Genomic DNA, 65616 nt, shown 5'->3' on the forward strand with positions numbered 1-65616 from the left:
ACTCGGGGCTCTGAAATCGCTACAGGCAGCAAGAGCTAAGCACACAGGCACACAAATGCTCATAATACATATAGTAACGGAGACTGTGTGTGTGCACGCTCGTCGCGAAAGCATTTTCACTATGAGCACCAACGCTTTCATGCCCTTCCCACAAGTATTATCGAAGACACATATACGTATTTTGTACGAGCTTGGCAAACGGTTTAAAGAGTTCGGTATACTCTTCACACAGAAGGGAAGACTTGGGTTCTTGCTGCGAAAAAAATTTCAATTTTCGTGAGCTGCTGCTTGTGCTCACATGCATACATACATATACATATTTGAGATAGTAAAGAGCATCGAGAGAGAGAGAGAGAGAGAGCAAGGAAAACTTGAGCATAGTGTGATCTTTTGTTCAACCATCGACCATCTCGGTCGATCGCATGAAGCAAAATGATTGTGCTTTCGCATATATTTTCGTAGCCTGAACCTAAAAGTGAGAAGCCGAGCAAATACGAAGTTGTGTGGGTCGCAATCTCCAAAAAAAGTGTGCAAAACGCTTTACACTACGTGTCCGGTCTATGTGTTGTCTGGTTAGTGGTGAGCTTAGTTTTGCGCTGCATCAGTGAATGTACTTCGGTATTGCCATCACAATTTCCAAAACTAAAGTGGCGTTGTGACAAGCACCGTGGCTTTCCTTTGTTCACTCTTCACTTGCCTGACCTGGTACTGACACTCCATATCATACAATTAATACGAAAGACAGGCATTTTCCTACTAGTAATTATTATATATTATAATTATTTATCAGGGGCGCCATCACTACAACAGCAACTATAATTATAACTTACCAAATCAACCTAAAAGACAATATTTTTGATGAGAAACGATTGAAACAAAGTTTTGCAAGCAGTATTATTACATTTTTATTTGAACAAGTGTGATGGTGACAAAGAAATTTGGTAATGTACTATTAATGATTATTTTGTTTACCACTGCTTGCCTCAAGAATTAAGCTAATCAGTAGGTAATGAAAGTTAGTTAAAAATTTATTGCTCATAATTCCGTCAGGTTCCTCCACAGGGTAGATTTTGTATCGAATTAGATTGCAATTGTCCACACGACTTCAGCTCAGTAAATACTTCCGTGAAGAATGCTGGCTCTGCATTTATTTTCAGCATCTTATTACTTAGTCTGTTTACAATGAATAAACATCTGAAATGATATACACAGATACGTTATTAATCTAATCCATGCTTTTTATATGTGCTATGATATTGAATGTGTTTGCATATTATTATGAATTATATTTATTATTATATTGAATATTTATAACTGTAATTAATCAATCCCCGAAATTTTACGAAAGAAAATCATTGAAAATGGGAAATCAGAAAGTATGTATGTATACTCTTGATTTAGCCCTGTCCGTCCGTCTGTCCGTATGTTTGAACGCGTCGATTTCAAAGAATATAAGAGCTAGAGACTTGATTTTTTTTAAATAACCGTATATACAGCGCGGATGTCTTTAAAAATCGATAACTATATGACTATTCCCGATATTTTATTATCGATTAAAAACATTATCAATTAAGGCAGAAGCCACTGTAGCTAATTGTGTATGATTTTTCAAATTTGTAAATTTTTCAATAGAATATGTGGATCATATGCTGAAATTTTCATTAAATTCGGTTAAGTCAATCGACGTTAAAAAATAAAATCTTTGGCCAATTAACACGTGCAGCAGTTACAACAGTTTTCCTATACGTGTGCACCCATACATTCAAACTTCTAGCACATTCTTAGAATCACATCAGTAGTTAGTTTGGTTTAGATTTGCTAGATGGCGCTGCAGCAGTGAATGTATTTCAGTTTTGCCATTGCGATTTCGAGCAGTGAGGTGGCGTCGTGATAAAAGGCGTGACGCTCGATCGGGAAGTTGCAGGTTCAAACCCAGGGAGCGTCGAAAACTTTATTAAAATTGTTTTAAAATTCGTATATTTTTAATTAAATGAGCTTTCTATTTCTCTTATATTTTTATATAAGCCGAAATTGAAATTTTAACCATACTTTATGTGCGTTATTAGTTTGGTTATTCTTGCACATTCTTAAAGTCACATTAGCAGTTAGATTGGTTTATACAATTGGCTTTACAATTTGACAGCAGCAAGAGTAACGCACGCAGGTCACAAATGCTCATACATGTAGCAAGGGACTACAAGTGTGTGTGTGCATGCCTGTCGCGAGATCATATTCTTTATGCGCCTCAACGCATTCATACCCTTCCCATAAATATATATCGAAACGATAACATTTTGTTTGCATGAATGTCGCAAACGATTTTAAGATTTCGGTATACTCTTCGATCAAAAGAAAAGAGCTGCGACCGCCGCGAAAAAATTTCAATTTTTGTGAGCTGCTGAGCTTCATGATTTGAGAGCCCACAGAGAGAAAGAGTTAGAGAGAGAGGGAGAGTAAGACAAAAAACGAAAAGCGCATACATAACCATGTCGTTTGCGTGCTTAGAACGTACTAATTTCGTCGTGCAATCTTTCATTACCCGAGCCAGCCAATACCAAGCCGAGCGAATACGAAGTTGGCCGGGCCCTGCTAGACAGATTTTGCGGCGTGGAAAAACGTTGCTCTACATGTCTAGTCTATGTGTTGTCTGGTCAGTGATAACACGCGCATATCAAGCTTATCACTAAAAATCGATAACTACTCCTGATATTTTATTATCGATTAAAAGCCTTATCGAAAGCTAGTTATTGAATTATATCTACTACAGCTTTAGAGCTAGAGCTTCCAAATTTTAAATGCAGATTTATGTATAATATATAATTTATATAATTTTATATAATTTCGGTTTTGGTTAAAATTTTGTAAAAGGCGTATTTCAAGTGTAGAGACTTGTGCTTTGGAATGTACATTCATTTGAACATTATGAGTATGTTCTGAAAGTTTCATTAAGGTTGGACGTCTAGAAATTAAATTATTCAACAAATAAATTAGTTAATATTGACCACACTGCAGCGCAGCCCAAGCGCAGTCGCTGCTTACTGCGCAGTTAGCAGAGCGCGTTCTAATACGTGCGTGTGTATGTAAGTGTGCCTAAAAAAAGTGCAGAGTGATTGACTGGAGGGTTCAAGGTATCTCCTAGTCGAGCAGTCTCCACTAGAGTCTTCTTACTTGTTCAATTTGTTCTACGTTCAGTTGACAACTTCCTTGTTCTTGTGAACTGCATTCTCTGTTCTTTAAGTGACTTTCTGCTTCTGTATCAGAAATTTCCGCCAGCTAAATTCTAGTTAGCATCCATGGCTGATCATTCGGGTCGAGCACAACTTAGTGTACCCGCTTTGCGTTTGATTAAACGCAGTGCCTCTGCATCTCCCATTCCGTCCGGGAAACCACAGACCACCAGCACATTCAAGCGCAGTCCAGTTTTGACCCGGTCAAGTCCAAAGCCCGCAAATTCATTAAACATGTCATCCGCGGTTAGGCTCATCAAATTTGAATCCCGCATTGACTATGCTGAGGATGTCAGCTCCACTCCGGCAGCTCAACTGGAAGCCTTAGCAATCCGACGGGATCGGGTCAAGGTCATATCAGTAGCGAATGCACTGCCACCCTGCGTTTCCGCTCCATTCGCCTCGTCTGGAGGCTGTCGCCTTCCACCCGCGGACACGGGGGTGCTCCACGGCGACTACTTGCGCTGGCCAACCTTCCGTGACCTTTTCACCGCCATTTATATCCAAAACCCGCGCTTGACCCCGGTGGAAAAGCTTTTCCACCTTAATTAGAAAACAGCAGGCGATGCAAACACACTAGTCGCAGAGTATCCTCTCACAAACGACGGCTATGCATCGGAGTCAGGCTCGGCTCTCAGAGAGTTGCATAGCATAATGCACAGATGTATCACAGCACTCGAACATGCTCAAATATCAACTGAGAATCGAGATTGCATTCTCGTGTTCCTGTGTACCTCCAATTCGCCGAAACAAACTCGCTCTCTCTGGGAGCATTCATTAACTCGAAAAACAGAAATCCCAGCCTGGCAGGACGTTAGTCACTTCTTTAGCGAGCGTGCTCGTGCTCTTGAGGCTGTGGAAGGTGATCGTTCTGTTCCGAAAATTTCAAACTCAGTTCCGAGATCTGCGAACCCTGCTCTTCCCAACCGAATGAACTCGTTTAGAACACAAGTGGACACAATCGGCACAAGGTGCGATTTGTGTTCAAGAGAGAATCATCCAATCCGATTCTGCCCTCGGTTTCTCCAGCTATCGATTCATGAAAGAGAAACTTACATAAAATCAAAGAAGCTTTGCCTAAACTGATACGCTAAAGGTCACCAGCTACTAGAATGTACCAGTACGCACAACTGTTTTCAGTGCAGTGATCGTCACAACACACTCCTCCACAGAGACAATAGTCTGCAGAGCAGCATTATCAACAGTTGTAGCTCCAATTCCGACGTTATGTCCAACGTCCAAACGTATTTGGCTGCCAACTCGCCAGGTGTGCTCCTCGGCACGACGATGATCAACATATGCCATTTCGGTGCAACCTATCCCACCCGTGCTTTAGTCGACTCAGGGTCCGAAGCGACTTTCATTTCTGAGCTTTTCTGTAAGATCAAGTTGCCCTTCAAATCCGTGCACACTCAGGTTTCCGGTCTGAATCAAGCAGCTACAGCTGAGGCACAAAAGCCATGCAACTTTGACATTGGTTCTCGTTTGAAGCCGAGACTGCGAATCGAAGCTTCTGCTCTCGTCTATCCAAATCTGGCTGGCAAAATGCCTTCGTCTCCAATTGCTAAACGAACTTCCGAAAGTCCAGCTAGCAGACCCCGAGTTTTACAAGAGTGCGGAAATTGATGTCCTGATAGGTGCGGATATCCCTCTGACTATCATTCAGGGAGGTTATCATCCTAATATTTGTGGACCTCTTATAGGTCTGGAGACTGTTTTTGGTTGGGTACTGACAGACCCATTTTCACAGACGATACCAGGAACGGTCTCCTCCTTCACAACGAAGGTTTCTGTTTCGGAAGAGACAAAACTTTAACCGTGTCATCTGTTGTAGCTCTTCCAAAAGTGAGGGTCGGTTTCAATGCTCTCCGTCCATCATTGAATTACAAGAGCCTGGATAATATTCTTCATTCCAACCCGACCCTCGTCCTTTTTGTGCTGTCAAACTACCTTTCATGTCATGTTCTAGTAACCAAGCAATTCAGCTTCCTAATCCATCTATCTTCCACGTAAAGATGCCGTTGTTAGGAGGTACCAAGCATCCCGGATCCACTTCCTTCCAATGCCGCGTCTGCGGAGGAATCCACGGTCCATGGAACTTCCAGCGCTCTCTGAGTCTTTCAGAAGAGAGACGAATGCATGCGGTACTTATACATAATTACTGCACGAACTGCTTGGCTCATGAACACTCCAAGAAGCAAGGGACGTTGCAAAACGTGTGACCGGGATGTCACTCTGCCTCGACGCCAAAAGAGGCGGTCACAGCTCCGTTGATCCGCACACCAATAGGTCTCCAGCTTCGAACAACAGGTTTTAAATTGCAATCCTTGTTAATGCCAGATCCCATTAACAAGAATTGTTCCTCCCGCACCATACAATGCTATGCTTTTAACAGCACTATGTTAATACCATAGCCCCAGTTCTCCTAGTGGTTCGCGGGGTACTGCTTCTCACACTCCCCCGCACTCTTGTCACTTGCCTCTCCTGGTATGGACACTGTTTCCATATATACTTTAGACACTTCTTATACGAGCGTCACAGCTTTCATCTACCAATAAATATTAGGAAATATACAACTTGATCTTTTATACTTATTGAAGACGCCACCACTCCAACAGGTACAGAAGGAGGTACCAGCAACGAAGAAAACTCCAAGTGTGAAGGGGGACTCTCGAAGCTATACTGAGTTAAAATTTCTTCAGCAGCAGCCATATCACTGGATAACTGCTTTCAAATCTTCTTCAGTTTTAGAAAATGAGCCCTTACAGTGCTGTACATTTTTGAAAATTTGATCTGTTTTTCTAAAAAAATCGGACAAGACCAGCGACCACCCTCAATACCAATTTTTACCGTGGACATAATCTTGTCATACTCACGACCAGTGAGACCTGCACATTTAATATGCATCATATTATAGCACAACCAGCAATTGATAAATTGCGCTTGTACAGAGTCCATTGCCTGCCTGAACGTGCAAGATTATTTGTAGGAGCTCATATTGGCAATGGGGATCAAATTAGAAATTACAGAAATGCAGCAGAAATAAAGACAAAGAGAGTTCAAAATATGTAGACAGAGCGAGTCCAACAACAATCTGCCGTTGATGAGCAGAACGAAAGATTATGTTGAGAGAGAAAGTCAATAGCAAACAACCGTTAAGAGCGTAACGAATGAAACACAGAGATTTATTTGCTCAGCACGACGATCGAAAAATCGACAGAGAAAGTATGCTAACACTCACACTAACACAACGTAAAGAATAACAAGTAAGAAGACTCTAGTCGAGACTGCTCGACTAGAAGATACCCTGAACCCTCCAAGCTGATATTCTTATCATTCTGCACATCCACCCTGCACAGTAAGCAGCGACTGCGCTTGGGCTGCGCTGCAGTGTGGGCAATAGTATGAGAATTTACTTGGTGAATAACTTCTTTTGTAAACATACGATCTTAATGAAATTATATGGTCAAAATGTGTGTACATTCCAATGCGTTAATGTACATGAATGAATACAATCCAATGTACATGAAATGCGTTTTTTACATATTGGTGGAGAAGGGGGCGTGGTATCCAAAATCCGTTGATTACGAAATGTATTCATCATATGTACATACACAGTAAAGTCTGAAGTCTTCACGTCTAATAGTATTCCAACGAGGCTCAAAAACCAAAATCAAAGTTTCGATTATTCTCGATAAAAAAGTTATCGGATGAGTTATCGAAAAAATAAAGCAAAATAAAGCAAACGCGTATGGTATACACGAGTATGCACACAACATGAGTTCTCCAGCTCTTATATCTTCTGAGATCTCGGCGTTCATACGGGCAGACGGACGGACGGACAGACGGATAGGGCTATTTCGACTCAGCTCGTCGTGCTGATCAAGAGTATATATACTTTATGGGGTCTGCGATAATTTCTTCTGCCTGTTACATACTTTTTCACAAAAAAATTATACCCCGATTTCCCATTTTCAATGGGTTCAGGGTATAAAAATACATCAGTTAAACGAGAGACAAAAAGGAATATAGGATATAATTCACCATACAGCATTGGCAAAGAAATGTATACCAGTGCTTATGCCTCGGCATTGCGAGTGGTTTCCCTAAGGTAATTTAATATATAAGATTTTATTTTAGAAAGAGAGAACTTCAAGAGAAAATACGTGCTAATATTTATTGAAATTAACACATAGAACATAAAACGCACTATGCAAAAAATAATCCATAGTGCACACAGGTAAATGAAGCGGACGATGATGTCTAGTTGTTCGGGACGGAACCGAAAATTAAGACGCATCAAAAAAGAGGGTGAATCAATTTAATCAATTTGTGCAGAAAAACAATTCCTAAAATTGTTCTGCGATCGATTAACGATGAAAGATCGCACTGCTGTGAAGCTTAGAAGACAACATATGTTTTATTGGCTGTTGTAATCAGCTTTACCACCACAACAAGTAAGAAAACTCTAGTTGAGAGTGATCGACTAGATACTACCCTGAACCAGACTAATAACAAGTAAGAAAACTCTAGTCGAGAGCGCTCGACTAGATACTACCCTGAACCAAACTAATAGAAAAGCACATTTAGTATGGTTCAAATTTCAATTTCGATTTTTGAAAAATATAAGAGAAATTTAATCAAAAATATATAAAAATTTTGAAACAATTAAAAAAAAGAACTACGACACGCCCAGGGTTTCAGCCCGAGACTTTCCTATCGAGCGCCTCGCCTTTTATCACGACGCCACCTCACTGCTAGAAATTGCAATAGCAAAACTGAAATAGATTCACTGCTGCAGCGCCATCTAGCAAATCTAAACCAAACTAACTGCTGATGTGATTCTAAGAATGTGCTAGAAGAAATTTGAATGTAAGTGTGCACACGTATAGGAAAACTGCTGAAGTTGCAGCACGTGCGTTTGTTAATTGGCCAAACATTTTGTTATTTTTTAATGTCGATTGACTTAACCGAATTTAATGAAACTTTCAGCATATGATCTACATATTCAGTTCGTCGCTCTGATCAAGAATATATATTCTTCGTGGGGTCTGTCACGCCTCTTTTTGCCTGTAACATACATTTTAACAAAACCATTATACCCTGATTTCCCATTGAAATTGAAGTAGTAGACTTTTAAAAGCCAAGGGAACATATTTTTTGTTGAGAGCTCTCTGATGGTGTCGTTCGCTGTTTGCGTATAGATGCGCTCTCACTGTGCAAGCTGCTAATTCTGGACTATTGCACAGAACACACTTTTATTGGAAGGACACTCTTGGCGCCCCTGGGTGGACTGTTTGGGTTTGAAGGAAGCTGGATTATGGACTTTGTGGATAATCAGGGAAGTACATAAATATACATAGGGCATATAGATGACCAAGTAATGAAAGTGATAAATAAATACATAAATGCATTACTTGAGACATACAGAATAGTATGTGAAAATTGATTTATGACCATGTAAATTGTGTTGAGCCTATTTAAAGAGAAAATAAAAAAAAAAAAAATAATAATAATAAGGAGCATATTGCAATTGACCTTTGATCTTCAAATAACTCAATCTCTGTTGCCTCGCATAATCCAAGCATTCTTGGCGCCGCACAGTGGAGCCTTTGCTCATTTTGCGTTACAAAAATCATAACTTTTAAACCAAGCAAGATATTTCAAACATTTAAAAAGCATTCGACAGAGAATTCTTCAAGCTATAAACACTAACCAGAGAGCACATAGACCGGACACGTAGTGTAAAGTGTTTTGCACACTTATTTTCGAGGGTAATCTCCCAGTCAACTTCGTATTTGCTCGGCTCATCACTTTTAGGGGTCGGACTACAAAAATATGCGAGAGCACAATCATTTCGCTTTATGCGCTCGACCGAGATGGTCGATGGTTGAACAAAAGATCCCTCTGCGCTCAATGTTTCCCTTGCTCTCTCTCTCTCTCTCGATGCTCTTTGCTCTCTCAAATGTGTATATGTGTGTACGCATGTGAGCACAAGCAGCAGCTCTGAGCTGCCAGCTCACGAAAATTGAAATTTCTTCGCAGCAAGAACCCATGCCTTCCCTTCTGTGTGAAGAGTATACCGAACTTATCAAACCGTTTGCCAAGCTCGTACAAAATATGTATATGTGTTTTCGATTTTATTTGTGGAAAGGGTATGAATGCGTTGGTGCTCATAGTGAAAATGCTTTCGCGACGAACGTGCACGCACACACTCTCCCTCGCTACATGTACTATGAGCATTTGTGTGCCTGTGTGCGAAGCTCTTGCTGCCAGTAGCAATTTTAAATCCCAGCATTTGCATTTGGTCGATCTTGTGAAGTGCTCACATACATACATACGTACATATGTATGTACATATATACATTTGATTGTGTGTACGCATGGGCTGCGATGCTTACGATTATGGGAGATCACTTGTAGAAGCATTTCTATGCCTATGTGATTTTATATGTGCGTGTGTGTATGGGCATGTGTGCTTGGGAGATGAACATTGGCGTGTGCCTGCCTCAACTTAGAATGATGTGAACGATTTTGGGCTTTTGTAGCTTTATTGACTAGCTAAAGCGACAAGTGCATGTGTGTAGTATATTGACTGGCGAGTAACTCGCGCTTATATTTAAGCACCTGATTTCATTTCAATGAATGCATTTTTTAAAAATATGTAATACCTGATTAAGTTCATTAAGCTAATGGAATGCAATCCCTTGCACCTGTTATTATATATACATGCATGCAAGTAAAAAAACTTATACGCTGTATTGACAAGTGCATATCAAGTATTAAAAAAAAATCGAGAGAGCTCTACAAGAATCAGCTGCCTTTTTTTGCACATACTCTAAGTGCTCGCGGAAAGTTAATCTTGTGTCTATCATGACACCAAGATACTTTATCGCCCTCTTTGACGCAATGGTAACGCTGCCGATCTTTATATTGGCAGTTTCCACTCTTTTGCGACTGCTGACTAGGACAACTTCAGTTTTGTGTGCCGCTAGCTCGAGCCCAGCTCCTGCCAACCAGCTTCGTATGCGATTGATACTTTCGCTGCACATATCCTCTGTATCTTTAAGCTCCTTGCCTATGGCGACGACAGCCACATCATCAGCAAAGCCAATGGTGTGCGCACCTGCTGGTACTTCCAAGCGAAGTACGCCGTCGTACATGATATTCTATATGAGAGGCCCCAGCACTGAGCCTTGGGGTACTCCAGCTGACACTGTATGAGTTTGGGGACCCTCACTCGTGTTGTATACCAGTGTTCTTCCTCTGAAGTAGCTCTTTATTATCTCTTTTAGATATTTAGGGATATTATATTGTGACCGCGCATTCAGTATCATATCCCAACTAGCTGTGTTGAAGGCGTTCTTAACATCCAGGGTCGTGATGATGCAGTATTGCTTCGTCCTGTGCCTCCATCTGGTGCCTTGGATGGCGGAAGTTGCCAGGCCAACAACTTCTTCTAGAGCATCTGTTGTTGACCGGGCCTTCCGGAATCCGAATTGATTTGCTGATAGGCCTCCGGCGCTAGCAATAGCAGTCTCCAGTCTAGAACAGATCAATTTCTCAAACACCTTTCCTATGGTGTCTAAGAGGCAGATCGGTCTGTATGAGGATGGCTCGTCTGGTGGTTTGCCAGCCTTGGGTAGCAATACCAGGTTCTGGGCCTTCCATTTTGCAGGGCACGTCTCTTGAAGTAAGCATTCGTTGAATAATTCGGCGAACATACTAGGGTGCAAGGCGAGTGCTAGCTTTAGCGCACGATTTGGGATCCCGTCCGGCCCTGGAGCTGTGTTGGTTTTAAGACCTCTGAGAGCTACTAAGATTTCTTCGTCTGTAACTAAAACAATTTGAGTGCTCGTTGAGCCCTGATTTGCAGACTCGGACTCCGGGGCGTGAATAGAGCTTAATCTTTCTGGAAATAGCGTTTCCACAATCGATTTAAGCTCCAGACGATCCGTCGGCTGCACCTTTTTACCTGCGTATAGTCTTCTAACTTTTAACTGTCTTATATGCCCTGCCCCAAGGGTCATATTCGGCTGACTCGCACAACTCTAGAAAGCATTCTCTTTTGCGTGCCCAAATGGCCTTCTTCAACTGTCTTCTAGCTGCCTGGTAAGCTAATTATTTTTCGAAAAACGTAGACTTACCCCGAGCCCGTTGATAGCTTCTTCTCGCCTGGATGCATTTGCGTCGAATGTCACCTATTTGTGCATTCCACCAATACGTAGGCTCTTGTTGTCGCGTGTGTGTGTGTGTGCTAATTATTATTGAAATATCAGTTGCTTGTAGGGTTCAGGGGATCTCGTAGCCGAGCAGTCTCGACTAGAGCTTTCTTACTTGTTATAAATAACCTTCTTAGCTGTATCTTTTGTTCAACGATATTTATGTATACGGATCATGTAAAACTTTGCCTTCCATACTCCAGTGCATATGGGCATCTACCCTTCAAGATGACCTTAATGAATTTCAATATTGGTGTGTGAAGGTACACCTAAATTGCTCAAAGTGTATTTCAATGATATTCACTCGTACCGCTCCTTATATTGTTGACTATAAAATTAGTAACATTTCCTTAAAACGCATCTTTACAGTCAAAGATCTTGGTGTTTTCTTTGACTGTGCTTGGCTTTATTAAACTTTGGTCTATGAATTCAAAGATCCATTTATTACCAAGCAATTATATTCATATTTCTTAGACTAATTATTAGGATTAGGATCGTATCGAATCGGTCCAAAAACAGTTTCTTCTCTTTGCCCTAAGGGACCTTAGCTTATCGTCTTACCATATTAGACTTCAGCTCATTGATTAGCGCAAAATGATGAATATTTTAGTGAAAATTTTTGTTTGTTGCAGAAATTAATTCTTTTTTGCTTACAGCTAAGAAAATTTCCTAAACTTTGCATTTGAAGTTGGTGCTATTTTTATACCTGGAACCTATTGAAAATGGGAAATCAGGGTATAATGGTTTTGTGAAAAAGTATGTAACAGGCAGAAGGAGGCGTGGCAGACCCCACAAAGCATATATATTCTTGATCAGGGCGACGAGTTAAGTCGATTTGGCCCTGTCCGTCCGTCTGTCCGTATGTATGAACGCGTCGATCTCGGAAGATATTTATTTATTTATTTATTTATTTCTTAAAGCTATTGACAAAAACGAGAGTCAAATTAAATTTAAACAAGTAAGAAAGCTCTAGTCGAGACTGCTCGACTACGAGATCCCCTGAACCCCACAAGGAACTTATATTTCAATAATAATTAGCACACACACACACACGCATACAAACAAACACACGCACACACATACACATACAAACAAACACACGCATTGCGATTGCGCTTGGGTTGCGCTGCAGTGTGGCAATAATAGGAGAACTTATTTGATGAATAATTTAATTTCTAGACGTACGATCGTAATGAAACTTTCAGAATATAATTATAATATTTAAATGTATGTGTATACCGAAGGACAAGTCTCTAGTATTTGATATACGACTTTTACAAAGATGAGGGTGAGGGGGTGGATTTAGGGGTGGGGGGTAAATTTTAACAAAAACCGAAATTGTATAAATTTCATATTAATATACATTTTAAATTTGGAGACTCTAGCTTGAAAGATGTAGGAGATATAATTTTTAAACTGATCTTCGATAAGGTTTTTTATCGATAAAAAAGTATCGGAATGAGTTATCGTTTTTTAGTGATAAACTCGATCTGCGCGTGACATATACGGACATTTTAAAAAAAAGTTTAAGTCTCTAGCTCTTATATCTTCTGAAATCGACGCGTTCATACATACGGACGGACGGACAGACAGACGGACAGGGCCAAATCAACTCAGTTCGTCGCCCTGATCAAGAATATATATACTTTGTGGGGTCTGCCACGCCTCCTTCTGCCTGTTACATACTTTTAACAAAACCATTATACCCTGATTTCCCATTTTCAATGGGTTCAGGGTATAAAAAGAGAAAGCCTAAACAAAGTACAGGATATAATATCAATAGTAACACCGACCCGATGGGGGTATTTTATTTGCCAGTCCGGCCAGCTATGCCCACGTCTCACAGCCAAATATGGTCAGTGAAACTAATGATGCTATAAAAAGAAGTGTTAGTAGGAAAACTTAGAAAAACAAGTAAGAAAGCTCTAGTCGAGACTGCTCGACTACGAGATCCCCTGAACCCTGCAAGCAACTGATATTTCAATACTTATTAGCAAACACACACGCACACACACACGCATCCATACAAATACACGCACACACACGCATACACATACAAACAAAGACACGCATACACACACACACTCACATATACAGGGGATTGCGCTTGGGTTGCGCTGCAGTGTTGGCAATATTATGAGAATTTATTTGTTGAATAATTTAATTTCTAGACGTACGATCGTAATGAAACTTTCAGAACGTAATCATGATGTTCAAATGTATGTGTATACCGAAGCACAAGTCTCTAGTATTTGATATACGACTTTTACAAAGATGAGGGTGAAGGGGTGGATATAGGGGCGGGGGGTAAATTATAACAAAAACCGAAATTGTATAAAATACGTCTTAATATATATTTAAAATTTGGACACTCTAGCTATAATGATGTAGGAGATATAATTTTTTAACTGACTTTCGATAAGGTTTTTTATCGATAAAAAAATAGCGGAATGAGTTATCGTTTTTTAGTGATAAACTCGATATGCGCGCGATATATACGGACATTTTAAAAAAAAGTTGAGGTCTCTAGCTCTTATATCTTCTGAGATCGACGCGTTCATACATACGGACAGACGGACGGACGGACGGACGGACGGGCGGACGGACGGACAGACAGACAGACGGACAGGGCCAAATCGACTCAGCTCGTCGTGCTGATCAAGAATATATATACTTTGTGGGGTCTGCCACGCCTCCTTCTGCCTGTTACATACATTTCAACAAAACCATTATACCCTGATATCCCATTTTCAATGGGTTCAGGGTATAAAAATATTAAATGTAAAATAATAAATATTTCTTAAAAATAAAAATAAAAACAAATATATTAAAAAAAAAAAAAAGAAAGAAAAAAATGTGATAAATAAGAATTAGTACAGAAAAAGAAAAAGTAAGGTTTTAAAAGAAATTGCAAGAAAAGTTAATAATAACAAGAAAGAAAGCTCTAGTCGAGACTGCTCGACTACGAGATCCCCTGAACCCTACAATCAACTGATATTTCAATAATAGTTAGCACACACACACGCACACACACACACATATATAGGCGATTGCGCTTGGGTTGCGCTGCAGTGTGGCAATATAATGATAACTTATTTGATGAATAATTTGATTTCTAGACGTACGATCGTAATGAAACTTTCAGGACATAATTATAATGTTTAAATGTATGTGTATACCGAAGGACAAGTCTCTAGTATTTGATATACGACTTCTACAAAGATTAGGGTGAGGGGGTGGATTTAAGGGTGGGGGGTAAATTTTAACAAAAACCGAAATTGTATAAAATTCATCTTAATATACATATTAAATTTGGAGACTCTAGCTTGAAAGATGCAGGAGATATAATTTTTAAACTGATCTTCGATAAGGTTTTTTATCGATAAAAAAAGTATCGGAATGAGTTATCGTTTTTTAGTGATAAACTCGATATGCGCGTGATATATACGGACATTTAAAAAAAAACTTGAAGTCTCTAGCTCTTATATCTTCTGAAATCGACGCGTTCATACATACGGACGGACGGACGGACGGACGGAGGGACGGACGGACGGACGGACGGACGGACAGACAGACGGACAGGGCTAAATCAACTCAGCTCGTCGCCCTGATCAAGAATATATATACTTTGTGGGGTCTGCCACGCCTCCTTCTGCCTGTTACATACTTTTAACAAAACCATTATACCCTGATTTCCCATTTTCAATGGGTTCAGGGTATAAAAAAAAATAAATAAATAGATAAGAAATAGTAAAAAGAAAAGAGTAAAGGAAAAGCACAGAATAGAATGTAGGATAGAATTGAGAAATCACTACACAACATTGACAACGAAAATGTATACCAATGCTTATGCCTGGGCATTGTGAGTGATTTCCCTAAGATGAGCTAATAGCAAACTTTTTAATTTAGGAAGAGAGAGCTCTAAGGAAAAAACCTGATAATATTTATTAAAATTAACACTAAGAACATGAAACGCACTGTGCAAAGAATAATCCCTAGCGCACACCGGTAAATGAAGCGGACGATAGTGTCTAGTTGTTCGGGACGGAACCGAAAAATTTAGACGACCCAACAAAGAGGACGAATCAATATCACCACTAATCAATTTATGCAGAAAAACAATTCCTAAAATTGTTCTGCGATTGGTTTGCGATGGAAGATCAATAAGCTGGAGCCTACTATGATAAGACGGTAATCGTAAATTACTGTCCCATCGAAGATCCCTTAAGGCAAAGAGAAGAAACTGTTTTTGGACCGATTCAATGCGATCCTGATGCAGTTTATGCTGCGGAGACCAAACGACAGAGCAATACTCTAAGATGGGACGCACAAGCGACGTAAATAAGCGCTTGGTGATAAAAGGATCTTTAAATTCCTTGGACCAACGTTTAATAAAGCCAAGCACACTTTTGGCTTCATTAATGATGGTAGAAATATGAAGATTAAAATTTAGTTTACAATCGAAAGAAACACCAAGATCTTTGATTGTGTGGATGCGTCGTAAGGAAATATTGCTAATTTTATAATCAACAATTAGAGGAACGGTACGACTGAAGGTCATTGTCATACACTTTGAGCAATTTAAGTCAAGCTGGTTTGCCACACACCAAAGTTGAAATACATTTAGGTCATCTTGAAGGTGATGGTGTCCAGTTGCACTGGAGTATGGAAGGCAAAGTTTTACATCGTCAGCATACATAAATATAGTAGAATACGAGATACAACTAGGAAGGTCATTTATAAAAAGGGAAAAGAGTAATGGACCCAAATGGCTACCCTGAGGTACACCAGACGATACAAAGATAACTTTAGACATAGCTGTTCTGAGCAGGACTCTTTGGGTTCTACCAATTAAATAGGATGAAATCCAAGATACAAGTCTAGGCGAAAATCCTAAGCGTTCAAGCTTAAGAAGTAGTATGTGATGATGTACTGAGTCAAATGCTTTACTGAAGTCAGTATAAATAACATCCGTTTGCATTTTTTTAGGAAAACTGTCATTGACAAGCGAAGTGAATTCAAGTAAATTAGTGGACGTTGATCGATTTTGAACAAAACCATGTTGAGATGGTTGAATAATCGATTTGCAAAAATGCTGCAAGGCCGATGTTATAATTTTCTCAAATAACTTCGGAATGACAGATAATTTCCCAATGCCATCTATAGTTGGAAATATCAGATCTTCCACCTTTTTATACCCTGAACCCATTGAAAATGGGAAATCAGGGTATAATGGTTTTGTTGAAATGTATGTAACAGGCAGAAGGAGGCGTGGCAGACCCCACAAAGTATATATATTCTTGATCAGCACGACGAGCTGAGTCGATTTGGCCCTGTCCGTCTGTCTGTCTGTCCGTCCGTCCGCCCGTCCGTCCGTCCGTCCGTCCGTCTGTCCGTATGTATGAACGCGTCGATCTCAGAAGATATAAGAGCTAGAGACCTCAACTTTTTTTTAAAATGTCCGTATATATCGCGCGCATATCGAGTTTATCACTAAAAAACGATAACTCATTCCGATACTTTTTTATCGATAAAAAACCTTATCGAAGATCACTTAAAAAATTATATCTCCTACATCTTTCAAGCTAGAGTCTCCAAATTTGAAATGTATATAAAGATGTATTTTATACAATTTCGGTTTTTGTTAAAATTTACCCCCCACCCCCAAATCCACCCCCTCACCCTAATCTTTGTAGAAGTCGTATATCAAATACTAGAGACTTGAGCTTCGGTATACTTATACATTTATACATCATGATTACGTTCTGAAAGTTTCATTACGATCGTACGTCTAGAAATTAAATTATTACACAAATAAGTTCTCATAATATCGCCAACACTGCAGCGCAACCCAAGCTCAATCGCCTGTATATGCGTGTGTGTGTGTGTGTGCGTGTGTTTGTTTGTATGCGTGTGTGAAATATCAGTTGCTCGAAGGGTTCAGGGGATCTCGTAGTCGAGCAGTCTCGACTAGAGCTTTCTTACTTGTTTGTATAAGGGAATGATGAAAGATTCTTTCCATATTGAAGGGAACACAGCAGTATCCAAGGACAAGTTAAACAATTTTAGTAATTGTGACTGAAGAGAAACACTGCACTCTTTAATCACACAACTAGGAATATTATCGGCACCGGGAGAGAAAGATGATTTCAACGTCCTAATGGCCGCAGCCAGAGAGGCTGCAGTAACTTTGGGAATATTTATAGACCCATATTAGGAAAGAGGATATGGATATGAGTTGTTGTAGAGATTAGCAGAAGAATAAGTTGATTGAAAAAAATCAGCAAATAGATCAGAGGACCTGGTCATTGCAAGTTTTTTCACCACCAAGGGCAAATGAGGACGGCAAACCAGAAGATTTACGCTTCAAATTTACAAATGAATAAAATTGCTTAGGATCACGAGCAAACTGACGTTTGCAACGTATAAGATAATTCTCATAACAGCTAGAATTTAAAAGATTGAAGTTTGACTTGGCAATGGAATATTTGGACCAATCAACACTTGAACCAGACTTTTTATAATTTTTAAAACATTTAGTTTTAATGTTTCTCAAGTTCAAAATAGTCTTGGTAAACCAAGGTGGCTTTTTTGAAACTGGCGAAATACGGCAGAGAGGGACACAAACCTCCAGAATAGAGTTTAAGGTAGAGTAAAAAAACGATGCTGCCAAATTAATATCATTCGACTCATATAAAGTAGACCAGTCTGTTGAATTAATTAATTCATTAAGCAAAATAAAATTGCATTTACGATAACAGCGACATGGATAAGAAGGCAAAGGAGTATAATTGGGATGATTATCGACAGCTAATAATACTTCCAAAGTGGGGTGATGTATATCCTCAGGTATACAGAATGGAGTCGTTCTCACGACATTTAAGAGCGAATCGTGATTAGTAAACACCAAATCAAGTGTGCGATTTAGGTGATTAGAAATAGAGTTAATCTGAAACAGAGACAGGTTAAACAATTCATCAAAAAGATAGTGATCAATTGTCGGAATGAAGTAATTTGTATTACAAGTTGCTAACCAAGAAGTGTTGGGAATGTTAAAATCCCCCAACACAAGAAGCAAGTCTGTATCATTCACATGCTCATAAACCTCTTTAATACAATTAATGTGATGAGCATAAACTTGTAAATCAGAAGAGGGAGGGATATAAGAACATGTGATAAACAGTGAGCGCGATGGGAGAGTTAATTTAACCCCTAAAATCTCCGCATCATGAAGGGACGAAAAGGTAAACACATCAGAGAGGATACTCGATTTAACCGCAATTAGCACTCCACCCCCTCTGCGCATTGAACGATCAAGTCTAAAAATAGTGAAATGATTTGAAAGTATTTCACTATTATGAATATTATTACTTAGCCACGTTTCAGTAAATGCAATAATATCATATTGTACACTAAAACTGTGTAAGAATAAACTATTAAGTTTAGAATTCAAGCCGCGTACATTTTGATAAAGCAGAGACAGCTGAGAAGAAGATAGGAAAGAATTTAGTTTTTTGGTACAGTGTTAGATGACGATTGCACCGAAGGTAGATTTACAGCAGTAGGAGTAGATCTATTACGATTTTTAGGTCTAAATTCATGAACTACCATATGAGGTGGCCAGAAATTTGGATCACATAAGGTTTTAAAATGTTCTATCGGCACATTTATTTTAAAAGAGGCAATTTCGCGCGGAGCTGCGAAGCTAAACTTCGATATAAAAACCTTAGCCGAAGTCTTGCTTGCTATAAAAGCAGATACTGCCTCACAGGTCGTATCTGATGAAAGCCTAGATAAGAAAACTTGCTTTCGAGGAGAGACGACTGATAAGGATATGCCGGGAGTGGCTGAATTATTAACACTCGTGGCTTGAACAGCAATTGGAGAAGATTCCAATTTTTGAACAGAAACCTGAGTATCAATAGCAGCCTCAACAGAAGAACTAATAGCTTCAGGAACAGGTGATATAGGATCGAGCGAATTAGGAGCGGATGCCAAAACTGAAGCGCAAGGTGAGGGAGGGGCAAGCGTATTAGGTGACGGTGTTGGTACAGAGGGAGGTACCAACAACGATAAAGACTCCAAATGAGATAGGGGACTCTCGAAATTAAACTGGGTTAGTATTTCTTCAGCAGCAGCCATATCACTGGATAACTGCTTAGAAATCTTTTTCAGTTTTAAAAACTGAGCCCTTACAGCGCTGTACATTTTAGAAAAGTTGATCTGTCTTTCTAAACAAATCGGACAAGACCAGCGTACACCCCCACTACCAATTTTTACCGGACATAATCTTGTCGTAATCACGACCAGTGAGACCTGCACATTTAATATGCATCATATTATCGCACAACCAGCAATTGACAAATTGCGCTTGTACAGAGTCCACTGCCTGCCTGAACGTACAAGATTTTTTGCAACAGCTCATATTGGCAATTGGGATTACAGTAGAAATTAAAGAAAAGCAACAGAAATAAAAACAAAGAGAGTAAAATATGCTGACAGAGCGAGTCCAACAACAACCAGCCGTTGAAGAGCAGAACGAATGATTATGTTGAGAGAGATAATCAACAATAAAAACAGCCGTTACAGAGCGTAACTAAGGAAACACAGAGAGTTATTTGCACAGCACGACGACCGAAATCGAGAGAGCAAGTAAGCTCGCACGCACACTAACAAACGTGTAAAGAGTAAAGTCAGAGCTAGGGACTTAAACTTTTTTTTAAATGTACGTATATATATACGCATATGGAGTTTATCACTAAAAAACGATAACTCATTCCGATATTTTGTATCGATAAAAAACCTTATCGAAAATCAGGTAAATAATCATATCTCCCACATCTTTAAAGCTAGAGTGTCCAAATTTTAAATACATATTAAGACGCATTTTATACAATTTCGGGTTTTGTTAAAATTTACCTCCCGCCTTTATATCCACCCCTCACCATCATATTTGTAAAACTCGTATATCAAATACTAGAGATTTGTGCTCCGGTATACACATATATTTAAACATCATGATTACGTTTTGAAAGTTTCATTATCGTACGTCTAAAAATTAAATTATTCGACAAATAAGTTCTCATAATATTGCCAACACTGCAGCGCAGCCCAAGCGTAATCGCTTGTATATGGGCGTGTGTGTGCATGTGTTTGTTTGGATGTGCGTGTGTGTGTGTGTGCTTGGGATTGCTTGTATGAGTGTGTGTGTGTGTGTGCGCGCATTATTATTGAAATATCATTTGCTCGAAGGGTTCAGGGGATCTCGTAGTCGAGCAGTCTCGACTAGAGCTTTCTTACTTGTTTTCACAGCTGTATGTGCAGCGCAAGTATCAGTCGTATTTGAGGATCGTTATCAGGAGCTGGACTTGAGCTATCGTCTGCAAATGAGTGGAATCTGCCTACGTCACCATCGTCTTAATGAGGACGATAAAGTATCTTGGTCTCATGTTAGACATATGGATATTTTTTCGCGAGCCTTTAGAATATGTCTAGGAATGCACCTTGTAGAGTTCTCAACATCTATACGACGGTAGAATGACGTGCTCTAATAATTAGCGTTAGCAGGTCCGTCTCTGACTACGCTGCGCTCGTCATAGCTGGCATGATGCCACTGGAAGACTTTCTCGCCGAAGCCGTACAGCATAGTAGAGTAAGACGCAACACGATCAGGACGTAAAGCATTGCACGATGGCAAAGAAGGTGGAATAGCTCAACAAATGGCGATGGGCCTAAATGCTCATCCTGTGATCATAGTTCATATTGTTCATAGCTTCTCTCGGGATACGGATGATTTCGAAGGTACTTAACATGCTTTTGTCAAGAGGAAACTCTGGTGGAAGACACCAGACACGTCTTTTTGGAAAAAGGGACGTTTTCAACAGGAGAGGAGTGGGGGAGCCTAACAAAATTCAAGCAATATTTCATAAGGTAACAAAATAACGGGATTATATTAGTGTTAATGCCAGATCCCATTAACAAGAATTGCTCCTCCCGCAACACACGTTATGTTATTAACAGCACTCTGTTAATAACATAACCCAGTTCTCCTACTGGTTCGCTGTACTCGCCGCCCCGCGGAGTACCTCGTCCCCCTCGAGCGACACTTGCCTCTGCTGGTATTGACGATACATATATCTTTACTAATGCTATACGAGCAACACAGCTTTAATCTAAGAAATAAAGACGAGGAAATTACAACCCGGTCTTTTTACTTATCGGCGACGCCACCACTACAACATTTGGTCCTTCGAGCCGGAGATCATCCACCTCCACATACACATCAGCATTCCATCGGCCGTCGAGATAAGTACCCCATATTTGCGTAAAGTAGTACATATATATATACAGTATATACATACATACATTGGCACTTGTCCGCCGCTATATTTCCTTGTATATATATTTATATATGTACTAATTTACATTATATTTACTACATACCTATATGTATATATATCCTTATATGCATATATAGACATGTCTGAAGCTGTGTTACAATCCATACACAAGCATATGTACTAATCCTATTTAGTCCGACACTCCGTCCTACATATCGCCGCATCATTCATACACATATATTTCTCCATTTCTATATGTATATTCCGATAAATATTTATTAAAACGAGAGAACAATATCCTTTGTTAATTGTTTAATAAATTTATTTGCAATATTCTGCTGTTTAGCACATTCGGATACACTCATATACTAGTCGCCGGCTGCAGAGAGACATACATACATACAGTGGCTCACACCTTATTTCGTGCAGCAGCACAGTACAACTTTGAAACCGTATTCCCGCTAAACCAGTTAAGATATCCCAAAAATTTAAATGAGGTCTTATTTATTGGTTATTCATTATGTATTAACGCTTTCAATTATTTTTCTATTATAATTAATAAGATTTAAAATTAAAGAAAACTAAAAAAACAGCCCTTTTCCATGTCACAGCTTATTTCGTGCACTTCACTTTCAATGACTTTATTGTCCAAAAATTCTTAAATTATGATAATTTTTTAATTCATTTTTGTTTAATCACCTCTTTGAATCGAGATTCCATCCAGTTTACTTATTTTCGGGTGATTCCGCTGGAGATTTTTGGCCAATCCTCCAACAGGGCCGTTTTGAGGTCATTTTTATTGAATATTGACCATTTCCGAATGGCCACGCCCAATTTTGCCCACAAATTTTCTATAACGTTCAGGTATGACCACTGGGCCAGCGGATTTACCACATTTGGACTGTTCCAGATCAACCAGGACTAGTCAATACCCGGTTTATTGTTTTAGTCATTTGCCTGATGCAATCGGGATCGCCCTTCTAGACCCACTTATTCTGCATTTTGGAGAAAATTCTTCTTCAACAAGACTACGAGATCCCCTGAACCCTACAAGCAACTGATATTTCAATAATAATTAGCAAACACACACGCACACACACACACACACACACACGCATACAAACAAACAAACGCATATACACACACTCACATATACAGGCGATTGCGCTTGGGTTGCGCTGCAGTGTTGGCAATATAATGACAACTTATTTGTTGAATAATTTAATTTCTAGACGTACGATCGTAATGAAACTTTCAGAACGTAATTATAATGTTAAAATGTATGTGTATACCGAATCACAAGTCTCTAGTATTTGATACACGACTTTTACAAAGATGAGGGTGAGGGGGTGGATTTAGGGGTGGAGGGTAAATTTTAACAAAAACCGAAACTGTATAAAATACATCTTTATATACATTTTAAATTTGGAGACTTTAGCTTGAAAGATGTAGGAGATATAATTCTTTAAGTGATCGTCGATAAGGTTTTTTATCGATAAAAAAGTATCGGAATGAGTTATCGTTTTTTAGTGATAAACTCGATATGCGCGTGATATATACGGACATTTTAAAAAAAAGTTGAAGTCTCTAGCTCTTATATCTTCTGAAATCGACGCGTTCATACATACGGACGGACGGACGGACAGACAGACGGACAGGGCCAAATCGACTCAGCTTGTCGCCCTGATCAAGAATATATATACTTTGTGGGGTCTGCCACGCCTCCTTCTGCCTGTTACATACTTTTAACAAAACCATTATACCCTGATTTCCCATTTTCAATGGGTTCAGGGTATAAAAAGGATAGGTACATGTTATTGTTCATATTACCATCAATGAAAACTAAGTATCCAACTCCCAAACCCGACTTGCAGGCCCAACCATGCAACAGCCACTGCCATAGCTCATATTTGGTTTTTGGTGCTGATCTTGGAGCTCAGTATTTGGTGGGCGCCAGGCAGATTGCTTCCAATCCGACCCATATATATGCACATGAGTCGAAATTTAATATAGTCAATACTAGTCCTGGTTGATCTGGAACAGTCCAAATGTGGTAAATCCGCTGGCCCAGTGGTCATACCTGAACGTTATAGAAAATTTGTGGGCAAAATTGGGCGTGGCCATTCGGAAATGGTCAATATTCAATAAAAATGACCTCAAAACGGCCCTGTTGGAGGATTGGCCAAAAATCTCCAGCGGAATCACCCGAAAATAAGTAAACTGGATGGAATCACGATTCAAAGAGGTGATTAAACAAAAATGAGTTAAAAAATTATAATTTAAGAATTTTTGGACAATAAAGTCATTGAAAGTGAAGTGCACGAAATAAGCTGTGACATGGAAAAGGGCTGTTTTTTTAGTTTTCTTTAATTTTAAATCTTATTAATTATAATAGAAAAATAATTGAAAGCGTTAATACATAATGAATAACCAATAAATAAGACCTCATTTAAATTTTTGGGATATCTTAACTGGTTTAGCGGGAATACGGTTTCAAAGTTGTACTGTGCTGCTGCACGAAATAAGGTGTGAGCCACTGTATGTACGTACATACATACATTCATACTCCTCACTCGAACTACTAAATAAAAAACCAATATCCTTTGTTGTTTTTAATAGTTTTTAATAGCAATTTAAGATAACTTATCCACCAAGCATAATTACTTCTACTTGTTTTATTTATATATACGCTCATACATATTTACATACATACATGTATGCACATACGACCAGCCTTGGATTTATTTGATTTCCACTCGCGTACTTCTAAACAGCCCAGCAACACAATTAACATACAAATTCACAATAAAAGGTTCCACATACATATGCACGGCAAATTTAAATAATTAATAAACTTAAATTGCTAAATTGGTTGTTTTGCTTTATGTCCAAACAGCTGAGATCGTAACTAGTATCAATAACTTTTCTGTCCGTCCGTCCGTCCGTCCGTATGAACGCCGAGATCTCAGAATATATAAGAGCTAGAGAGCTGAAATTTTTTGTGCATACTCGTGTATACCATACGCAGTACGAGTTTGCTTTATTTTTTCGATAACTCATCCGATAACTTTTTATCGAGAATAATTGAAAAATTGATTTTGTTTTTTGAGCCTCATTGGAATACTATTAGACAGATTTCAGATTTACTGTGTAAATATATATGATGAATACAAACATTTTGTAATCAACAGATTTTTGATACCACGCCCCCTTCGCCCCCAATTTGTAAAAAACGTATTTCAAGTACTAGAGTCTTGTGCTTTGGAATTTACACACATTTTGACCATAGGATTACGCTCTGAAAATTGCATGTCTACAAAAAAAGTTATTCATCAAATAAACTCTCATACTATTGCCCACACTGCAGCGCAGCCCAAGCGCAGTCGCTGCTTACTGCGCAGTTAGCAGAGCGCAGGCGCGTGAGGGTGGATGCATGTGTATGTATAAGTGCGTGCATAAAAGAAGTGCAGAATGATAAGAATATCAGCTTGGAGGGTTCAGGGTATCTCCTAGTCGAGCAGTCTCGACTAGAGTCTTCTTACTTGTTAGTCTTGTTTTTTTTTTTTTTCTTTTATTGTTAAAAGGAAATCTCCCCAGCTTAATAATCTAATTTAATTGTTTAATTTATCCTAATTAAATTTATTAAATTTTTCCATTTTTCGTTTATTTGCTTAACAAGACATTTTCTTTTTCAATTTGTTCTACAAAGTTCACCTTCAGACAACTTCCTTGTTTTTGTCAACTGCATTACTCTGTTCTTAAGTGACTTTCTACCTCTGTATCAGAAATTTCCGCCAGCTAATTTCTAGTTAGCTTCCATGTCTGATCGTTCGGGTCAAGCGCAACTTAAGGTACCCGCTTCGGGTTTGATTCAACGCAGTGCCTCCGCATCTCCCATTCCGTCCGGGAAACCACAGACCACCAGCACTTTCCAGCGCAGTCCGGTCGTAACCCGGTCCAGTCCGAAGCCCGCAAATCCATTAAATATGTCTCTGTCCGAGTTCATCGCGGCTGCGGATAGGCTTATTAAGTTCGAAGCCCGCATTGACGGTCCCGGGGACTCTAATGCCACCCAGGCGGCTCTACTCCGGGCCTTCGAGATCCTCCGAGAGCGGGTCAGGGCCTTGTGGGATGATGCTGAGCAGCAATATAAGGTCTGTGCCAGAGCGTTGAACCAAGGGGCAAGCAGTGGCGAAGTTGAAGCCATGGAGACCAAATTCGACAACTGCTACACTGTGTATGAGCGGTGTACGACGCACCTGGGGGTGCAAATCGACGCACTTTCCGCATCGAGTACACCGCCCGCTCCTATGTCCGCTACTTTCGCCTCGTCTGGAGGCTGTCGCCTTCCACCCGTTGACAGCAGGCGATGCAAATGCCTTAGTCGCAGAGTATTCTCTCACAAACGACGGCTTTGCAGCGGCTTGGGGCTCCTTGTGTGATCGGTTCGAGAATAAGCGGCTGTTAGTCAACAGCCAGCTTAAAATCCTGCTCAACCTCTCCAAAGTCACCAAGGAATCAGGCTCGGCTCTGCGAGCATGCTCAAATCTCTACGGAGAATTGGGACTGTATCCTTGAGTTCGTGTGCACATCCAAATTGCCAGGTCACACTCGATCTCTCTGGGAGCATTTACTGACACAAAAAACAGAAATTCCACCCTGGCAGGACGTTAGTCACTTTCTTAGCGAGCGTGCTCTTGCTCTCGAGGCTATGGAAGGTGATCGTTCTGCACCAATAGCTCCAATCTCAGTTCCGAGATACACGAGCTCTGCCCCTCCCAAAGTAGTCAACTCCTTCACAACGCAAGTGAATCTGTGCGATCTGTGTTCAGAACAGAACTATCCTATTCGATTTTGCCCTCGGTTTCTCCAGCTGTCTATCCACGAACGAGAGGCATACATAAAAGCAAAGAGTTTTTGCCTGAACTGCTTCGCTAAGGGTCACCAGTTACGAGAGTGTACCAGTACGCACAACTGTTTCAAGTGTAATGGTCGACATAACACCCTACTCCATAGGGACAATACTCCTCGGTCTGCTGCTGCATCCGCAACAGCTATAGCCCCAATTCGTACGCAAGTTATGTCCAACGTCCAAACGTATCTGGCTGCCAACACGCGAGGTGTCCTCCTCGGCACGGCGGTGATCAACATATGCCATTCCGGAGCAATCTATCCCGCCCGTGCTTTAGTCGACTCAGGATCCGAAGCAACTTTCATTTCTGAGCGACTATTCCGCAAAATCAAGTTGCCCCTCAAATCCATGCAGACTCAAGTTTCCAGCTTGAGTCAAGCAGTTACAGCTCATGCACAAAAGCTATGCTGCTTTGACATTGGTTCTCCTTCGAAGCCGAGACTACGCATCGAAGCTTCTGCTCTCGTCCTTCCAAAACTTGCCGGTAAACTCCCTTCATCTCCAATTCCGCAACTCTTATTGAACCAGCTGCCGAATATTCAGCTAGCTGATCCCGAGTTCTACAAGAGTTCAGAAATTGATGTCCTTCTAGGTGAGGATATCCTTCCGACTATTATTCAGGGAGGTTACCATCCGAATATCTGTGGACCCCTTCTAGGTCTAGAGACTGCTTTCGGTTGGGTACTGACTGGCCCACTTTCACGAACTTCACCGGAAATGGTCTCCTCGTTCACAACTCAAGTATCCGTTCCGGGTGAGACAAAACTTGAGATTCCGGCAACTCTTCCATCCCGAGTTCCCGACAACACGAATACAAAAGTGAGGGTCGGTTTCAATGAGAGCCTGAATGATATCCTTTATTCAGGCCCATCATTCCAACTCGATCCTCGTCCTCCTTGTGCTGTCGAACTAACTTCCATGTTATGTTCCAACGAACAAGCAATTCAACCTCCAACTCATTCGTTTTTCCAGATAAAGACGCCGTCATTAGAAAGCAGCAAGCCACGTGGTACCAATTCCTTCCAGTGCCGCGTATGCCCAGGAGCCCATGGTCTCCGAAACTGCCAGCGGTTTCTGGGCCTTTCAGGGAAAAAACGGATGCGCGCGGTACTTATACATGAGTACTGCACGAACTGCTTGGCTCACGAGAACTCCAGGCAATCCTGCCGCAACAAGGGACGTTGCAAAACGTGTGGCCAGAATCACCACACGCTCCTGCATCTTCAGGACGTCCTTGTTCCGCACACCAAGAGATATCCAGCTTCTAACGCGACGTCTTAATTTGCAATCCTTGCAAGGAGGGGGAGTATGTTAATGCCAGATCCCATTAACAAGAATTGCTCCTCCCGCAACACACGTTATGTTATTAACAGCACTCTGTTAATAACATAACCCAGTTCTCCTACTGGTTCGCTGTACTCGCCGCCCCGCGGAGTACCTCGTCCCCCCTCGAGCGACACTTGCCTCTGCTGGTATTGACGATACATATATCTTTACTAATGCTATATGAGCAACACAGCTTTAATCTAAGAAATAAAGACGAGGAAATTACAACCCGGTCTTTTTACTTATCGGCGACGCCACCACTACAACAATATGGATTTTTTTATAGTATTTAACTTACCTGTCCCAAAAACTTTCTTTTGAATCCTCAACGAGAAATGGTTTGAGTGGATAGCTAATTTCATTACCCATGTATGAATAAGATAAATACAAACAGGTAAGCACAGAAGCTTGAAGATCAGATTCCTTCGTTTCTTCTCCATTTACAAGTTCACGTACTAACATGTAAACAAATACAACATTTGCAGGGTTGATAAATGCCACGTCCTTGATGAAAAAATAAATGATTTTTATTAGAGTTCGTTTTTTAAAATAAGCATTAGGATTTCAAGAGAACAATTTATTGAACTTGTTATTGCTTAATCGATGCATACTATATTTGAGTCGAAAGTGCTCAGGTACCTTCTTTTACCCTGATCCCATTGAAAATGGGAAATTAGGGTATAATGGTTTTTTAAAAGTATGTAACAAGCAGAAGGAGGCGAGGCAGACCCCACAAATTATACAGTCGCTCACAGCTTATTTGACCCAACGTGAAATAAAAATTTCATTTGCTCATTACTTTATACCCAATACAGATTTTTGAAAAATTCAAACGAGGAATTGTTATTTCAATATTAAACTAATGGAAAAAATAACTTTTTTATTCATTTTAATAAAAATAGCAATAAGAAAATAACAAAAACTAAAACTATTTGACCCAGTACTTATTTTAAGCAGTAGTTTCAATATTATGCCTATTTTTTTTTAATTTAATATTTTGTATGACCCCCTTGTTGGTCTAATACAGCCTTAAGTCTTGCTGGCATTGAAGCCACAAATTTTTTTGTTGTTTCGGGCCGGATTTTCCCCCATTCCTCGACTAATGCCGTTTTTAGCTCATTTTTGTTGGAAATATTCCGGGACCTGATAATGAAAGGCTTCTTGCGAGCAATTCTACCATGTAAATCATGGTCTCGGAGTATACGACGAATCGTTTCAGCACTAGCTGACTTCCCCAGCTGTTGCTCCATCTGACTAGCCAGTTTTGGAGCGGATAACTTGGGGTTTTCCTTTATTTGACGCACAATGTATCGCTCATCTGTGGCATTGAAAATTTTGTTTGGAGCTGTTCTTCCCTTATTAACCACTCTGTTTTCAAAAACAAATTGGGTTATTATTTTTTTTTATTGTAGATTCGGGTAAATTAACAATCTCTGCAATTTTGCGCCGTGAAATTCCATTTTGAAAGTAGTGTAGTACCAATTCCCGCTGCTGTATTGTTGTGCGCTTTCCCATTTTCGCAAACACGTGTTTTCTTAACAAAATCTCACTTTAAATGGTAAAAATTACTCAAATTCACATTGCGAATTCAATAATCAAAACAAAACCTGAAAAAGTACCGTTTATTTCCATTTTACGGGATTGTAACTGTCCTTCAAACAGTGTGGGTCAAATAAGCTGTGACATTGAATTTATGAGTTATTTTAGTTTTTATTATTTTTTTACTATTATTTTTGTTAAAATGAATACAAAAGTTATGTTTTCCATTAATTTAATATTGAAATAACAATTCCTCGTTTGAATTTTTCTAAAATTTGTATTGGGTATAAAGTAATGAGCAAATGAAATTTTTTTTTACGTTGGGTCAAATAAGCTGTGAGCCACTTATATATTCTTCATCAAGGTGACGAGTTGAGTCAATTTAGCCCTGTCCGTCTGTCCGTATGTATGAATGCGTAGATCTCAAAAGATATAAGAGCATGAGACTTCAAATTTTGTTAAAAATGTCCGTACCCTGTAGTACTGGAGGGGGCGATTGACCATAATTGAACTACCTTCCCCACTAGTCATTACATGGGTACTTACTTGACTGACCCTATGGTAAGCGAACGCCGAACCACTGAGCAACAAACTATAGGCATGAAACAGCAGAAAACATAAATGAAAAAAAACGGTACTCTCATTACATATATTTTTTGTGTTTTGCGAATAGTCCATAACGAAGGTAAAAAACAATCTTCGCTTTCTGTCGCTGTTCCTTTCATAATTTACAAGAACAATTGTAATGGAAGTACCGTTTGTTTTCGTTTATGCTTTCTGCTCTTCCTCGTTGTTCGAAGGCTGCTGCGTTCGCCCGTTGAGCAAGTTAAGTGAAGTTTTGAAGCAAAAAACAAACGTAAATATTAACACATACATGCAATTGTAACAAAATTTTAACAAATTAAAATAATAAAATAAAAATAAGAAATAATAAGAAATAAAATAATAATAATAATTAAAATGTATAGTGAAAGAAAAATACAGAAACAAATTGTATTGTGCTGCGATTTCAGAAAATACTCCAGAAAGGGGATAAAACCAAAAAAAATAATGAAAATGAAGTTCAAGTTGATGACGTTTTAAATGTGACAAACATAAATAATAAAAACGATGTGGTGGCGATTGACCCTTTTTGCGGACATTTCATACAAATAACGATATGATGAAATGCATTGCTTAGGGTCAGCAAAGTAAGTAGTGGTGGTACCCTAGTAAGTAGTGATTTCACCAGCTACGAACCACTTACCAGTACTAGGGGTATATACAGCGCGCATATCGAGTTTATCACTAAAAAACAATAACTCATTCCGATATTTTTTATCGATAAAAAACCTTATCGAAGATCAGTTATAAAATTATATCTCCCACATATTTAAAGCTAGGTCTCCAAATTAAAATGTATATTAAGAACTGAAGTCAGTAGGGCATACCCGCAATCGTTGCGTCAGCCGCGATTAAGACCCCACGCAGCGTGGCGTGGCAAAAAGCAGACAAGTTATGATAATCTTTTAAAACAAAAGGAAGATAGCTCTAGTCGACACTGCACGACTATGAGATCCCCTGAACCGTTTGAGGAACTGCTAAATTAATAATTCTTGGCGTATTTCTGCTTACACAAGAAACACACAACTACTCTCGCAGACACACATAGGCAAGCGCGCATAAACACGGATGGGCTGCAGTGTAAGCATACTTAGAGAATTTGATTGTTTAATAATTTTTATTGTGGATGGATTATCTTCATGAAAGCACAAGACTAGTCTTTGATATGCGCATTTTACAAATATAGAGGTTAAGGGTAGATATTGTGGTGTGGAGTAAATTTTAACAAAAATCGAAATTAATATACATATTTGTCTTAATTTTAAATTAGAGACTCAAGCTCTAAAGGTGTAGAAGAAATAATTTAGGTTTTTAATCGATATTTAAATAACGAGATGAGAATGTATGTTTATACCAGAGCTCGCAAATGAGAGTTGACACTTTTTCGTTGTCTGCAAATAAGTGTCTTTCACTCACACAATAAAATAGACTCAGACTGAAACAGACAGAATTTTGTCGCGTCTGACTTACTTCGCTCGCACTCTGATCGAGATAGTTACTTCTGTTTTCGTATCGCTCAAGTCAAACACTGATCGTTTGCTTGAGTTAAATGAAGTAAACAGGCTTTTACGTTTGTTTGGGTAATGGGTAACGTAATGGTAAATTCTAGAGATTTTAATGGTTTATGAAATTAAAGTGGAACAAATATTCAGGTAAAATTTGATTTATAGATAATATAGATAATATTACATTACAGCATAACATCTGACAACGGAAGGAACACGATAAAAGCAGTTCAAATTTTAAACAATGTTACGGAGGAGTCTCTTTTTAACGATGATACGCAAGGTAAAACTCTTATGGAAGAACTAGACACCATTGATTTGGACAACATTGCAATTGTGTGAGTTGATATAAATAAGTTGCAGGAAATTAATGAACAAATTTGTTCTTGTCGCACATTAATAGGTAATTAATGCTTAGTTATTCCATAAATATATATAAATACACCTTTGTAAATATGTTCCCGGAAAAAACGGTCCAAGCGGTCGAGGGAAGCTGCCACCGATCAGAGGAAAACACCCTCAAAAAAGCCGAGGCCCAATAAAGGCGCAGCGAACCCAAAAGAACCAATGGCTCTACGGGCTATAGCTGAAAATTCAAATCAGGCAGGTCGACAGACGAACCCGAACAGCTGGACAGTCGTTAAAGGACGCCATCCAAAAACGACCCAGAAGTGACGCAATCGCGATTTCAGGCGTGGGTGGTTGCAGCTATGCGGACATGCTTCTTGTAGTCAAGACACCTGAGCGGCGACGTTCAAGGCATTAGGAAGACAGCTAAGGGGGACCTTTTGTTGCAACTGAGCAGAAAGCCAGAGCATAGTGCTGAGGCCCTTCACGAAGCTGTAGGCAAGGCCCTGGGTGATCGAGCGGTAGTTAAAACACTTATCGAATCGGCTCAAATTGAGATTCGTGACCTAGATGAGTTAGCGAGCAAAGAGGAGATCTTGGAATCAATTAGGGCGGAGTTGAAGGATAGCTCACTCCCCATTGAGGCTGCCAAGTCGCTTCGACCGGCTTTCGGTGGACAGCAAAGAGCTACAGTTGCTCTTCCAATTGGAAAAGCCAAAACTCTGCTCGAGCTGTGCAAAATCAGAATTGGATGGGTTGTATGCCGTATCCGCGCCGTGGATCAGCCTAAACGCTGTTGCAAGTGCCTTGATTACGGTCATATGGCAGCAAACTGCGGCAGCGACTGTGACCTAAAGGGCGCCTGTATGTATTTGTGTTTTCAATATTAAATGTGGGAAGGGTATGAAAGCGTTGGTGCTCATAATGCAAATGTTTTCGCGACGAGCGGGCACAAGAACACTACAGCCACTTGAGACATGTATGATTATCTGTATGCCTGTATGCGAAGCTCTTGCTGCCTGTAGCAATTTCAGAGCCCCGAGTTTTCATTTGGTAGATCTTGTGAGCTTAAAGGAATTTAAATTTCATTTCATTTCATTTTCAAATAAGGATCTGATCTTGTATGGGAAAAAAATGCGAGTTGTTCAGGCATGAACATATGAATATACGAAGGGTCACATGTACGGACTCTATAAATAGACAAATGAACACTAACCCTAGCAACCCCAAAGGCAGATTACGTAAGAGACAAGCGCTGAGCCTCACAAACTCTGCGATAGGATAAGAATAATTAATAGACCCACGCAGAGTTTTACAAACTCAGCGATAAGATAAGAATATGTAATAGCCGAAATTAGAGGGTAAATAAGAATTTGAGAAGCAGATGGCCACCGAAACTCGCTGCCCTAAGGGAACAGTTTGCCAGGCCAAAACTGATTTGTTGAGCATTGACATATAAACTATGTATATACGGGTCGACCACCCAAGGTCAAAAAGTTTCCCCAGTTCTCCAACAATTTAAGAGCTAGAGACTTTAAATTCGGATAGTTAAGTTACTAGTAACCTCCTCTATTCAGTGTGGCATATCGAAAAATACTCAGTAATTTTCATATATTTTAAGCGTAGACATTTTTACCGATAGTTCGTTCTAAAACATTAAAACATTAAACTTCTACGGCTACTAGGGGCGAGAAAATCGAGAAAAACTGCATTTTCTAAATTAATAGAGATTGAAATTTAAAACATAGATACTAAATTGCTAATGGTATGTGAAAAGGCATTCTACAGTTGGTAACTGCAACGTTCTTAATTGTTTCTTAAATATTTGTTTGTCAAAAAATAATACAGAGATTGAACGTTGTATTGAAATTGAATACATGTATATATTGTACTAGAAAATATGATATATAATCCCACTAGTATTATTATGCAATTATTAAACTTCTCAGCTTAAAAATTATTAACCGTTGTAAAAAGATCATATATTTACCTGCCAGCCTTGCAGCAATAAACTTCGGTCTACTGCTCTCAGCCACATAACAGCGTCCCCAGGATCAAAATTGTTTAATCTATGGCACCGGTAATGTAGAAAAAGACCTAGACATTTTAACAGCTCTGAAGTCGATGCCTAAAAATTTCACCATAATATAGATTATTGTGATATAACATCTACATTTACTAATTACCTGAATAACAGTTTTACGTGGAATATAATTCTGATTGGTGTTTTTAATTTGAATTGATGATATTTGCAGCTGCTGAGGCCGAGTCAAAGCTAAAGGTTGCTTTTGAATTAACTTATTATGATTTGTTATTGAGTTAGTATTATTAACTCTTCCCTGCTCTTTCGCTGTCGTTAGTTTTTGCGTTTTAGTAGATTGAAAAAATGGAAGCTCCTGAATTATCTGACTTTGATTACAGTGGGTTTGTTGATGCTGATGCTCTTCAATATGATTACAATGAAGCTGAATGTTTTTGTTTTTATCGGATGATGACGAATATGAAGCTTCTAAAAGTTGAGCCTTAAAGCATGTAGAGGGTAAGTTTGCACACTTATTCTTATTTTCTACTTTTTTTTTGTTGTGAGATGTAGACAGTTTTTTCCAAGATAGAGCATTTATAAAGAGTGAATGTTTTTTTAAGTTTTTTTCAATAGAACTTTTTTCTGATATAATAGATGAGTTCTCGTTATGAGCATCCAAATCATTATTAATTGTATCCTTTGATGAATATGCCAGGTTGTTAAAATTGTGCGAGTTCATCTGTGTGTGCATATTAAATTGTAGGCTCCCACACGTATTTTGATGTACAGAGCCATTCCTTGATATCTGATGTGAATGAGCTTTTCTATTTTCTCGATTTTTAGCGTTATTTAACTGCTCATAGGAAAAATTATTCAGTTGAGAGTCGATTGATGTAGAATTATCGTTCGGATTTTGATTTTGAATGTCCGTAGATTGGTTATACGGGAAATTGGGCTGTGATGAGTATACTGGATGCCTATCACGTGGATTGAAACTTAAAACGGTGCCCATTCTAGCTAAAATATAAATAATTGTCTGTAAGAATTTTTATCTTAGTTCGAGAAAATATATTAAATTTAACATGGCGTATAAAAACATTTAATTATTTTTTTATGACTTTGAGAAAAAGTAAATCTTACCTGATTTTCAGTTAAAATGCACTCACTTTATTGATTATCTTTTTGAGTGGAAAGCAATAAAAGAAATAAACTTATAAAGTTTGTAATTTAAAAAGTAAAGCGAAATCGTTGATAGTTTTTAAGAATTTAATTATCTTCTGTCTTTACACTCAAAATATAATACATAATCGTTTTTTACATGTCTGTGGAACAACTTTTGAGTTTCGTCTGAAATATTTCCTGAATCGATTTATACGCGTATTACATACAATCAACCCCCTTAGTTGAAACAACTGAGCATGCTCGGAATTTTTTTTACCCTTGTTTTTGTTAAAGTTTTTAAAAACAAACAAAAAGTTATTTATTTTTATTCAATATGTTTGTTATCAAATAATTAAAAAGTATATATTATATTATGTACATTTATATTTATCTTATGAAAAAAAAAAAAAATACGACTATAACTAATTAATAAATTGAAGGAGTGAAATTATCTTCGTATAATGTTCGTCCCATTTTAAATTGTATTTTAATCTAACTGATGTAATCTTTATTACAAAAATAACAAGTAAAAAAGGGATAGTTGGGGTGGTAGATTCAAAATACCGATAGATAAATTTAGCACAAATATATTTATGTAGGTTGTTCACATTGCCACAATCAAGCCACTTGTAAAAATAAATACAAAATCCCTCGCCGGCCTAGATGCAAGGATATTATGTTTAAAAAAGTAAGAAAGCTCTAGTCGAGACTGCTCGACTACGAGATCCCCTGAACCCTACAAGCAACTGATATTTAAAAAATAATTAGCACACACACATACAAACAAATACAAGCGCACACACACACACACACACACACATACAAACAAATACAAGCGCGCACACACACACACATACAAACAAATACAAGCGCACACACACACACACACACACACACACACACACACACACACACACACACACACACACACACACACACACACACACACACACACACACACACACACACACACACACTTACAAACAAACACACGCAGACACATACACATACAATATGTTGGCAATATTATGAGAACTTATTTGTTGAATAATTTAATTTCTAGACGTACGATCGTAATGAAACTTTCAGAATGTAATCATAATGTTGAAATGTAAGTGTATACCGAAGCACAAGTGCCTAGTATTTAATATACGACTTTTACAAAGATGATGGTGTGGGGGTGGATTTGGGGGTGGGGGGTAAATTTAAACAAAAACCAGGCATATTAAATAAACTCGATATGAGCGCTGTATATACGAACATTTAAAAAAAAAGTTGAAGTCTCTAGCTCTTATATCTTCTGAAATCGACGCGTTCAAACATACGGACAGACGGACGGACGGACAGACAAACAGACAGACAGGGCCAAATCGACTCAGCTCGTCGCCCTGATCAAGAATATATATGCTTTGTGGGGTCTGCCACGCCTCCTTCACATACATTTTAACAAAACCATTATACCCTCATTTCCCATTTTCAATGTGTTCAGGGTAAAAAAAAAAAAAAAAAAAAAGGAAGAAAGCTCTAGTCGAGACTGCTCGACTACGAGATCCCCTGAACCCTACAAGAAACTTATATTTCAACCTTGAAAATGGGAAATCAGGGTATAATGGTTTTGTGAAAAGTATGTAACAGACAGAAGGAGGCGTGGCAGACCCAACAAAGTATATATATTCTTGATCAGGGCGACGAGCTGAGTTAATTTGGTCCTGTCGCGTCGATCTCAGAAGGTATAAGAGCTAGAGACTTGAAATTTTTTTTCCTAGGTCCGTGTATATCACGCGCATATCAAGTTTATCACTAAAAATCGATAACAACTCCCGATATTAACGATTATTATCGATTAAAAACCTTATCAAAAGCTTGTTAATTAATTATATCTTCTACACCTTTAGAGCTAGAGACTTATGTGTATTTTATATGATTTCGGTTTTTGTTATAATTTACTCCCCACCCCTAAATTCACAACCTCAACCTCACCTTTTTAAAAGGCGTATTTCGTGTACTAGAGACTTCTGCTTTGGAATGTACATACATTTTAACATTATGTTTACATTCTGAAATTTATTTGTTGAATAATTTAATTTCTAGACGTACAATCTTGTATAATCCGAAGCACAAGTCTCTAGTATCTAAAATTCGATGGGTGATATAGAGGTGGTGGTTAATATAAATTGATAATTGTGCACTCTAGCTCTAGAGATGTAGCAGATATAATTTTTTAACTGATTTTCGATAAAGTTTTTTATCGGTTGTTGAGGCATTTGGATATATGCCCTCTCTATTATATAGAATTAGTAAAAATGAAGAAATTTAATTATTAAAATTGTATAGGTTAAGAATGAAAATTAAACCACTCTAAAGTAGCTGTTGTTGTATGAGCTGGCACGGGAGTGTCGCTCACCAAACAATCGCTCCCCCGCTGCTAGCGCTTAGATGAGCTCTCTGCTGTGCAAGCTGCGCTTGCGTTGCTGTTAAAATTCAAGAAAGTAGTACAAAATTGAACACCGGTGCCAGCACTTCGTTCGTGCTTATTTCAGAGAGACCGCAAGTTGCAGTCTATATTTCAAAAATATATTATACACTGGCCCATCGAAGGCCCAGACTCCTTTTAGAAGGACATTTTTGGCGCCCCCGGGTGGACACTCTCTGAATTGAAGGAAACTGGATTATGATCTTTGTGGATATTCAGGGAAGTACATAAATACATGCAAGCGCTGAGTTCTCACTTGCACATACCGGCGCTCTCTCACTTATGCATGTGTATGTGTGAATGCATTGCACTCAATTGATCTACATAGTTAAGTTTCACTCAACATGCTGGTTGTTGTCTTCGCTATATCGTTAACAACTGTCGGTAACAGTCACTCAAGTATAGTTTAACACCGCCAGCGTAATATATATTAAGATTTATTACGATTTATTACGCATTTGTTAATATTCTTGAGTGTTGTTGTCATACATTAAGTGAATTGATTTGTTTCGATTGAAAATGGTTTCAACTGAGCATCACTTATAGCATCATGACTTGTTGGAGTGGTGGCGTCTTCAACAAAAACAAAAGATCAGGCTATAATTTCATAGTCTTTATTTGGAGTATGGCAGCTTCGTCGCTCGTATAAAAAGTGTCATGTATATATATGCCAGAAGAGTCAAGTGACAAGCGTGTGCGGGTGTGAGACGCGTGTGGAGCTATATTATTAACAGAGTGCTGTTAATAGCATAACATTATATGGCGCACAGTTGGTGTGCTTATAGTCCAATCGAAAACTGTGCATGATTATGAGTATTGAAGCCTAAGAAAACATACATATGTATATTCAACCTTGATTCAGCTCTAAAAACCTAGGGTGAAGCACTAACCAGAGAACACATAGACTAGACAACTAGCGGAAAGCTTTTTGCACGCTTTTTCTGGGACTTTAGCGCCCCAGACTGCTTTGAATTCGCTCCGCGAATTACTTTTAGGCTCGAGCAACGAAAATATACGAAAGCACAATCATTTCGCTTCACGCGCTCGACCGAGATGGTCAAATGTTGAACAAAAGATCCTTCTATGCTCAATCTTTCCCTTGCTCTCTCTCTCTCTCGATGCTCTATGCTCTCTCAAATGTGTATATGTGTGTATGCATGTGAGCACGAGCAGCAGCTCACGAAAATTGAAATTTCTTCGCAGCAAGAACCCATGCCTTCCCTTCTGTGTGAAGAGTATACCGAACTCTTTAAACCGTTTGCCAAGCTCGTACAAAATATGTATATGTGTCTTCGATATTACTTGTGGGAAGGGTATGAAAGCGGTGAAAATGCTTTCGCGACGAGCGTGCACACACACAGTCTCCGTTACTATATGTATTATGATCATTTGTGTGCCTGTGTGCGTAGCTCTTGCTGCCTGTAGCGATTTCAGAGCCCCGAATTCGCATTTGGTAGATCTTGTGAACTACTCACACATGCATACATACATATGTTTGATTGTGTGTACGCAGAAGCCGCGATGCTCACAAATGATGGGGTGATCATTGTAGAAGCCTTTGACTGCCTTTGTGCCTTTATATGTGCGTGTGTGTATGTGCATGTGTGTAAGCATGGGACATGAGCATTGGCGTGTGCCTACCTCAACTTAAAATTGTGCGAACGATTTTGGGTTTTGAATTGAACAGGCGCTTATATTTCAGTAGCTGACTGACTACACTGAAATCGCTACAGGCAGCAAGAGCTTCGCACACAGGCACACAAATGCTCATAATACATATAGTCACGGAGACTGTGTGTGTGCACGCTCGTCGCGAAAGCATTTTCACTATGAGCACCAACGCTTTCATGCCCTTCCCACAAGTAATATCGAAAACACATATACATATTTTGTACGAGCTTGGCAAACGGTTTAAAGAGTTCGATATACTCTTCACACAGAAGGGAAGGCATGGGTTCTTGCTGCGAAGAAATTTCAATTTTCGTGAGCTGCTGCTCGTGCTCACATGCATACACACATATACACATTTGAGAGAGCATAGAGCATCGAGAGAGAGAGAGCAAGGGAAAGATTGAGCATAGAAGGATGTTTTGTTCAACATTTGACCATCTCGGTCGAGCGCGTGAAGCGAAATGATTGTGCTTTCGTATATTTTCGTTGCTCGAGCCTAAAAGTAATTCACCGAGCGAATTCAAAGCAGTCTGGGGCGCTAAAGTCCCAGAAAAAGCTTTCCACTAGTTGTCTAGTCTATGTGTTCTCTGGTTAGTGGTATCAGCTATAGCCATCTTGTAATATAAAGAATTAAATTATTACGTTTAATGATGTGGATTGATGGGAAACGTGTAATGCTTAGTAGTAAGTCATTAATTTTACAAAAATTAAGCCTTAGATAGTAAGGTTAAGGCACTGACCAGTCAGTCTCTGGTCAGTGGTTAAGGCCATTATATGCAAAAGTAAAAGTGGTTAAGAGATTGGGTGATCAATAAATGCCTAGAAAACGACTTAGACGATAAAAATGAGAAAAAACCTTTATATTTTCCGATTCGTGAATCTATGTAGAGCTTGTGATTAGCCGCCCAGCTCATTTTATTTAATCTACTAGTCTTAAACTGGGCGGCTAATAACAAATAACAGTGTCGCAATCGCTTAATTTTCATACAAATTCAAACGCGCGCCTCAAATTTTCTGAAATAATGACGTCACGCTGTTAAATCAGCTGTTCGCTTTGCATAACTCACTATCACTCAATCGTGGCGCGGGAGGATCAATTCTTGTTAATGGGATCTGGCATTAACATGACTAATAAGCGAGGAAAGAATAGGTCTATGGACGATTCATCGTCGGAGCGTGTCGAAGGTCTGTTGGCCGTTTACAAAAATGTTACAAACGATATAACTCGCATAAACAAATCATTGAAGGATTACACTAAACCAGTAGAGCTATTTGAAATTGAACGTCGACTTGAGATAGTGAACCGCTACATAGAAAAGGCCTTTAAAACACAACAATAGTTGGACGACATTAACGCAGATTTAGTGCCTCGGTCAACTTTAGAGGATTTGTGTGTGTCAACAAAGGCACTTCTAATGAAGCGAGGTAGTGATAGCCAACCTAAAAGTGAGAGTCCCGCTAACTCTACGATGATAAGCTCAGTGTCACACTCTAGGAATCTGCCGAATATAAAGTTGCCCAGCTTTAGCGGAGAATATTCGGAATATAAGAATTTCATCGGACTTTTTGAGAGTTTAGTTGACAACGACCCAGGGCTATCAAACATACAAAAGTTTAATCACTTGTTGTCATGCTTGAACAAAGAAGCATTAGGTACTGTCAAGGCATATCAGGTGACAGATGCTAATTACCCAAAAGCGTTAGCTGCTTTAAAAAATGTGTACGACAATCAAAGTCTCATATTTTTCAACAGCATTTCGAAACTATTTGATCTCCCACACATATCCGAACCATCAGCATCATCTCTGTGCATGCTGATAGACTCAGTCCGCGCCATTTACGAGTCTCTATTATCGCTAGGATCTGATAAGCAGATTTCGAATGCCATGCTCATCCATTTAGTAATGATGACAGCGGACGCTGGCACGCGCTCTAGGTGGGAAGAGAATCTTGACTACAATAAGATTCCATTGTGGCAAGATTGTGAAGCTGCCTTAAACATACGGTATCAGCATTTAAGTGCTGAAGAATCATCTGGCCCAGGTCGTAAGGTAGCTCAGGATAGTAAGAAAAGAATTGGAAAAACTTCACTGGCTGTCGCTCTGCCAAGTCAGCCACTTGGTCCTAAATGCGTATTTTGTAAAAAGAATGATCACTTCATTCACTCGAGCTCGTCATTCGCAGCAATACCCTGTCAAAAACGGCTTGCGTTCGCAAAGAGCTATCCGCTCTGTACAAATTGTTTGCGAACAGGACACTCGGTGGCTGCTTCCAAATCAGCACACGGTTGTGTGTGTTCTAAGCCGCACCATACCATACTGCATAGATACAGCTCTGAGGCGGCTCAAATTAGCTCAACAATTGTATCAGCAGTCCCTCGTATCACTTCGTCACAGATTTCATCTGTAAATCACGCACGGATAGCATCTGATCAAATTCTTTTGGCAACTGCAGTTGTGAAGATAAGAGATCAATCTGGATCTTATCACTTAGCTAGGGCGTTATTAGATTCCGGCTCGCAAGTGAATTTCATAACTGAGGAACTTGCGAAACAGTTGAAGTTAAAAAGGCAAAGGTTTGGGATTCAGCTGTTGGGCATTGCTAATTGTCAGTCATCTGTTCAGCACAGCGTTCAAACTTCGATAGCGTCCCGAACGGACGACATAGAAATACGAACAGACTTTGGTGTGTTACGTTACATATCCTCGTACCAACCAGAGAAGCTTACTGAAGAGATCAAGGTACCTGATAACGTACAATTAGCTGATCCTCAATTCCGCAAGCCCCAATGTATAGATCTGCTGCTCGGTGCTGATATCTTTTTTGATATATTGGCAGAACAAAGGGACCTGATAACAGCCCAACATTGCAATTGACTTCTTTTGGTTGGATTGTATCTGGTCGCTGCCGAACATTGAATGCAGCTACTAGTTCGTCGACTTTCATTAGCGTCGTAAACGACGACATAGGTATAGATCCAATAGTTCGCAAATTCTGAGAGTTGGAAGAAAAGCCAAAATCAATCAATTCGAATTTGTATACCCCAGAGCAACAACTGTGCGAGAAGTCATTTGTGGAGACTATTGGTCAAACTACCTCGGGCCAACTGACAATCAAATTCCGAGAGAGCCGCATTATTTCATCCCATCACCATCCAGCCGCAGTTGTGGGAGACTTTGTTAATATTTCGACTTCGTCCTTGGGTTGCTACAGCAGACATCGCTAATATGTACCGATAAATTGAACTTGACGAGTCCCACCGCAATTGTCAACTTATTCTGTGGAGGGAAACTCCCACTGATCCGCTACAAATTTTTCGTTTAAGTACAGTAACGTATGGGACAGCGACTGCTCCATTTTTAGCAATTCGATGTTTAAAACATCTAAACGACTTGCATGCTTCCACTCATCCAGCTGCTGCAAGATCGCTAGCCCAAGATTTCTATGTGGACGACTTGTTGACAGGAGCAGATAGCGTTGAAGAATTGTGCTTGTTGCATCGAGACTTGATAGCAATTCTTCAAACGTTTGGGGCTCCTCTCACAAAATGGTCGTCCAATTGTAAACAACTCGCAGCACAACCAGCTAGAAATGATATAGTCATTGGTCATCAAGAGGACCCAAAAACATTGGGATTAATTTGGAATTCGATGAATGACAGTTTTAGATATTCCATGAACTGTCCAGTAGAAGTTCAACAGACCAAAAGATCCGTTTTGTCATTTGTAGCAAGGTTATACGACCCCTTAGGTTTGTTAAGTCCGATCGTAACTCGTGCGAAGGTCCTTTTACAAGAAATATGGTTGCACAAACTTGGGTGGGATGACCAATTGCCTGTTCAAATGAGGCAAGAATTTGAGGCAGTAACTAGCTGTTTTTTCAAATCTAAACTCGTTGCATATACCTCGTTAGCGCCCTTGAAAACAAAATCTGTTCCGCGGCTGGAGTTGTGTGCTGCAGAATTGTTAGCTACCTTTTGGGATGCAGTAAAGAAAATACTTGATCGTCCTATTAATCAAGTCACATTTTGGTCAAACTCTGAGGTGGTGTTTCATTGGCTGCGTACGCATTCATCTAGCTTGAATACATTCGTTGCTAATTGCGTTTCAACCATCCAAGAGTTGACAACTAATGTCTCTTTGCGTCATGTACCAACGAAAGATAACCCAGCAGATATTGTATCTCGGGGATGTTCAGTTGAGGAGCTTAAGACATCATTGTGGTTTTGCGGACCAGGATTCTTAAAGCTTTCTGTCACGTTGTGGCCAGCCAACCAACAAATTACCTTATCAAAAGAGTTAGAGCTGCTAGAGAAGTGTAGAACGATGAGGTAACAAATCCCGTCATACAACTTATTGAATCAACTTCGCCATTCTCTAAGCTACTCCGCATCGTTGCATATATCAATTGAAAACAGGAGAGTCATTCTTCACTTGTTCCTACAGCTTCTGAGTTAAGCCTCGCATTCCTTGCATTCGTGTTGCAACCGTCATTGCAAAAACTGACCGTTTTTGCATCCACATCAGCATGGCAGGCATGTGTTGTGGTTGCTACGAGTAGGAGGTCGTTTATTGAAGGCACCATTAGCACATAATGCCAAATTCCCCTTATTGCTTTCAAAAAGGTGTCGTTTCGTGACGCTTTATTTGGAGTATTTGCATCGCTCTCATTGCCACGCCAATCCACTAGTACTAATGGGCCTGCTTCGGCAACAGGTTTGGCTGGTCAATGCTCGAGAGGCTTGCAGTGCAGTAGTCCGAAAATGTGTAATTTGTTTTCGCTACAAACCGAAACACTTATCCCAAATAATGGGCGATCTTCCCTCTGATCGCTTACATGGTAATAGGCCATTTGAGATCAGCGGACGTTTGTGGTCCAATACTAGTTTCGCTGGGAATTCGTGGCAAATCGCCAGTCAAAATGTATATTGCCATATTTGTTTGTTTCACTTCGAAGGCAGTGCATCTTGAATTAGTCACCGACTTAACCTCAAATTCATTTCTGATGGGTTTATCCAGGTTCGTTGGTCGACGTGGGCTTGTCCGGAAGCTGTATTGCGACAATGCCACCAATTTCGTGGGTGCTGCACGCACGCTGGACCTCAAGGCAACTATTTAATGCAACACAGCGGATATGGAAACGATGCGGAGCGGGGCATGGAGTTTGTTTTCATCCCTCCTGGAGCGCCGCATTTTGGCGGCCTTTGGGAAGCGGCGGTGAAATCCGCGAAGAGTTTGCTGCTGAAAGCGATGAGCAGCGCTCGATTACGGCAAGACGAGGTGGCCACCGTGCTGGTCAAGGTCGAGGCCGTACTTAACTCGCGGCCAATGGTCGCTCCCAGCAGCAATCCCAACGATGGCGAAGTGCTCACGCCAGGGCACTTCCTAATAGGGGGAACGCTCGCGCCGCTGCCAATCGTGTCCACAGGTGACAGAAACCATAGCCTGAGGAGATGGTAGAGTGCGCGTAATTGTCTTTGAGACAAAAATGACCACTGCCACTCGACTAAAACCCCATATTATTTAAGCCCTGCGGCCTTTAAACGCGGCCGATGTTGAGGCGTTTGGATATATGCCGTCTTTATTATATAGAATTAGTAAAAATGAAGAAATTGAATTATTAAAATAGGCTAAGAATGAAAATTAAACCACTCTAAAGTAGTTGTTGTTGTACGCGCTGGCACGGAAGTGTCGCTCACCAAACAATCGCTCCCCCGCTGCTCGCGCTTAGATGAGCTCTCTGCTGTGCAAGCTGCGCTTGCGTTGCTGTTAAAATTCAATAAAGTAGTACAAAATATTTTCAAAAATATATTATTTATTTATTTATTTATTTCATAAAGCTATTGACAAAAACGAGAGTCAAATTAAATTTAAAAAAGAAAAAGCCTAAACAAAGTACAGGATATAATATCAATAGTAACACCGACCCGATGGGGGTATTTTATTTGCCAGTCCGGCCAGCTATGCCCACGTCTCACAGCCAAATATGGTCAGTGAAACTAATGATGCTATAAAAAGAAGTGTTAGTAGGAAAACTTAGAAAAAATTATTAAATGTAAAATAATAAATATTTCTTAAAAATAAAAAATAAAAACAAATATATTAAAAAAAAAAAAAAAAGAAAGAAACAAATGTGATAAATAAGAATTAGTACAGAAAAAGAAAAAGTAAGGTTTTAAAAGAAATTGCAAGAAAAGTTAATAATAAAAAAATAAATAAATAGATAAGAAATAGTAAAAAGAAAAGAGTAAAGGAAAAGCACAGAATAGAATGTAGGAAGACCAGACTCCTTTTGGAAGGACATCGGTAACAAAATAACGGTATGAGTTTTTAGTGATGAACTCCATATGCAAGTTATATATCGGACATTTGAAAAAAAAAAAATTGAAGTCTGTAGTTCTTATATCTTTTGAGATCTACACGGTCATACATATGGACAGACGGCCAAATCGACAAAGCTCTTCGTCCTGATCATGAATATATATACTCTGCAACGCCTCCTTCTGCCTGTTACACATATATCTAATTATATCTCCAAAGTATTTAGAGACTCTGCACTATAGAAAAAAAGACCGCAATTTTGGCATCAATTCTAAAAGCAAAGCTAGGAGGTTAAAATTTTACATACACCTAAAACAGACTAAATTAGAATTTCGGATTTTTTTTACGATTAAATCACGCCCTCTCCCCGCCCACTTGTTACTTATGAATTCAATCACGAATGTTTTATTATGTTAAGTCATACGATAATACAAAAATGTAAAAGTGTATGACAAACCAGTTCATCCCCTGTAAAATGACTTATAAAACAAAATTATACCTATAACATACTTAGAAAATTAACATCAATAATCTTAATAATTTTCATCTAACTCGATAATCAAATTGTATGTATATCTTCGTTTTCCTTTTAAATTTCCTCCTATCGTTACTCAATCAGAGTAAATATTCCAATCACTTTACTTGAAAATTTAATTACTTTAAAGTGTTTTGTCCTTTTTAAGACCAAGATAAAAAAAGTGGATCAGCTAAATCTTCTTCAGCTAAAGCTTCTGTTATGTTTTCGTCAAAAATACTAGCAGCTATCCAATAGCTAGTATTCATGGATCACAACTAAGTGCACAGTTGGAACATAGAATACGAAGCATAGTATATTTATATTCCAATAAATGAGCGCAATCTATCACCACGCTGCTCAGGCAAATCTTATGACAAATGTAAGCAACTTTCAAATAACATAATTCACTCTATAGTATCACGCCACTCAACCCAGACATAAAAACTTCTTGCACTATTCCCACAGAGTAAACAGTTTTAGTCTCAATTTAAACATAAGATCTCCCTGTTTCCATGATTCTTAATTTCACAATTCCGATAAAAAATCACGTAAGCCAATCTTGGGAGCTTTTGAGCCTTGAGCTTTAATAAGGGAAGCTTTAGCATAAGCATTAGCTGACTTGCAGCATAAGATCATATCTTGTAATCAGTTCGATTTTGGAGTTTAATAAAAGAACACTACGTTCACAAAATAAAAAATATCTTTTTATCAACTTGCAAAGGCAAGAAGATTAATTGGCACCCAACGTGGGGCCTAAATTAAATAACAAAACACATTGAAAGAACATAAAAACCTTTTAATGTAATCGTACTTTAAAGTGAACTAAAAAGTGTTAAGTATTAAACCCAACAAGAAACAAAAGGTTTATAGAACTCAATCAAGAAGTGCATTAAAAAGTTTTGATAAAAGAACAAAACAATTGTGCTTATTGAAACAAAAAAAAAAAAAAAAAACACAACAACGTTAACCAATGATGCATAATAAGGAATCGTTTAATCACACAAAGAATATTAAACGGAAAATACCAAATCAATCAACTCAACCCTTAAAAAATTATCAAAGTCAACCATTAAAAAATTATCAAACCAAAAACTAAACCAAAAACTGAAATCTGTGACCAACCTAAAGACGATTAAGAAAGAAGGAAGGAAGGACGACCTACCCAATTTACTACAACCCCCAGAAAGAAGCACTACTACGTGAATTTTTTTTCTTATTAAGAAATAGTTTTTAAAATATTTGTTGTTTTAACATTGTACTAAGCCTGGACGAGTTAATTGAAAATTTAAGAAAATTAAAAGTGACTACGAACAATTCAAAAATGGCAAACAATCTAACAGCAGATATTATAGCTCAATTGATATCAACTCAAACCAGAGCACTTCAAAATTACAGAACTAAAATCACAATTAACATTATCATCTGATAATGAACAAAAATTTATAGCAACAGCAATCAATGAAGCGATTCGATGCTATGAATCGTTCGATATAATTAAATCTTTACCTGAGTTCTCAGAAAGCCAGAACGCATGTGTAAGCTGGCGCGAAGCAGCTTGCGGCGCTATGCGAATGTATAAAGAAGATATTAGAAGATACGTCGGTGCTTTAACAATACTTAGAAACAAGGTCACTGGTAGAGCAAACGATGTTCTAACCAATCACGGAACTGTACTTAACTTTGAGGCGATACTTGCTAGATTAGATTTTGCATATAGTGACAAGCGTCCGATGCATATTTGGGAATAAGAATTAAGCATATTACGACATGGTAACTTTTCAGTTCTTGACTATTACAACCTGGTCAACAAAAATTTAACTTAAATAATAAACAAAACTATCATGACATATGGCGACAAAGCCAATTTAATTAAAGAATTAAATACTAACAAGTAAGAAAGCTCTAGTCGTAACTGCTCGACTACGAGATCCCCTGAACCCTTCGAGCAACTGATATTTCAATAATAATTCGCACATACACACGCACACACACGCATACAAACAAACACACGCACACACACACGCATATACAGGCGATTGCGCTTTGGTTGCGCTGCAGTGATGGCAATATTATGAGAACTTATTTGTTGAATAATTATACCCTGAACCCATTGAAAATGGAAAATCAGGGTATAATGGTTTTGTTGAAATGTATGTAACAGGCAGAAGGAGGCGTGGCAGACCCCACAAAGTATATATATTCTTGATCAGCACGACGAGCTGAGTCGATTTGGCCCTGTCCGTCTGTCTGTCTGTCCGTCCGTTCGTCCGTCCGTCCGTCCGTCTGTCCGTATGTATGAACGCGTCGATCTCAGAAGATATAAGAGCTAGAAACCTCAACTTTTTTTTTAAAATGTCCGTATATATCGCGCGAATATCGAGTTTATCACTAAAAAACGATAACTCATTCCGATACTTTTTTATCGATAAAAAACCTTATCGAAGATCACTTAAAAAATTATATCTCCTACATCTTTCAAGCTAGAGTCTCCAAATTTAAAATGTATATAAAGATGTATTTTATACAATTTCGGTATTTGTTAAAATTTACCCCCCACCCCTAAATTCACCCCCTCACCCTCATCTTTGTAGAAGTCGTATATCAAATACTAGAGACTTGAGCTTCGGTATACACATACATTTATACATCATGATTACGTTCTGAAAGTTTCATTACGATCGTACGTCTAGAAATTAAATTATTCCACCAATATTTCTCATAATATCGCCAACACTGCAGCGCAACCCAAGCTCAATCGCCTGTATATGCGTGTGTGTGTGTGTGTGTGCGCGTGTGTGCGTGTGTTTGTTTGTATGCGTGTATTGTGTGTGTTTGGACACTCTAGCTATAATGATGTAGGAGATATAATTTTTAAACTGACTTTCGATAAGGTTTTTTATCGATCAAAAATATCGGAATGAGTTATCGTTTTTTAATGATAAACTCGATATGCGCGCGATATATACGGACATTTTAAAAAAAAGTTGAAGTCTCTAGCTCTTATATCTTCTGAGATCGACGCGTTAATACATACGGACAGACGGACGGACGGACGGACGGACGGACGGACAGGCAGACAGACGGACAGGGCCAAATCGACTCAGCTCGCGCCATGATCAAGAATATATATACTTTGTGGGGTCTGCCACGCCTCCTTCTGCCTGTTACATACATTTCAACAAAACCATTATACCCTGATTTCCCATTTTCAATGGGTTCAGGGTATAAAAACAGGGATAACGCTTTGCGAAAAAAACTGAACAAAGGAAATAAAACAAAACTGATCAAACTTATAAAAAATACGATAACCGTTTACGATTCAATAAAAACTCGCAAAATCAGAAACATCCAAACGCTCAAATACAAAACGCGTCTTTTCAACAGAATCCAAATTTCGAGCAAACCAATAAAAGAGGATTCTCTTCACAAACAACTCATCAACCGAAAAAGGTTATGCGCGTAAATAATATTCAGGAGGATCATTTTTTGGAGAAGCAAGGGGAGATCTCCCCTCATCATAACACACTTTCATAATATAAATATTTTCGGCAAACGTTAAAGTTGTTATGAAATCGATAACCTAGAAGCAGATATGTTAGTCGGCTATAATCTATTAAAAGATATTAATGCAATAATTGACTTATCAAAAGGTTCCTTGCAGTATAATAATAAAACTGGAAAAATTAATTTTGTAAAAACAAATCCAGATAAGGAGCATTGCGTCACTCCTTATCTAAATTATGAAACTCTTAAATCAGATTCAATGTATCTGACATTCAATGTTTCTGACATCATCGTCATCAAGTGACTCTGATTGCCGCAGCCTGAACTTCAAGAGAAATAAGCATAAAATGAAGAAAGCTAAAAAGAGCAGACAACAGAAATTGTCGGTAGCACTTCTATATGCAAAGTAAATGATTCCATTGTTAAAATGGTTAACCTCGCAAATCTTGAAGAACAAATCATTCAGGAAATTAAAACCAAACACTCCCAAATACAGATATATCTTCCTTTTAGAACAGATATAAGAGGTAACAGATCGGTAACAGATACTCCAATTTATAGTACCCTTACCCGCATTCAGTTAATAACTTCGTTAATAATGAAATTAATAGGATGTTAAATGATAACATAATAAGGCCAAGTAAAAGCCTTTATAACTCTCCAGTATGGGTTGTAGGAAAAAAGGGTTTTAATGAAAATGGCACACCAAAACACAGATTAGTTATCGATTATAAGAAACTGAATAGCAATACAATCCTTGCTAGATATCCGATGCCAGATCCCTCGGTAATACTATTTAATTTAGGTAAAGCCAAGTTCTTCTCAACTATTGATCTAGAGTCTGGTTTTCATCAGATCTTGATGAAAAACGCACACATTGAAAAAAACGCCTTTTCCATTAATAATGGAAAATATGAATTTCTTCGCTTGCCATTTGGACTTGCGAACGTACCTAGCATTTTCCAAAGAGCTATGGACAATATTTTTCGCGGTAAAATTGGTAAAACTTGCCACACCTATATAGAAAATATATTTCAGAAAATATCGAACAACATTTCAACGACCTACAAGAAATCTTTGAAATGTTATTTAAAGCCAATATGAAAATATCTCTAGAAAAATCTAAATTCTTTAAGAAAGAAATCGAATTCCTAGGATATATGTTATCACTAACCAGAGAACACAGAGACCGGACACGTAGTGTAAAGTGTTTTGCACACTTTTTTTTGACATTACGACCCACACAACTTCGTATTTGCTCGGCTCCTCACTTTTAGGTTGATTAAGTAAAGTGACAAGTGCACTTGCCAATACTTTTTATAGGTTTCTTATGTCAATCAATCAGCTACTTAAATATAAGCGCGCCTCTGCAATTCGAATCCAAAATCGTTCAGACAATTCTAAGTTGAGGTAGGCAGCCAATGTTCACGTCCCATGCTTACACACATGCACACACACAAACGCACATGTAAAGGCACATAGGCATACAAATGCTTCTACAAGTGATATTCCACAATTGTGGGCATCGCGTCCCCTGCGTACACACAATCATACATACATACATATGTACATATAAGTGTGAGGCACTTCTCAAGATCAACCAAATGCAAATGCTGGGACCTAAAATTGCTACAGGCAGCAAGAGCTACGCACACAGACAAACAAATTCTCATAATACATGTAGCAAGGGAGAGTGTGTGCGTGCACATTCGTCGCGAAAGCATTTTCACTATGAGCACCAACGCTTTCATACCCTTTCCACAAATAATATCGAAAACACATATACAGATTTTGTACGAGCTTGGCAAACGGTTTAAAGAGTTCGGTATACTCTTCACACAGAAGGGAAGGCATGGGTTCTTGCTGCGAAGAAATTTCAATTTTCGTGAGCTGGCAGCTCAGAGCTGCTGCTTGTGCTCACATGCATACACACATATACACATTTGAGAGAGCAAAGAGCACAGAGAGAGAGAGAGAGCAAGGGAAACATTGAGCACAGAGGGATCTTTTGTTCAACCATCGACCATCTTGGTCGAGCGCCAGAAGCAAAATGATTGTGCTCTCGAATATTTTAGTAGCCTGAACCTAAAAATGAGGAGCCGAGCAAATACGAAGTTGTGTGGGTCGTAATGTCAAAAAAAAAGTGTGCAAAACACTTTACACTACGTGTCCGGTCTATGTGTTCTCTGGTTAGTGATGTTATCTCATAATATCATAATAACTGACCCCAAAAATATAGAAACTATTTTGAAATATCCCCCTCCCAATAACTTAAGAGAATTACGAAGCTTCCTAGGTCTAACTAATTATTATAGCCAAGCCTCTGACAAAACAGCTACAAGGACATAAAGGCATGATTTCAAAACACATGTCGAAAAAAAACAAAAATATCTCTAAACGATGAAGCCCATTCAGCATTCGAAACATTAAATTCCTAATCTAGCCACAAAGGTTGAATTAACTCAACCAGACTATTCCAAAAAGTTTGTTCTTACTACAGACGCTTCCGACATCGCTATAGGCGCCGTCCTTTCTCAAGAACATAAACCAATAACATTCATATCAAAAACTTTAAACATTGTAAACGACGAGTGAATAAATAAATATTACTTTGCAAATTAACTAGCCGGTAACTGTGTTTACTTAGACCCGGGCCAACACGGGTTGATACATTGGCGACGAGGTGAAAACACAAAAAAAAAGAAGAAAGAGAACATAAAGAAAACGCGGCCTACCAATTGAAAAAAAAGTGAGGTTAAATACGAATCTAACCATCCAGCACTCCACAGAGCACCGCCATAAACAAAAAAAAAGATAAATAAAACAAAAAAAAAAAAAAAAACAAAAAATAATAATAATCATAATCATTGTAATAATAATACGTGCATACGTAGGCTGAGTTGAGAGAGTGCACAGGCGACTCTAAGACAAGCCACACACAAAAAAAAAAAAAACAAAGCAATCGCAAAAAGTACAAGAGTACATGAGCTGAGTTGAGAGAGCGCAAAGGCGACTCTAAGACAAGCCAAAAAGAGAAAAACAGCTGAGCAAGGCAAAGCAAACGCCCGTGCAAGTTGATTAACGAAAGAACGCAAAAAAAAATAAATATATTTGAAAAACAAATCAGAGGCTGGGCACAAAAAAAAAAGAAAAATAACATATATACCTAAACATATATATGTATATATATATACCTATACATATATATATATATATATATATATATATATATATATATATATATATATATATGTGTATAGGTATATATGTTATAATATATAATATATATATATATATATATTTAATATATATTAAAAAAAAAAAGTGCAACCTACAACTGATCGGTAGAATGACAGAAATTAAGCCATTTCTGTGCGCGAGCATAGAAAAATCGTTGTGGCGCAATGAGTGGGAGAAGTGGCTATGGTCATTTAATATCTACGTAGACACAGAAGACATTTCGTCAGTAGTCAAAAAGCGAAATAAATTACTCCATCTAGGGGGACCGCAGCTACAAGAGGGAGTGTACAGTCTTCCAGGCGCGTTGGTGCCATACGATGCGAACATCGAAAATGACGTATTTACTCTACTGGTGGATAAACTGAATGAGAGACACATGTTTCGCAGCATGACGCCTCGTCAAGGTGAGTGCTTTGCCGAGTTCTTGTTGCGTCTAAGACAACAAGCCAGCAAGTGCTCGTTCGGAACAACCAAGATTAAAATCCAGGAGATCTGCATTGCTGATAAAATAATTGATGCCTGGGCTAAGGCCACGTTTAAAAAGAAGCTACTGGAATCGGAGCTGAAGCTGGAGGAGATAATAAATATGTGCACCATTGAAGAACAAGTGAACCAGCAGTCAGAGGCAATGCTGATCCCGCCGGATACCGAGATTGTAAAGAAAATCGCGGTTCAGTCAAGAAGACAAGACAAAGTAGGTGTCGTGTGTGGCCGGTGTGGAGCAGAAAACCATGATGAACGGAATATGGCATGCCCGGCAAGGAAATCGATATGTAATAAGTGTTCCCGGTTCGGACATTATGCTCGTATGTGCAAAACCACATTAAAGAGGCAGCGTAGCACACCATATGAGTATCAACGCAAGCGACCGCGAACCTCGCAGTCCCACATGCACGCCATCGATGAGGACGAGACTAAAAGTCAGGGCGGCCAGGGTTGGTCAAACTGTTTTAAAGTGATTAGCGAAACAGGAGGAGAAGAAGCCGTGTCATGCCTAATTGGGGGATCCCAGCTGCAGATGATCATTGACTCAGGATCGCGGTACAACCTGATAAGCCAAGGCGATTGTCTGCGATTGAATCGTAAACATGCGACGGTGTTTAATATTCGCACCACTTCGGCTACCCAGTTCAAAGCTTATGCGTCGGACGAGACGGTGAGATTGTATAACGTCTTTGAAGCCCCGATTAGAGTTCAAGAAAGACCAGAAATGATTGCTACATTTTATGTAATCGAAAATGGGAGACAATCGTTACTGGGTCGAGAAACAGCCGTGCAACTCAACGTCCTAAAACTTGGCTTAAACGTAAATAGAGTGGAAGCTCACACATGTTTTCCCAAATGGAAAGCATCACCTGTGAGAGTGGCCATTGACCACAATGTGAGACAGGTGCAGCAGCCAATGCGCAGATTCCCGACTGCGTTAGAGGACCAAATCGCAGAGAAGGTAAACCAGGCGATGCGCCAAGATATCATAGAACCAGTTCGTGGACCGAGCCCATGGATTTCGCCAGTGGTAGTTGCATTTAAAGGGAACGGAGAAATAAGGCTATGTCTGGATATGCGAAGAGCGAATCTAGCCATCTCAAGAGAGAATCACCCACTGCCAACATTCGACATGTTTATAACCAAGCTTCGAGAGGCAAAATACTTTTCTAGGCTGTATCTGAGAAATGCCTATCACCAATTGGAGCTCGACGAATCGAGTCGGCAGATCACTTCATTTATTACACACAAGGGACTATTTCGTTACAAAAGACTATTCTTTGGGGTTAACTCGGCCCCAGAAATATTCCAGAGGCGGCTGGAAGAATTGCTAGCAGGCTGTTCAAATGCTCTTAACTATATTGACGATGTCATTGCATTTGGCGAAAACGAAGAGGAGCACGACAAGGCATTAAAAGCAGTTCTGGAAATCTTTGATGCCCACAACGTGGTACTGAATGAGCAGAAATGTGTGTATAAAACTAATAAACTCATATTCCTAGGTCACATTCTGTCGGACCATGGTATTGAAGCGGATCCAGAAAAGGTCAAGGTGATCGCAGGCTTCCGGGCCCCGAAAACAAGGGAGGAGACAAGAAGCTTTCTAGGCCACGTAACATACGTTGGAAAATTTATACCAGATCTAGCCAACACGACTGAGCCATTGAGAAGATTAATTAAGGCAAAAACCGCATTCGAATGGAGCGACAAGGAACAACGACCTTTCGATATCCTGAAGAAGCAAGTCGTCGAGGTAGCAAATCTGTCATATTTTATTACAAATTTTCGTACGTGTCTCATAGCCGATGCAAGCCCGGTGGCATTGGGAGCGGTTCTAGCTCAGATTGATGACAGCAACGTGCATCATATCGTATCGTTCGCCAGTAAAAGCCTAACTGACGTGGAGAAAAGATATTCACAAACGGAGAAAGTTTGGCACTAGTGTGGGCAGTGGAGAAATTCTACTACTACTTAGCGGGACTGGAATTTGATCTGATATCAGACCATAAGCCTTTAGAATCCATTTTCAAGCCAACTTCGAAACCACCGGCACGGATCGAACGCTGGTTGCTACGTCTGCAGTCTTACCGATTTGGGGTCATTTATAAAGCCGGAAAAGAAAATATCGCAGATTCCGTGTCGCGTCTTTGCGAAATAACTAAAGCGGAAGCTTTTGATTGGCAAGATGAGCAGAATATTTTTCAAATTGTAGAAAAAGGGGTACCAAAGTCACTAACCATATCGGAAATCATGGACAAAAGTATGCAGGACGAGGAAATAATTGATACAATGACCTGCCTTAGTACCATATTATCCATTCCGATGGAAGCTATCGGCAGTTGGCAATGTATTTTTACGCGGAACCAAAATAGTCATACCAACAATACTACGATCTCAAGTGCTCGAGCTAGCTCACGAGGGTCATCTGCTATGAAACGGAGACTACGATCAAAGGTGTGGTGGCCAAGGACCGACCGAGAAGCAGAAAGTTTTGTCAAGACCTGTAGAGATTGCATCTCCGTATCGTTGGCAAATAAACCAGCACCAATGGATCGACATGCGTTCCCAGCTGGCCCTTGGCAATGTGTCGCATCCGACATACTGGCCCCTTTGCCAAGCAACGACCATGTACTGGTGTTAATCGACTACTTTTCCAGATACATGGAATTTAAATTTATTAAAACTGTCTCTTCGAAAGTATTAATCGAACAAATGCAGGAGATATTTTCTCGTTTGGGAACACCACGAACGCTGAGAAACGACAACGGTCGGCAATTCGTAGGTCTCGAATTTCAAGATTTTTACCGGAACGGTAATTCCCAAATAACGACTCCACCATATTGGCCACAGGCGAATGGCGGAGTAGAAAATATGAACAGGTCTTTAGTAAAACGCCTAAAAATCGCGTGGTCGAAAGGGAAAGACTATAAACAAGAGATTCAAAACTTCGTCATGATGTACAACGTAACACCGCATGGGACCACAGGAGCAGCCCCGTCGGAATTGATATTTGATTTTTAGAGACAAGATACCAGACATTCAGGACTTGGTAGGTGATGTTGGTGAATCCTCGGAAAGAGACTTAGATTGCTTAAACAAACAAAAGGGAAAAGAGAGAGCAGACAAGAGAAGAGGCGCCAAAACATCGGGTACCAACTCGGCGACAAAATCGTGCTGAAGAATGTCCTGTGCCCACATAAACTGACACCCACATTCGATACAACCGAGTACGTGGTGTTCAACAGAAAGGGGAATATAGTTCAAGTGCAAGGAGAAGGAAAAACACTAACAAGAGATGTGAGTCATTTAAAAAAGATTACAGTTACAGGTACTCATGGAGCTGCAGCGACAACCGATAGTGTCCAGAACACAGTGACACATAGGCAAACGCCTCAAGTACCGGAAACTGGAGCCGGCGCGCAGGACAATGGGTTGAAGATGAAGCTGAAAAATATTGGAGGGATGTGGAGACCCGTACCACGAGAGCTTTCTGTGGAGGACGATCCACACACAGGAAGCTCCGCGGCACAAGCCACGGAATGAGCTTTCGTATGCGAGCTTTATTACTGTTGTTACTTTTGTTCCTTTGACTTCTTCTATGCTTCTTGCCAGCGAGCGTGGCTGATCATTGTAAACGACGAGTGAATAAATAAATATTACTTTGCAAATTAACTAGCCGGTAACTGTGTTTACTTAGACCCGGGCCAACACGGGTTGATACAGGAATTATACGCCATTGTATGGGCATTAAAAAATCTTCGTAATTACTTATATGGTATTACAAATTCAAACAGACCATCAACCACTTTCTTTGGCGGTTTCTGCACGAAATCCTAATTCAAAAATTAAAAGATGGCACGCCTTCATCGAGGAATTTTCCCCCACCATTCTCTATAAGCCTGGGTCAACCAATGTTGTTGCTGACGCATTATCCAGAGTAGTAATAAACCACATTTCCACTGGAAACAATCAAATGTCCGATAACAAACAATGTTTGTATTCATCATATGTATATACATAGTAAATCTGAAGTCTCCACGTCTAATAGTACTCCCATTAGGCTCAAAAAACAAAATCAATTTTTGGATTATTCTCGATAAAAAAGTTATCGGATGAGATATCGAAAAAATAAAGCAAACTTGTACTGCGTATGGTATGCACACAAAATTTCAGCTCTCTAGCTCTTATATCTTCTGAGATCTCGGCGTTCATATCATTTCATCTATTCTTGCACAGTTTTAGTGTACAATATGATATTATTGCATTTACTGAAACGTGGCTAAGTAATTGTGAAATCCGTTCAAGTAATTTTTTATAGACTCGATCGTTTTATGCGCAGAGAGGGTGGTGTGCTAATTGCGGTTAAATCCAGTATCCTCTTCGAAGTGCTTACCTTATCGTCTCTTCATGATGCGGAGATTTTAGGGGTTAAATTAACTTCCCATCGCGCTCATTGTTTATCACATGTTCTTATATCCCTCCCTCTTCTGATTTACATGTTTATGCTCAACATATTAATTGTATTAAAGAAGTTTATGAGCATGTGAATGATAGAGACTTGCTTCTAATATTCCCAACACTTCTTGGTCAACTTGTAATGCAAATACTTTATTGCGACAATTGATCACTATCTTTTTGATGAATTGTTTAACCTGTCTCTGTTTCAGATTGACTCTATTTCTAATCATCTAAATCGCACACTTGATCTTGTATTTAGTAATCATGATTCGCTCTTCAATGTCGTGAGATCGACTCCTTTCTGCATACCACTTTAGAGGTATTATTAGCTGTTGATAATCATCTCAATTATACTCCTTTACCTTCTAATCCAAGTCGTTGTTATCGTAAATGCGATTTTGTTTTGCTTAATGAATTAATTAATTCAACAGACTGGTCTATTTTATATGAGTCGAATGATATCAACAGAGCAATACTCTAAGATGGGACGCACAAGCGAAGTAAATAAGCGCTTGGTGCTAAAATTATCTTTAAATTCCTTAGACCAACGTTTAATGAAGCCAAGCACACTTATGGCTTCATTAATGTTGATAGAAATATGAAGATTAAAATTTAGTTTACAATCAAAGGAAACACCATGATCTTTGACTGTGTGGATGCTGGTTTGCCACACACCAAAGTTGAAATGCATTTAGGTCATCTTGAAGGTGATGATGTCCATTTGCACTGGAGTATGGAAGGCAAAGTTTTACATCAGCATACATAAATATAGTAGAATACGAGATACAATTAGGAAGGTCATTTATAAAAAGGGAAAAGAGTAATGGACCCAAATGGCTACCCTGAGGTACACAAGACGAAACAAAGATAACTTTAGAAATAGCTGTTCTGAGCAAGACTCTTTGGATTCTACCAATTAAATAGGATGAAATCCAAGACTACTTGTGCTTCGGTATACACATACATATATTTATACATCACGATTGCGTTCTGAAAGTTTCATTACGATCGTACGTCTAGAAATTAAATTATTCCACAAATAAGTTCTCAATATATTGCCATATTATTCACCAAGTAAATTCTCATACTATTGCCCACACTGCAGCGCAGCTCAAGCGCAGTCGCTGCTTACTGCGCAGTTAGCAGAGCGCGGGCGCGTGAGGCGTGGATGCATGTGTATGTATGTGTGCGCGCATAAAAGAAGTGCAGAATGATAAGAATATCAGCTTGGTGGGTTCAGGATATCTCCTAGTCGAGCAGTCTCGACTAGAGTCTTCTTACGTGTTATACCCTGAACCCATTGAAAATGGGAAATCAGGGTATAATGGGTTTGTTAAAATGTATGTAACAGGCAGAGGGAGGCGTGGCAGACCCCACAAAGTATATGCATTCTTGATAAGGGCGACGAGCTGAGGCGATTTAGCCCTGTCCGTCCGTCCGTCGGTCTGTCTGTCTGTCCGTATGTTTAAACGCGTCGATTTCAGAAGATATAAGAGCTAGAGACTTGATTTTTTTAAATGACCGTATATACAGCGCGGATGTCGAGTTTATCTTTAAAAAACGTTAACTATTCCCGATATTTTGTTATCGATTAAAAACCTTATCAATCAAGGCAGGCGCCACTGCAGCTAATTCTGAATGATTTTTAATTTTTTCAAATTTGTCAATTATTCAATAGAATATGCATATCATATTCTAAAAGTTTCATTAAATTCGGTTTAGTCAATCGACGTTAAAAAATAACAAAATGTTTGGCTAATTAACAAACGCACGTGCTGCAGCAACAGCAGTTTTCCAATACGTGTGCACACATGCATTCAAACATCTTCTAGCACATTCTTAGAATCACATCAGCAGTTAGTTTCGTTTAGTTCTGCTAGATGGCATTGCATCAGTGAATCTATTTCAGTTTGACATTGCAAATCCTAACAGAGGGGTGGCGTCATGGTAGAGGGCGCGGCGCTCGATCGCGAGGTCTCGGGCTCAAACCCAGGGCGTGTTGTAGTTTTCTTTTAATTGCTTAAAAAGTTTTATATATTTGATTAAATTTCTCTTATATTTTTTCAAAAATCGAAATTGAAATTTTAACCATACTATATGTACGTTTTTATTAGTTTGGTTGTTCTTGCACATTCTTAAAGTCACATCAGCAGTTAGTTTGGCTTAGATTTGCTAGATGGCGCTGCAGCAGTGAATCTATTTCAGTTTTGACATTGCAAATCAGAACAGAGGGGTGGCGGTAGAAGGCGCATCGCTCGATCGCGAGGTCTCGGGTTCAAACCCAGAGCGTGTCGTAGTTCTTTTTTTTAATTGTTTCAAAATTTATATATATTTAATTAATTGAGTTTTCTATTTCATTTATATTTTTAAATTCATCAAAATTTCTTTTCTTTTCTATTAATTTGGTTCTTACTTGTTATAAATGACCTTCCTAATTGTATCTCGTATTCTACTATATTTATGTATGCTGATGATGTAAAACTTTGCCTTCCATACTCCAGTGCAAATGGACATCATCACCTTCAAGATGACCTAAATGCATTTCAACTTTGGTGTGTGGCAAACCAGCTGGACTTAAATTGCTCAAAGTGTATGAAAATGACCTTCAGTCGTACCGTTCCTCTAATTGTTGATTATAAAATTAGCAATATTTCCTTACGACACATCCACACAATCAAAGATCTTGGTGTTTCTTTCGATTGTAAACTAAATTTTAATCTTCATATTTATATCATTATTAATGAAGCCAAAAGTGTGCTTGGCTTTATTAAACGTTGGGACAAGGAATTTTAAGATCCTTTTCTCCCCAAGCGCTTATTTACGTCGCTTGTGCATCCCATCTTAAAGTATTGCTGTTGTTTGGTCTCCGCAGCATAAGCTGCATCAGGATCGCATCGAATCGGTCCAAAAACAGATTCTTCTCTTTGCCTTAAGGGATCTTTGATGGGACAGTAATTTACGATTACCGTCTTATCATAGTAGGCTCCAGCTTATTGATCTATCATCGCTAACCAATCGCAGAACAATTTTAGGAATTGTTTTTCTGCATAAATTGATTAGTGATTTTAAGAATTTTTTATTATTTTACTGTGTTAGATATATGTAGTTAATAAATCTACATTTAATATTTTTTTCTAAGTTTTCTTAATAACACTCTCTTTTTATAGCATCATTAGTTTCACTGACCATATTTGGCTGTGAGACGTGGGCATAGCTGGCCGGACTGACAAATAAAATACCCCCATCTTGTCGGTGTTACTATTGATATTATATCCTGTACTTTGTTTAGGTTTTTTTTTTTTAAATTTAATTTGACTCTCGTTTATGCTTAAGAAATAAATAAATAAATATACAAAAAATTATTTAACAAAATCCTTGACGAAAGCAAAAAGTACCAAGCCATATACACAGACGGCTCCCAAATAGCCAAAATCACATCTTAAGCCAAATCAGGCATATTCCGAAACATTCTTAACAAATACCAACAAAAAAATTATTATATCATTTTTAGGTTCGGGTACGAAAATATATGAAAGCACAATCATTCTGCTTGATACGCTCGACCGATGGTCGCTCTCTCTGCTCACTGCTCTCTCAAATATGTATATGTATGTATGCATGTGAACACAAGCAGCAGCTCACCAAAATTGAAATTTTTCGCGTTAGACTGCCGTTTCTTCCCTTCTTTGTGAAGAGTATACTGAACTCTTCAAACCGTTCGCCAACCTCGTAAAATATTTGCGTTTTCGTTATTTTTTGTGAGAAGGGTATGAAAGCGTTGGTGCTCCGAATGAAAAAGTTTTCGCGACGAGCGTGCACACGCACACTACAGTGCCTTGCTACATGCTACCATTAGTATGCCTGTGTGCGAAGGCTGCCTGTAGCAATTTTAAGGCCCTAGCATTTAAATTTGGTTGATCGTTCTTTGGTTGAGCAAGAACAAAAATTGTGCACAGAGGCATCTTTTATTCAACGTTTGACCATCTCGGTCGAGCGCATGAAGCGGAATGATTGTGCTTTCGTATAATATCGTAGCCCGAACCTAAAAGTAACAGCCGATAAATACGAAATTGATGAGCCCTAGGAGGGTGTTGAACAACTTTGTACTACATGTTTATAGCCAATAGCTGTTCTAAAATGTTTGTAGTAATCGGCCTTTAAAAATAGCCGGATCTAGCTAAAAAATAGCTGATTCGAATATGTAACGAACACATGCTTATAAGTTCCATTTCACGTTTTGATATATCGATATACTTATATTTCAATAACTTCCACCACTAACAAATTTTAATTGTCATCTTTTATCACATTAAGATATTTGTTGCAGCACATCTGGTTAAAAATGGTAAGACATGCAGAATACCAATAATATATAAAACTTAAATTTAAATTACAGTTTAGAAATCAATACGATAGTGATGTCACAGTGTGGAGTCCGCAAGGCCGTCTACATCAAGTTGAGTACGCCATTGCGGCTGTAAAGCTTGGGACTGCAACGGTTGGTTTAAAAAATAATGATTATGCAGTTTTGGTAGCGCTGTGCAAGCCACCATCAGAGCTGTCGGCTTCTCAGCGCAAATTGATCCCAATTGATGATCATTTAGGAATATCAATTGCGGGCATTACTGCAGATGCGCGCGTGTTAAGTAAATACTTAAGGTCCGAGTGTTTGAGCTATAAACATTCTTATGGATCGACATATCCTGTTTCCCGATTGATCACGAATTTGGGTAACAAAATGCAAACTACCACTCAACGTTATGACCGTCGACCATATGGAGTGGGCTTGCTTCTTGCTGGATATGACGAAAAGGGTCCACATATTTATAAAGTAGAACCTTCCGCTAATTTTTTCAATTGTAAAGCTATGACTATCGGATCTAGATCACAAAGTGCACGCACATATTTGGAACGCCACCTTCAAACATTTAATGGATGTTCTAAAGACGATATAATTTGTCATGGCATTCATGCCATTCGAAGTTCATTGCCAAACGATGAATTAAATAAGGATGATGGTGCATCCCATTTGGTAAAGCACATTTTTATTTAAACTTATTTAAATGCAAATATGTAATTTTTTTTTTTTTTTTTTTTAAGAATATTACTATTGCAATCGTCGGAAAAGATCAACCTTTTAAAATACTAAGCAATGAAGAAAATATAGCTTATATCGAAATGGCAAAGGAACGAGGTACAGCTAATATGGCTTCAAAATCTAAGAAAGATGATGACAATTTTTCAAATGAAGATCAGCCTGAAGCATCTGCTCCACGTGATCCGCAAGTCGCCATTGGTACTATGGAAATTCTGTAATACATTCAAAGCTTACTATGTAGGTGTTACAATAAAGCGTTTTCACCCAAATTTTTCTTGTCTTTAAGGTATTAAAGAATATGAATGCCACATTATATGCACTAAGGCTAGAAATGACAAATTTTTTAATTAAATTTGGTGAAAACCTTTTTAGAAGTTTAACAACATACAAATTTTGAATATACAAATACGACTTACTACTATCACTGACCAGACAACACATAGATGCGACATGTAGAACTAATTTTTCTACAGCTCGAAACGGTTAAGTCGGTCGTATTTGCTCGGCTCGGTCGCTGGAGGTTCGAGCAGTGAAAATACTGCACGACAAAAACAGTGCGCTGTGAGCGATCAGTCGAAATGGTCCCAATCCCGTATAAAGCACAGCTGTGAGCCATTTTTTCTACTCTCTATCTCTCGCTCTCTATGGTCGCTGAAATCATCACTCAGCCGCGCACAAAAATTTAAATGTTTCCCAGCTCTTTCCTTTTAAGTGAAAGGGTATACCGAAATTTGTAAATCGTTTGCCACGTTCAGGATTAGGATTAGGATTTTCGCCCAGACTTGTATCTTGGATTTCATCCTATTTAATTGGTAGAACCCAAAGAGTCCTGCTCTGAACAGCTATGTCTAAAGTTATCTTTGTTTCGTCTGGTGTACCTCAGGATAGCCATTTGGGTCCATCACTATTTTCCCTTTTTATAAATGACCTTCCTAATTGTATCTCTTATTCTACTATATTTATGTATGCTGATGTAAAACTTTGCCTTCCATACTCCAGTGCAAATGGACATCATCACCTTCAAGATGACCTAAATGCATTTCAACTTTGTGTGGTCTCCGCAGCATAAACTGCATCAGGATCGTATCGAATCATTCCAAAAACAGTTTCTTCTCTTTGCCTTAAGGGATCTTCGATGGGACAGTAATTTACGATTACCGTCTTATAGTAGGCTCCAGCTTATTGATCTTCCATCGCTAACCAATCGCAGAATAATTTTAGGAATTGCTTTTCTGCATAAATTGATTAATGGTGATATTGATTCGTCCCCTTTGTTGGGTCGTCTAAGCTTTTCGGTTCCGTCCCGAACAACTAGACACTATCGTCCGCTTCATTTACCTGTGTGCACTAGGGATTATTCTTTGCACAGTGCGTTTCATGTTTTAGTGTTAATTTTAATAAATAATATCACGTTTTTTCCTTAGAGCTCTCTCTTCCTAAAATACAAAGTTTGCTATTAGCTTATCTTAGGGAAATCACTCACAATGCCCAGGCATAAGCAATGGTATACATTTTCGTGGTCAATGTTGTGTTGCGATTTCTCAATTCTAGCCTATATTCCATTCTGTGCTCTTCCTTTACTCTTTTCTTTTTACTTTTTTTTTTTTTTTTTTTTTTTTGTATTAACTTTTTTTTCTATACTAATTCTTATTTATTATATTTTTTCTTTTTTTTTTATCGTGTTAGATATATGTAGTTAATAAATCTACATTTAATATTTTTTTCTAAGTTTTCTTACTAACACTCTCTTTTTATAGCATCATTAGTTTCACTGACCATATTTGGCTGTGAGACGTGGGCATAGCTGGCCGGACTGGCAAATAAAATACCCCCATTGGGTCAGTGTTACTATTGATATTATATCCTGTACTTTGTTTAAGCTTTTTTTTATTTTAAAGCTTTAAGAAATATATAAATAAATAAATAAATATGTATTGTAACGAACCTTCGGTTTATCCCGAGTCTAAGCTGGGCTAGTTTCAGCCGACTGTGGATTCGTATCAACAAATTTATTTGTGGAAGCCCCTGCGATATTAATTAGTTAGTTATGAGTTATGATTTTGAAACGTACAATATATTTTCTTGAAGGTTTTTATATAAATTTTACACTTCACTTAAGTATAACTTATGTTGATTACCTGTTGCACGGTACGCCTGCTGAAATCAGATCCAGCGCACTCCGGCTGAGAGAGTGTTGTGCTAAGACATGCTAGTTTTACTTGAGCGATTCGGAACACGCCAGGATCTGGATCTATAACTCCGGCAGTTCGCTCGGTTCTACAGATCTCTCCTCCTATTCCACTTTCTCTCAGCAAACACGGTAACGGGGCCTGTTCGGCTCTGGAGCGGTGCCTTTCTGCCGCTCGTGCCCATAAAAAACGGTAAAGTCACTTTCCCGCCAAATTGCGTGGTAGCCTCCCGTTGGCCGAAGTACCGTTGATACCCTGCGAGTGAAAGTGTCCACTACTATCATCCGGCCCGAACGGCTCCTCGGCTAACGGTCCTCGATGATCGTCGTGTGTGCGACGCGAGCCCATTGCTGAATCTGTAGGAGCGAAAGAGGCCGACTATGGTTGGACCTTGACCCCTTTCCAGTCGCGAGGGTCGCTCCTACAGTACTCGCGTCGCTGTGTGGAGCAACAT

At 39.0% G+C, this 65616-nt stretch overlaps 2 protein-coding genes and 1 pseudogene across 2 annotated transcripts; 1 reads left to right on the forward strand and 2 right to left on the reverse strand.

Moving 5' to 3' along the window:
* Positions 1-877: 877 nt before the first annotated feature.
* Positions 878-35057, reverse strand: Cdk5alpha (Cdk5 activator-like protein). The gene is made up of 4 exons (XM_089257679.1): positions 34209-35057; positions 34013-34150; positions 28326-28531; positions 878-1194 (listed from the first exon to the last, which is right to left on the reverse strand). Exons 1-4 carry the CDS (start codon positions 35055-35057, stop codon positions 1047-1049), a joined length of 1341 nt encoding a protein of 446 aa, XP_089113805.1. The 3' UTR covers positions 878-1046.
* Positions 35058-43860: 8803 nt separating this feature from the next.
* LOC149092021 (uncharacterized) lies at positions 43861-44867 on the reverse strand (annotated as a pseudogene).
* Positions 44868-62072: 17205 nt separating this feature from the next.
* Positions 62073-63245, forward strand: Prosalpha6 (Proteasome alpha6 subunit). Its single transcript, XM_018099153.2, has 3 exons — positions 62073-62220; positions 62272-62907; positions 62976-63245. The coding sequence occupies exons 1-3, from the start codon at positions 62218-62220 to the stop codon at positions 63189-63191; spliced, it is 855 nt and encodes a 284-aa protein (XP_017954642.1). The 5' UTR covers positions 62073-62217; the 3' UTR covers positions 63192-63245.
* Positions 63246-65616: the final 2371 nt, after the last annotated feature.

Source organism: Drosophila navojoa, chromosome 3, assembly GCF_054131105.1.
Source record: "Drosophila navojoa isolate 15081-1374.11 chromosome 3, UAZ_NAV_1.0, whole genome shotgun sequence".
Lineage (NCBI taxonomy): Eukaryota > Metazoa > Arthropoda > Insecta > Diptera > Drosophilidae > Drosophila > Drosophila navojoa.

Bases quoted from the DNA above. Each gene is read 5' to 3' on its own strand.
- Cdk5alpha (XM_089257679.1), bottom strand. From the start codon at position 35,057: ATGGGCACCGTTTTAAGTTTCAATCCACGTGATAGGCATCCAGTATAC. The intron at 28,532-34,012 runs GTAAATATATGA...TTTTTCATCAAG, and splicing joins TATTGCTGCAAGGCTGGCAG to GACGTGGCATTTATCAACCC. The intron at 1,195-28,325 runs GTAAGTTAAATA...ATATCATTTCAG, and splicing joins AAAGAAAGTTTTTGGGACAG to ATGTTTATTCATTGTAAACA.
- Prosalpha6 (XM_018099153.2), top strand. The intron at 62,908-62,975 runs GTAAAGCACATT...TTTTTTTTTAAG, and splicing joins ATGATGGTGCATCCCATTTG to AATATTACTATTGCAATCGT.